We start from the raw sequence: 72089 nt of genomic DNA on the forward strand, positions 1-72089 counted from the left end.
CAGTCAGGGAGGAAACAGGACATCTGGAACAGACAGGTGATGCCTCTGGGCTTGAGTTTGACACTGCACCTGGTGCTTGAAGGACTGGATTCCTATCTTCTTGAGCCTTGTAAAGTTTGGCAATGTATAACAGCCTACCATGCATCACATTGTCTTTTCAGGACCGGAAGTCAAACTGTTATTGTTATTTACAGAGAACCTTTTCACCATATTGGAAGCTTTCCTTCTAGAAAGGTTTTGAATGCAGCAACCAATCCTGCTCTGCTCTTCCAGTACTCTTGCACAGGTCACAGTGGGACAGGTGGGAGCCTCTTTCTCTCTTCATTAAAACAAGTACCAAAGAGTGTTACAAGATCCATCAGCAAATGCTGCAATCCAGGCACGTGGTAGGGCAACTCACAGTCACTTTGAAAGCAGAACTGCTCTGTGATTTCAGCAGGGACTTCTTCAAAACACATGGTGCAGTGTGGTCTTTGGTATTTATATCCTGCTTCACTTCAGGCAGGGGGAAAAAAAAAACAAAACAGGAAAATTAAAATAAAACAAATTTAGATTAGTGTAATCTCAGAGTTATGAATGTATATGCTCTGACTTCAGGAAATTATTTTTTTCAGCCTTACATCAACTCAGCTGTTTTGCATATGTTGGCCTTGGTTAGCTGTGTTATGTTTGGGGGCATAAACGTCAGTATGTTTTTAATATTTGTTTCATATCTCTGAGATTTACAATTGATACGTATGCTTTAATACTTCTGATAATATACAATGTTTGTCTTCTAAATCTCTGGGACAGTGGCCATCAGCCCATTCTTGTGCTGGTAACAATAAGTTTATGTACACGTGCACATGTATGCATATACATGGTTCCTGATTTGTGACTGTGTCTCCTTGGGGCTATTGGTAGGTGCAGGACACATTTACCAGGATATTATGCACCTCTGGAATCATAGAATCATATCATAGAGTCATAGAATGGCCTGGAATGAAAAGGACCACAGTGATCATCTAGGTTCAACCCCCCTGCTATGTGCAGGGTCACCAACCACCAGACCAGGCTGCCCAGAGCCACATCCAGCCTGGCCTTGAATGCCTCCAGGGATGGGGCATCCACAACCTCCTTGGGCAACCTGTTCCAGTGCATCACCACCCTCTGTGTAAAAAACTTCCTCATAGTATCTAACCTAAATCTCCCCTGTCTCAGTTTCAAACCATTCCCCCTTGTCAAATCACTATCCACTCATGTAAACAGTCCTTCTCCCTCCTGTTTATAACGCTCCCTTCAAGTACTGGAAGGTCACAATGAGGTCTCGTCTGAGCCTTCTCTTCTCCAAGCTAAACAATTCAGTTCCCTCAACCTTTCCTCATAGGAGAGGTGCTCCAGCCCTCTGATCATCTTAGTGGCCCTCCTCTGGACCCGCTCCAAGAGCTCCACGTCCTTCCTGTACTGGGGGCCCCAGGCCTGGATGCAGTACTGCGGATGGGGCCTCACAAGAGCTGAGTAGAGGGGGACAATCACCTCCCTCTCCCTGCTGGCCACCCCTTTTTTAATGCAGCCCAGAACACAGTTGGCCTTCTGGGCTGCAAGCACACACTGCTGGCTCATGTCCAGCTTCTCATCCACCAGGACCCCCAAGTCCTTCCCCACAGGTCTGCTCTGAAGGAGATCTTCCCCCAGTTTGTATAAATACCTGGAGACACACTGCTCCAGCTCAGAGTTGGGCCAGTGACAGCAGTTTGATCGGGCCATGTCCAGTCTGGGCTTTAACACGTGTTAGTTGAAAGCTGGCAGACCACGAGCCAGCAGCGTGCCCAGGTGACCAAGAAGACCAGCGGCATTCTACCTTGTATCAGATAGTGCAACCAGCAGGAGCAGGGAGGAGATCATCCCCCTGTACTCAGCTCTGGTGAGGCCACACCTTGAGCACTGCATTCAGTTTTGGGTCACTCTTTACAGGAAAGACATTGAGGCCCTGGAGCGCGTCCAGAGAAGGGCAACGAAGCTGTGAGGGTCTGGAGTGCAAGCCGTGTGGGGAGCAGCTGCGGGAACTGGGATTGCTCAGGCTCGAGGAGCCTCAGTGAAGACATTATTTCAGCAGACAGGCGGCAGCCGCCCGACCGTCCTCCATAAGTAAAACGTGCGATGGGGCAGCGGTAAGAGGAGGACGCCTCTGCCCGACAGAGCGTAGCGGCTACGAGCGCGCACCAACACCAAACACCGCACGGTGGGACGAGGCTGAGCCAGCCGCTCTGCCGCCGTCCGCCCCGCCCGCAGCGGCTTGTACCACTCTCCTCAAGCAGGAGGGGGGACAGAGCGGGTGATGCCGCACCGCCGCAGCTGCCGCGGCTCCCCGCCCCCCTTTGCATCCCGCGGGGTGGTCCCTTCCTGCCGCCGGGCGCGGTGCTCCGCGGCGCTTGTGTGGAGGGGCGCGCGGTGCCTTTTCCCGCTTCACGTCCGGGCCCCGCCCCGCCGCCATGTTGTGGAGGCGGCGGAAGCGGCGGCGGGAGCGGCCGGCGGGGGTGGAGGAGCATGCACGGCGCGGAGCGGCGGCCCGCGGGCGCGCACCCTGAGCAGTGGGTGCTCATTGCACCAGGTAACCCCGCGGGGCCCCGAGGCGGGACGGGCTCATCCGCAGCGCCGCTCGCTCGCCCGCCCCATCCCGCTGACGGAGCTCGGCTGGAGGCGAGTGCCTTGCGGCGTGCAGCCGGCCCTGGTTCTGTGACACAAAGTCCCGAGAGGAGCCCCTGAGTCCCGCACTGCACCGAGGTGCTTTGTTCCCTGTAGTAGTAGAGCCGTCCCAGTTGGCAGGCAGCGCTGTGCCTCAGTTTTGTTAACAAGCTCGTTGGGAAACATTCATCCTCATTGGCAGGGAGGTCTGTGTACTTGTGAAGCGGGACAACAAGGCCTGCCCGTGTCCTAGGAGTACAGGCTGAGAGCTGAGCGGCCTCTCAGTGCCTGACGGGGCTGTAAGGAGGAAGGGGACAGGCAGCAGGGTCTGCTGTGACATGGCACGGGGAAATGGTTTCAAACTAGAAGGGGGGGGATTTAGAATAAGGAAAAGCTTTCTTACAGTAGGAGTGGTGAGGCACTGGCACAGGTTGCCCACAGGTGGTGGATGCCCCATCCCTGGAGACGTTCAGGGTCAGGCTGGGTGGGGCTCCAGGAGAACCCTGGAGGTGTCCCTCTTCTTTGCAGGGGAGCTGGAACAGATGGCCTTTAGGGCTTCCTCCCCACTCAAAACAATTCTGCACTGTACATAGGCTGTAAACATGGCTGTCTTAGCTTCTCTCACTTTGCATTTAGTAAGCGTGGATGTTTTTTCCCCCTTTTACATTCACTTCTGACTGGTATCAGATTTTAAGGCTTTAACTTCACAAGCCACAAAAGGTTTTAGTGTTAAGGATGATGTTTGAACACGTTCTATTTTGTTCTCCAAGACACAGGGCAAGGAAGCGTTTCACTAAGTGCCCTTTTACTAGCTTGATTTCCTAAGGCAGTGAAACTTCCCCAATTGTGAGCCAGCTTTGTACTGTGCGTATTTCTTCTCTGACCCAAAATTTTTGAGCTCTTTCTTTAATTTCAACCAAACCTGATAACAAGAAGGAGCTCTTGGGAGTATTTTTATGAGCTTTATGAAAGTGTCTGTGATGATGTGAGAAATGCTTTAAATGGCACCCCTGGAGGGAAGGTGTAGCATGAGTTTGGTTCTGCAAGGATTGGAAACCAGGCAGGCGCTCCGCCTTGGGGGCACTGAGAAAGTGGGTTGCTCTAGTTATAAGAGCAACAGAACCAATTGTTACAGTTTCACTGATTCCTCTCTTCCTCTGGCTGTAGCTTTTCACTTCCAGCCTTTAGAACTGACATACTTGATGCCTAAGAAAGGAATTTATAAGTGAGGAATTCCTTTCTCTGCAGACTAGGATTTAAGTTGAATCCTCTATCTGATGACTGGCTGTGCCAACAGATGTCCATACTGTGCAAATATTTACAAATATGCTTTATTTATGCACGAGTAGTGGGTTCTGTGCAGTAAGTTAAATTCTTCGGTAAGAGTTGCCAGGATTGGAGCCAGAGCTTGTAACTTCCATGAAGCCAGACAGGTTGTATTACCAATTATGCCAGAGCAGCTCTGACAAAATTTATATAGTGCTCCAGACCTGTAAGAAAGTTTATTAAGCCTTACTAGAACCCCAGAGCACACAGCAATTTTAACAGATCACTGGTTGATAATTTCAGAACTCCACTGCTGATAAGACTTGCCACTCATATGAGTAGGACTGCTGAAATGAAATAAATGTAATATTTTTTTTTTTTTAACAAATTTTGTGAAAGGAGATTCTTAAAGTTAGTGTCTGTTTTTAGAGTTACATATTTCTGAGCTGTAAAAAAAAAAAAAAAAAGCGTAAATGGCAAGTTTACCTTGCAGGAAGAAGAAGGACATGTTCTAATGCTATGCAAGAAGCTTCAAAAGTTTTCTCACGATAAAGGCACTTTCCAAGGCCCTGATTTCAGGTACTTAAGTTAGTTTGGACTACTCACCAGAGCAGTCTGTGTGGAACAGTTTGCAAAGTTAATGCATATCATTCTATACAACTTAATACCATTTCCTCTTGGAAAAGTCATTCATGTTATGTTGATTGTGACATCTTAGAAGTTCCTGTATGGCTGCAGATGATGACTGTCTCCACAAAGAGGCTACGTAGGAGTCTAAAAAAGAATAAAGTCTGTCATGAGTATAGAATTAAAGCACTGAGAACCAAAACTTGAGTTCTTAACTGTCAGTACTTCTCAGCCAGTCTGACCATTCAGTAGCTTTCTAGAGCAAGGTGAGGATGTGGCTGGAGTTCTGAATACTGGCTCACGTCTCTTAATCTTTACACCATTTTCAGAATCTTATCTGTTCTTGCAGAAGTCTCTGAACACTCTTTCGCTGTTTGTATGACATGTAAAAGTGTAGACATAAGGAAGGTGAGATTCTTATTTGGACTTTGGCACTTGCTCTTGAAGCATGCACTGCTGGACAGTGTGCAGCCTTGTCATGAGCATTTAGAGGAAGCTTGTGAAATGGGTTCTGCCCCTCTACTCTGCTCTTGTGAGACCCCATCTGCAGTGCTGCCTCCAGTTTGGAGGTCCCAATGCAAGAGGGACATGGAGCTGTTGGAGCAGGTCCAGAGGAGGGCCATGAAGATTATCAGAGGGCTGGAAGCACCTCCCCTACAAGGATAGGCTGAGAGAGTTGGGGCTGTTCAGCCTGGAGAAGAGAAAGCTCTGGGGGAAGCTTATAGAGGCCTTCAAGTACCTGAAGAGGGCCTACAGGAAAGCTGGGAAGGGACTTTTTAGAAGATCATGGAGCAACAGGACAAGGGGGAATGGTTTTAAAGTGGAAGAGGATAGATTTCGACTAGATATTAAGTTCTTTACTGTGAGAGTGGTGAGACAGTGGAACAGGTTGCCCAGAGAGGTTGTGGATGCCTCTTCCCTGGAAGCATTCAAAGCTAGGCTGGATAGGGCTGTGAGCAACCTGGTCTAGAGGGAGGTGTCCCTACCTGTAGCAGGGGGTTGGAACTAGATGATCCTAAAGGTCCCTTCCAACCTCAACTACTCTATGATTCTATGGATGTGAATCATTGAGAGAAAGCAATAAGCAATCAGGAAAAGGGAGGACTGGGAGGAATGAGATGATTAGGGTGTAAAACTTGGTGAGGATGGAAAAATTGGACATGCATGTAGGGGTAGAGCTGTGCTTAAAGTAAAGTCAGCTCTCTGGGCAGTTTCTCCAGATGCAGATTAACTATGTCATGGCTATACAGGTTCCAGATTTGGCCTAGAGCAGATTCTGCTCAGCACTAACAGAGTTTATTATTTCAAGTGCCATGCTAACACATCTCTGCTGTTTGTAGAACCAGTATTGCAGTACAGCTGCTTTCAGCAGTGTCTGAACTAATAAGTCCTGGTGGACCTGGACTGGCTCTGCGGACCTGCACGAGTCTTTCTTTGCTGTGCTCCTCGTTCCAAGGCATTTTATGAGCTTGGCTGGTAATCTGAACGGGGGTGGTTGACATCTATGGTTAATACAACAAATCTGGAGTACTGGAGGAGTCGTGGTAGAGACACCAAAGTATTTCTGAGTATTGAAGGACCCACATGGACTTCACTTTTGGGTGTCCGAGTTTCCAGGTTGTGCTCTTCTGCATTTTTCATAGTATTTGGATAATCTCGGTTGTTATATTACATGTGTCCGCTTCTCCCCCTTCCCCTTGAGAATGTAGAGCTTTGTATACAGCTTCCTACTTTAGGAGGAAGTTTTTCACCCAGAGATGGTGATGCACTGGAACAGGTTGCCCAAGGAGGTTGTGGATGCCCCATCCCTGGAGGCATTCAAGGCCAGGCTGGATGTGGCTCTGGGCAGCCTGGTCTGGTAGTTGGTGACCCTGCACATAGCAGGAGGTTGAAACTAGATGATCACTGTGGTCCTTTTCAACCCAGGCCATTCTATGATTCCTCTTACATAGGTTTAGCTACTGAATAGGTGCAAGGGAAGCAAAGTGGCTCCTGAGGATTATAATCCATCTGTCTCCCAGCCAGTATGTTGCTAATGATATGCGTTTGTGGAAGAGATTCTGTCTGTTTATTGAGTATTCATGTTTGTTTGTTTGTAATTGTTGTTTTTTTTTTTTTTTTTAAGTCATACCACCTCATTCTGCGAGGCTTTTTAAGTGTGCATATAGAATATTTCTGCTTGCTTTGTAGAGCCTATTGTCAACATTTTCTCTGAAAATTGAAAGAGCTAGAAATTATTTTTGCTGGAAAAAGAAATAATAATGAGACCTCATCTAATTGTAGGTTTGTAAAAGTAGGGATCTTTAAGAGCCAAATACCACTCTGTGACAGATCTGATCTAGGTTCAGTCTAACAAAACAGCTTTCTTATATAATGGCTTCAGATTGGTCTTACCAATAGCAGCCAAACACATGCACCAGTTGCTGAACAGGGAGGGGTGTGAAGGACAGTTTTGCAGGGGGAGGTGTTATCGCAGAACTGATATATTTATATCCTCCATTGGCTTTAGCAAAGAGGTCAGCATTTGAAGGTGGTTTTCTAAGTCTGATGTTCCACTCTACACCCAAAGTTAAGACTGCTGCATTTGGTTTATTCTGTATTAATAAAAGTAGGGGTTAGCAGCAAGCTGATGATTAAGTTCAACCTTTATTTTTCTGAAGTAGACAAGTTTAGATTACTACATTTTTTCATTCCTTTGTTTTCTTAAACAGCAAATTGATTAGCTTTTGTATTGTTTTATAAGAGCTGCTATTTTAGTGGTTCTGGAAGGGCTGCACGAAGGGAGGGATTTTAACAGTCCTATTATTTTTAGGAACTACTTATTTAAAAATAAAAGGAGCAGTTTCACATAATGGTTGGCAAGTTTTTTGAACAAATTTCATATGCCAAAAGTCAAATGGAGGCAGAAATAAATGAACTGTGTTGCCAAACCATAGGGCATCAGCATGCCTTAAATTAATCCTTTCTTTCAAATGAGACTGAGGAACTTTTGTCAACATGCAACAACAGAGGATGCATTTTACTTGAAAATTTGGGGTCATATTGAGAGAAGACGTCATATCAAAAGAAGTTTTTGTGTAATGCATAAATGCAGTTTGCATTAAAATCTGATGTAGGCAGTTTTCCTATTTTTTCTTGACCATTCTCGCACCTTGTGTTTAAAAACACTTTGATACGTGCTTAACATTAAAAAAAATTGTTATAAGTATCTGCTACAAAATAGCCCACAGTGCTGTAATGTTAGAAAACTTGATTCAGAAGTTGTAGCAAATGTCAAAATGGGTTGGGCCAGTTGTAATTTAGAGGGAGAACATGGAAATAGTGCTCACAATTAAAAATGTGTATTTTTAAGTATCTGACTTTTATTTACATAATCTTTCTTACATTTTATGTGCACATATTTATACCTTCTTAATAAGTGAGTGTGAATACGCATATTTTAGGACTCTTTGGGCCTATTTTTCTTAAACTCCCCCTAAACTGGCACTTGCATCTCTTGAACAAAGCCCTTTGCTTGCAGGTAATTTGCACTATTTCTTACATCTCTTAAAATGCATACTGAGCTCAGCTGTGTATAAAGCAGATAAAACTGGCAAGCTGAGGAGCCAGAAGGAAGCATAGCAAATAAAAGAACTGAAAAGAGATGTTTTAATGTGTAACACCATCTCCTACTTCTGCTTTCTGCCATCTGGCTTGGAAGAGACCAACATATGCCAACTTAGGCCTCTCTGCACATGGGAATAGGGCTGATTCAGCCAGTAATACAGCTGCACCGCTGTTGACCCTATAAATATTGAGAAGAAAAGTCTGAAGTTTTTAGCCTTTCAAGTGATAACCTGTTCTTGAACTTCTCAAGATTGACTTCTTCATTCAGCTCCAAACTCTCTGCACGATTTGCCCAGCCTCTCAATTTTAAGAACAGCTGAGTTAGTATTCTCCGTTATTGCCAGTGAGTCTGTGAGCACATGGTTTTGGGTTCAGAAGTGAGCTGTGACAACATAAGGCAAAGCTAAAGGCTGTTCTTAAGCAAAACCCTTATTGTTCAGTGCAGCTGCTTGGTTGTGTACCGGGGCGCAAGACTTCTCAAGCATTTCCGTGGGAAGTTTTATTCGAGATAGAAACTTAGTGTCATTTTTTGTATCTCAGTAAACCTCTTTCTTGTAATGTTTCCAGGTGAAGTGGGAGCCAGAAACAGCTTAAGAGGGTGTCAGTTATACTGCATTAAATGTTGTTTGCTTAAGGCAGCAGATAAAAAACGTGATTACCAAACGGATTGCTGTTCTAGCTTTCATAATAGGTGTTGCAGAAGTCCCCTTGCTGAAGCCAGTACTGTGTATGGTCAGGAGGATAAGAGGGTCAGATAATATCAAACTATCATAACTGAGTAAAGACCAAGGTAAGATATCCAAAAATCAAGTAGGTGCTCATGTAAAGCTCTGCCTTCTGTGCGAGCACTTAGGAGAGCAGCTGTTAGCAGAGGTGATGGAGCTGTTTTCTGTGTAGCACTGTTCTAGAGCATTGTCAGCCAGGGACACAGTGATGTCTTGTGGCTGTTCTGATGCTTTCCCACCTCTGTAATTCACATGTAATCTAGTTTTCTAATACTCTTAAGCTAATCAAGCAGCCCACTGTCACATATAGAACAGAACAGGTTATTTTCTGTATCACCTACTGCTGCCACAGGTTCTCTTCCATGTGTAACCATATGGTGAGTGGCAGTAGTTTACTAATCTGGGTGGAAATGAGTGTTTTCTTTGCAGCTGGATCAGTGAACTGAGCTGACTTTCCATGTGGCCACAAAATTGCTGGTTTGAGTAGAAAGAAAGCAGTAGGGTTGGGGAACTCAGGACTGCATTTTTTAGTGACCTGTGAATTTTGGTGTTTGAAGCCATTTATAGAACTGTGTCCTCAGTCAGTGCATACCTGAATTTGTTCATTACGCTAATAAATAATTACCTTGAAACTTGCAAGGGTATTAAAAGTTAGAATGATATAAAGTTCTGGATTATTTTTTTGCTGGGCTTTTTTTCAGGGTGTGCTGCAGGACAGAGGACTTCACTAGTGTACCGTTAGCACAGGCACTGAATTAAAGCCATTTACTTCAGGGTTGACTGATCCTAGAAGGAATGTAAATAAAACAATTATTAGATCTAACATATTTGCACCTCTAAACTACATAGTTCAGTCTTCCATAAAACGTCCATTAAATGAGCTCCATCATGTCTCCATCTGACACACCTTTTTTGCATGACTCGAAGTTCAGAAGGGAATGGAAAAGACTTGTGTAGGTGACGTATGGTTTAATATCTGTTTTTAAATGAAATCTTAACTTTATAATTCCAGACTATTAAATGATCCTGGTTTTTTGTAGGGTGGTGGTGGAGGGTTTTTTCCTCTTACGCAATTGACAGATATTTACAGCCTTTTGCTTGCTTGGCTGGCAGCTTTTTGCATGGGAATTCCATATAACTTGATATTAGTCTGTTATATATAGTATCTATAACCAGTTTTTGAAAAAAAAAAAAAGGTGAACAGACCTTGCATCATCTGTAACAGTTTCATAGATCTTAGTGGGAGTTTTATGTTCTTTTCCAGTTCATTCATGTTGCAGTACTAGCAACATTTTATTTTTTTAATGGCCAGATTCATTAATGCCTCGTATCGATCAATTGTGGAACAAACTATTGCCAGAAATCCTTAGACAGCTGGTTCATTTTCACTTTGTTCTGTTTATACTTTTTACAGAATTTGCCTGGTTGCATGTCTGACCTCTACAAAATACAGTAGGCTTTTCTCTTTCTCTGTAATGGAAAACTGCTATGAAGCTTTTACAGTCTCCGTAGCTCAGCTTCAGGAGTCTGAGGTTCTCTCTGTGGACTCCAGTGCCACTGGTGGATGTATCACCCACACTTTTAGGTAGGCTTTGTGCAGCTTGGTTACCAGTGAATGCACAGTAGACTGTAGCTTCAGCAAAGCATGCCAACTTAGCAGCCTGGTGTTGGCGTTTGGTTGGCCTGCACCTTGCTCATCTCAGAGCTCCCTGTTGTGGTGTTGCTCCTGGCTTGTTTCTGTAGGGCTGATGGTGACTGTGTTGGGGACTCCCTGGGCATGAGACAGGATTGAGGTGGGCCAGCTACCTCATGGAAGTGTCTGCCTGTCTGTCTTCCCTGGCAGCTTTTTCTGTTTTTTCACTCGGATGGGGTTAATTGGCCCCTCTGTACTCTTGTACCCATTTTTGGACCCTTGCAGTGAAATTTATCCTAGGAAAGAGGTGTGCTGTACTGACACACCTGCTGGGGAATTGTGCTGTACAGCTGTGTGCTGCCTGCGGCTGAACTCTTCCTGATGCTTAGGAGAGAGCATAGCAGTCAGAAAGGTGCAATCCCTCTCACTTGTTATTCCGTTCCATGAACAAGTGTCAGCTGAGCTACAGAAAGAGTTGCTGTTAAGAGTAGTGACATTCATCTGTCATTTTCCATTAGAGTTAGACCTATTTTAACTTAGTTTCGCTAGAAAATCTCTTCAGAATCACTTTTTAAGAAGTCTGTTTATTTAGCTATAAGAGATCCTTGCCCAAACACAAGGACTGATAAATGTAATGACATTAAAGAAATCCAGTTACCTTTCTTGGCTGAAGGCCAGAACATACACCAGAAAGGCTTTGGACACCTAACTTTCAAAATCCCTTCCTCAGCATTTTCCTAGTCAGTAAGTGTTTAAATTCAGATAAATAGGGCCTCTTTTGCCCATAAGGCCACGTTAATATTGCATCCAGTTTTCCAAGCAGGCATTCTCCCAAATGCCTCTTTTTATCTGCCAGCTTGACATCTAGTAGGGCCAATCTGTAACAGAAGGATACTTTATCTAGGCCTGGAAGCAGAGCATTGAACAGAGACAGAAGAAACTCAAGGTACAAGAAGCTGGGAGAAACCATGTTTTCCTTTGCCCCTTTTCCCTTTGTGTCCCCCATCTGAAGGTGCCATGTGAGATGGGGGTGTCAGCACTGCAGCCCATGGCTTAGCTGAGCTCCCTACGTGCGGGCATCCCAGTGAGGATGGAACATGCACTTGGTGTCAGAAAGCTGGGGAATGAACACATCAACTAAATAAAGATGCAGACTTCATTAAAAACAGCTACATTAGGAAGGGTTGTCTGCTTAATTGTTCACGTTCTACAAGATGCAGCTAGGGCTCAGCTGGATGTGTTCCCAGTGTTCATAAATCTACTCATGAAGAAAGTGGAGCAAGTGAGCGCTAAAAATTCCTTTGTTTTGTTTTGTTTTGCTTTGTGTTTTAAATTTTGAAACTCATATTTGGTGTGTATATTTTCACATGTTCATATGAAACACATCAAAGTAAACACATGCAGTGTGTTTCTTTTGCTGTCATTAATCACGACAGCGTTTTAAAAAGTAACAAGAAATACAGCAATGTTAAACTGTGGTCAAAAAATGAAATATACACAGCTATAGAAATTTGAAGTTCTCCTTTGCCAGGACAAATGTAGCTTGACAACCGTGTGTGTTTATGTATCAGCATATGAAGTAAGTCTGGTTAGCAAATATGGACTTTTTTTTCCGTTAAAAACCTCTCAACATATATTGAAACTTTTTCAAGTACTTTTTCAAGCTACCTGAAGACTCAACTAAAAATTCGGGGGAAGAAAATGGCTGTAAATTCTTCAAACACCTTTAAGAACCATTATCTTTCAATACTTTGCTACAGAACGCACTTGAAAAACAAACAAACAAAAGACATTGCTTTTTAAGTCCTGCTTATGGTTTCATCTGGGCAATTTCTGTTTGGGGTACAGCTGAATACCCAGGAGTAGATGTGAAAGATAAGAGTTGTTTGTTTGGGGCTTCGGGTTGTTTTTTTTTTAGCCACTGATGTACCTGAGCACAGCCTGTGAGAAGTCCACCCACCTGTCCTTTCCTGAGGTGTTGGGGAGCAGCTTTCAGGCACGGGGTGACTATTTTTGAATGCATTTGAGCTTCCTACTTCCTTGTTTTTCACAGAAAAGAACTTTGTAGTCTCTGTGTCAGTAAACCTCCTGGATACTACCAAAAACGGAAGGACAGTGTTGCACTTCTGTTCCTTCCAGCAGCCTCCCTTGGGAGTAGTTGCACAGCCCACCTCCGCTGCTTCTCTCCTCTTTCAGCAGCAGCCTGGCAACCCAAGCAGCAGCCTGGTCCCTGTCAGCCCATTCTCCAGAGTCTGGATGCTAGTTATGGATGTGAAATGCTTTAGTTATTTTCCTTGCTCTGATGAATGCGTTTATGAGAGGAACTGGGACAGAACTGGCAGTCTGCAAGTTAAGAGAGATGATGCTGTCATGTTGCTCTTCAGTCAGATGTGGGAAATTGTTTTCGTAAATACAAGTTAGACTTTCCCTACAAAAAGAACTTGGATAGAATATAATTAACTGGGGATCCTTAAAAATGGTTTTCAAGCTTCAGTAAGCATCCTTATGGGACCTGTTTCCTTTCTATTTTTTTTTTTTTAATTTCACATAGAAATTGTACTTTTGCAGCTCTGTTTTTTGTCTAACTTTTTTTGCTTAAATACACAGAAAAGAGAACAATCATGAGGAGGCTAAGCCAGAAGTGCTGTATTTTCTCAGCTTCTTTTTCCTGTGTGGAGAATTAAATGCACTCTTTGTTTTTTAAGATTATATACAACAGATAAACAAGTGTGCATATTTTTCACATAAGTAACAATCACTCAGACAATTCCTGCCTCATATTGCTGAATAATCTGAAACCTCCTGAATGCTTTAGAAGACCACTGTTTCTTCCTACAAATATTTTAGCTTGTGGGTTTGCCTAATTTACCAAAGTGTTCCAATCATCTTTGAGACTAATTAGGGCAACACATCAATTCATTATCAAACTGAGATATCAAACTTAGGAGTACTGTTGCTTGAGGCTCTGTGAGAGGAAGTGGTTTTCAGAATCTAAATCATCCCCAGGTGCATATCTTTTCTGTGGCAAACAGAGAGTGCCAGAAGTCTGGAGTCACAATTTAGGTACCGTGATCAGGTAGGATGGATTTGGGCTGAGGCATATAACTTTCTAGACAGAAAATATGTGAGCTTTCAAATAGTGTCAAATCAATTAATTCTTAACGTCTTGGAGAAGCATGGCAGAACATGAAATGCTTCTCAGTTCACAAGTTCATAACTTTTTCCTTTCCCTCCACAGAGGCTGCTACCGACCCCCCTAAGACACCTGACAACGAACCTATGTTTACAAAACTACGCAGTCCAAGCACAGGCAAGTTTTGGAATTGTGACATGAGCCTGTTAATGCTTTGGTTGATTCCCTCCACCACCAAACTATTCGTATTTTGCAAGCTGAAATAGTGATGATAATGTAAGTCTTATGTGCCAGAGATACTGCTGTTGATGCCAGATAGTTAATGCTGTGCAAACATTTAGAATTTCTTTTATAATTTTAATTGGTTGAACTGTTTATTCATCAGAAATATTGGCAGCACAAAAAAGAATTGTAATTTAAGTTGTGTTTTTAAATGCATTCGATTTGGGGAACTTGCAGTGTTGGGTGTTGAACTTTGGCTTTTTTTTTTAATCCAAATTTAGGCTTCATACCATTCATCTCATGCTGTAAAATAAACAGGCAGAGTCAGAAAAGTGATACAGTTATACTTACCAAGCTTTTTGAGTCTTTTCATTTTTAAATCTGATATTTTTCTTTCCTTGCTCCAAGCAGTGGTATCTCTTTTCTTATTAATAGATGATGAGGCACTTTAAATTCAAAATACATTGGAAAGACCAGCAAATGCAGGTGATATAATCATACCATCATCCCACAAATAGTTACTTTCTTCTGGTCAGATTGCCCTTTTTGTCAAGGATTTATTAACATATGAGTAATCTAATGTTTGCAGTATGAGATACTGGAATAGAAACTTGCAGCAAGCCTTAGTTAAGGTTAATGTGTTTTGTTTAAAGACAGAATTCATGCTTTTTTTCCTTTTTTACATCATTTGATTTCTAAGTTACATATTTTTATATTTAAATTCACTATTCTTATTTATGTGTTTGTAACTGAAGTCTTTAGGTACACTTTAATACGTGATATACTCATTTCTAGGTCTTCCTGAAAGAGTAGTTTAAAAACAATAGATACAGAATGTGAAATCATTTATCCTCATCATGATACCTGTTTTTTGATTGCTCGGATTTACTGTGACAATATACAGCCACAGACATTTTCCACCTGCTTTATTATGTTGTCTTGTAATTTATTATGTTTTAGAAAGCACACACGTTAATTTGCTTTTCTCTGTGGAAGATCTATTCAACTTGATGAATATGAGATCTTGGGAACGGTTTCTGGGAAAAACCAAGAGTACAGTGATTTGACTGAAAGCCTGGTTGTGTTCCTTCAGAATTTACAGAAGCTTACTTCTAGACCTGCATGAACTTTCAGTGTTATAACGTATTAGTATTTGAAAATGGAAGGTCTGAGAACTCCTGATAATGTCTTTTGCTTATGTTTGGATCTAATAGACAAATTGTTGTTGACAAATATTGTATAAATAGCCACTGAAAGATTCAACGTATGACAGATATTCATGCTAACCACTTCATTTAATGAAAGCATGCATGGTCCTTTTTATAGACAGGTAAAAAGGACAACGTTTCTGTCCTGTACAAAGACTACAAACTCAAGTTTAACTTGTAATTCAGAAGTACTGCAAGAAGCATTTTTCAAAGTTCTGACCTAAAACAAGGGAAACTTAATCAGCTAAATGAAACTTAATCAGCTAAATGAAGTGATAAAATTAGGAACAAAGCTGCCTAGATTCTCTCTCTGTCCATTGGAGAATGTCTCTAATGATATTGTTGATAACTTGTAGTGCTTGTCCTTTTAACATAAGCAGATAAAACAAGGAGCTGAAGTTAGGCAATAGAAATGGCCTGTTTCACAACTTTTCCTTGCTCTCCACCATGCTTGGCTGAAACACTCGATGGTAGGAGTCTTTAAGATGTGCAACAAACTCTTCTGTGATTAGTCTTGATGTCTGGTGCTGATCAAACCATGATGTAGACCCTTCTTGAGAATCACGTGGTGATGATGGATATCTGTGCTCTCCTTAGTATGTGCTGTTCATTCCTCCCACATCCAAAAGAAATGTGATTGTCAGAGAACTGAATCTGTAACCTTAGGTGAGGTTAAACATCGTGTCAGCTTTTGGATAAAGGGGGGAAAAGCATCATTGATCATTTTTTGGAAAAAGATGCATCTGCCCATTTTAGCTGATCTTCCTTCAGTAAGACTTGGGGATCTGTCCAGGCTGAAAACAGCAGTGATGATATCAGCTTTTAAGGGCTTGGACTGACGCTTTTTTGAGCCAGCATGTGATCTTTAAGTTTCCAAGCTGTATTTTGAGCAGGATTGCCATAAGCTGATGTTGCCTCTCGAGGATGACAGGATTAATTCAGCCTACAGACTCAAGTAGCTGAACATCTGTGGCCCCTTCTGCAGTTCTGTGACTTCCTAGTTTAGACACAGAAAATGCCAGTCTTTTTTGTAACATATTTGTCATTCTTTCATTAGAACCTGAAACTAACATTAAACAGCAGAGTTGTGCTGTGGAGCAGCCTAAAATAAAGCTTCTCTTTTCAAACTGTCACTATTCTCTTTTCACCTTACTTGTCTACTCATACTGAGTTACTGCTGTCTGTTTAGATGCATGAGAAAAGATATCACTGCCCTTGAGGGTTAGCCTTACTTCTGATATCTTAGAGACAAGCATGAGAGAAGGCAAGGAAATTTTCTGGGTTTCCACCTTCCCCCTTCAGTACAGACAAAAAGTAATTTCTTGTGTGATTTTGATTTGGGTTTGGATCAAAGGCTTTGTGTTGTAAGATGAACTATTCACACATCTTATTTATTGATTCAAATTCAGTTTGGTTTATAGAGCTGGTAAACGAACATCTGTATATAATAGTTTTCTTTGAGCTTTCTTTGTAGTGAGTTTATGTAGAATCTGCGTATGTTTGTGTGTGTATGTATATAAGGCACATTCTTCAGATGTATTGGGTATTATTCTTTTGATTTTTGTAAAAGCTTACAACACAAACCAGATTTCTTCTTCAACAGGGGAAGCAACTCTTTACTTATTCAATAGTGGTGCACGGCAGCTGTTTGAAGTAAAAGCTTTTCATGAGGAATATCGTTCCTGGTTTATAGGTGAGACTGTTCAACAAGGTGAGTAATGTTATGTATCCTTCCCCCAACCATAGCTAATGTTCATACAAAGAGACCTTCTCTCTTTCTTCTATTAAATTTACAGGTGTTTCTCTTAGTTGTTTGAGGCATGCTGCATCACGTCCCCACTTTCTGATGCACTCATTTGCCATCTGGGTTTAAGCAGGGCTACGGGCTTTGTGGTCTCTCTTTAAAAGGCTGCCTTTGGCAACTTCAATTAGACAGATGTTCATTTGTCTTTGAGGAAGGGTATGGTGGGATGGGGGAGTTGTTCAGTTGTGTTTAAACTGAAGTACCATAAAATACATAGCTTTCCTTGTCAGTCAGATCAGAAAGTCCTTGGTGTACGTAATATATTTCTTATCCTATAGAAGGGAAAAAGGGCTGGAAAGTCTGAGCTAGCTAAGCGGAGCAATGCTAAGCAGAACTCCAAGCACTGGAGTGTGGTTTTCTTTTAATTACCTCTGTAGTCTTCTCTGTAAGTGCTGTGGGATAAGCCTGCTGTCTGAAGGTGCCATTTCAGTGCTGTTTCTGTGACCTCATCTGTAGCATCATCGTCTCTGATCATCTTTCTGAAAATGAGAAAGAAGTTTGTGCAACCACTTGTGATGGTTTTAACAATCCTTTCTCAGTAAGGATGTCCCTGGTATAGTGTTTCACTCCCAGGGTTTCCATAGACTATGGAATTCGTATCCGTTCAGGAGATGAAGGTGTGTCCTTTTTGTCTGTTTGTAACTAGAAAAAAGACCATTTATAATATTAAAATAAATAAAGTAACCCCAGCAGACATATACCTTCTTTAATGGCAATATCCCAAATGTGTGTTAACATTTAAATGTACTTTGCAGGTGTATATAGCAATGCAAGCAGTATGTCTATGAGCTTTTCCTTATTCCCTCTAGGGGTGAGCCAAAAGACTGAGTCTGCTTCCTGCTCCCAATTATGCCCACTCTGTATTTTCCCCCTCCCTTTCTAACCTCTGCTTTGGCCCTTGGGAAACAATGGCCTTAAGGACTAATTGCCTTTTTTTTTTCTTTTTTCTTTTTTTTTATATATAAAAAAGGGGATTTTTTTTTCCTGAATGGAATTGGGCTGCTGCATCTCTGAAATAGTTGGACAATGAACAACGCAGAAAAGCTGTGTGTTTGCAATTAAAGCAAATCATCTCATTATCTGCCAAGAAGGAAATGTCTGGAATGTAGGAATAGACAGGTATAAGCTCTTTAGGAAAGACAGGCAGGGGAGAATGGGAGAGAGGTGTTGCCCTCTGCATCAAGAACCAGCTGGAGTTCATGGAGCTCTGCCTGGGGACTGATAAGGTGCTGACAGAGAGTCAACTCTCTGAGTTAAGGTTAAAGGGAAGGCTCCTAAGAGGAAGGAGACATCGTAGTATGGGTCTGAAACAGGTGGCTCAACCAGAAAGACCAAGTGGATGAGATTCTCTATAAACAGATAGGAGCAGTTCCACATTCACAAAACACGGTCCTTGTGGGGGCTTCAACAACCCTGGTATCTGTTGGAGGGGCAACACAGCTGGGCGCCAGAAATCAAAGAGGTTTCTGGAATGTGTTGATGATTACTTCCTATTCTAAGTGGTACAGGAGCCCACAGAAGAGGTACTGTGCTGGAACTTGTCTTCACCAACTAGGAGGAGCTGGTGAGTAATGCAAAGTTCAAGGGCAGTCTTGGCTGCGGTGACCACAGAATTGGTGGAGTTCAAGATCCTTAGGGTGTCAAAGAGGGTTTGCTGCAAACCTTTTACTCTGGACTTCAGGAGGGCAGACTTCAAACTCTTCAGAAAACGGCAGGGTGCCATGGGATAAAGCCCTGGAGGGAAGAGGGGCCCAAGAAAGCTGGTCAGTATTAAAGGGCCATCTCCTCCAAGCCCAGAAGCAGTGCATCCCGAGAAAGAATAAGGTAGGCAAGAATGCCAGAAGGCCTCTGTGGACCAGCAAGGAGCTCCTGGACTGACTTTGACTCAAAAAAGAAATCTGTCGGGAGCGGAAGCAGAAATGGGTTGCCTGGGAGGGCTACAAAGAAGGAATCAGGTTAGGAAAGCTAAAATCCAGATGGAATTAAATCTAACCAGGAACATAAGGGGTAACAAGAAGAACTTCTACAGGTATATCAGTGATAAAAGAAAGGCCGGGGAAGATGTGGGCACTTTCTGGAAGGAAACTGGAGATATGGTCACAGGGGATACAGAGAAAGCTGAGGTGTTCAATGACTTCTTTGCTTCAGTCTTTACCAACAAGGGCTCTCGCTGCACTGCCCAAGCTGCAGAAAGCAAGGGTAAGAACTGGGAGAAGAAAGATCTGCCTGCTGTAATTGAAGATCATGTTCGAGACCATCTGAAGACTAAAGGTGCACAAGTCTATGGGGCTCAATGAGATCCATCCATAAATTCCAAGGGAACCAGCAGATGAAGTTGTCAAGCCGCTATCTGTCATATTTTGAAAGGTTGTGGCAGTCTGGTGAAGTTCCCACTGACTGGAAAAGGGGAAACATTACCCCCATGTTCAAGAAGGGAAAAAAAGAAGGTCCAGGAAACTATAGTCTCACCTCTGTGCTTGTCAACATCATGGAAGAGATCCTCCTGAACACTCTACTGAGGCATATAGAAAATACAGTTGAGGTGATTGATGATAACTAATATGGCTTCACCAAGGGCAACTCATGCCTGACAAACTTGGTGGCCTTTTATGATGGAGTTACAGCATCAGTGGATAAAGGAAGAGCAACTGACATCATCTGCCTGGACTTGTGCAAAGTGTTTGACACTGTTTGCACGACATATTTGTTGTCAAATGGAAGAAAAATGGATTTGATGGATAGACCACTTGCTGGATAAGGAATTGGCTAGATGATTGCACTCGTGAGAATTGCAGTCAATGTCTCAGTGTCCAAGTGATGGTGACTAGTGGTATTCCTCAGGGATCAGTGCTGGGACCGGTGTTATTGAACATCTTTGTAAGCAACATGGACAGTGGGATCAAGTGTAATCTCAGCACATTTGCGGATGATACCAAGCTGAGTGGTGCAGTTGACATGCTAGAGGAAAAGGATGCCATCCAGAGGGTCCAGAAAAAGCTTGAAAGGTGACCCATGGCAACTTCATGTAGTGCAACAAGGCCAAGTGCAAGGTCCTGCATCTGGGTCAGGGCAGTCCCAAGTACAGATACAGGTTGGGTGGAGAATGGCTTGAGAGCAGCCCTGAGGAGAAGGATTTGGGGATGTCGGTTGGTAAAAGGCTCAACATGGACCAGCAATGTGCACTTGCAGCCTAGAAGGCCAAGTGTATTCTGGGTTGCATCAAGAGAAGCATGACCAGCAGGTTGAGGGAGGTGATTCTGCCCCTCTACTCTGCTATCATGAGACCCCATCTGGAGTACTGCCTTCAGTTCTGGGGCCCCCAACACAAGAAGAACATGAAGCTGTTGGAGCAGGTCTGGAGGAGGGCCACAAAGATGATCAGAGGGCTGGAGCACCTCCCCTACAAGGACAGGCTGAGAGAGATGGGGCTCTTCAGCCTGGAGAAGAGAAAGCTCTGGGGGGAGTTTATAGAGGCCTTTGAGTACCTGAAGGGGGCCTACAGGAAAGCTGGGAAGGGACTTTTTAGAAGGGCATGGAGTAACAGAACAAGGAGGAATGGTTTTAAAGTGGAAGAGGGTACATTTGGACAAAATATAAAGAAGAAATTTCTTTATTGTGAGGGTGGTGAGACAGTGGAGGTTGTGGATGCCCCATCCCTGGAAGCATTCAAAGCTAGGCTAGATGGGGCTTTGGGCAGTCTGGTCTGGAAGGAGATGTCCCTGCTTTTAGCAAGAAGGTTGGAATTAGATGACCAGATCTTAAAGGTCCTTTCCAACCCAAACCATTTCATGATTCTCCGAGGTCTTCATACATCTACTGTGAGTCAGAACTCCATAGGACAAATTAAAATACTTTTTCCTGGAAGTACAGATGAATGCTTTTAAATAGAAGCTTTAAGAAAAGAGCTAGCTTTTTTTTTTTTTCTCTCCAGTCTTATTATCAAAACTTGCAGGTTTGTGAATAAGTAGTCTTGGTACTTTCTTTGCTAATAGCTGCAGAGTTGGGATTAAGAGTTATTTTTGTCTGATTGTCAGGGAAATATATTGCCTTGGGACCTGGGCAGTATTCTTCCAAGGACCTGGCAGTGCCATACTTGGAGAAATATTTTGCCCCTGAATGCCTTGGTTTTACTTGGTTGGGCTGTTCTGTATCATTTTGATGCCTTATATTTGTTTTCTTTCATTTGATTCACACTGAGCACTAGAGCCATGTTTCACAGCTGGTACTCCTAGGCTTAGATTTTGAGTACCGAATTTCAGAAGGAAGACAGCAGAGTGCAGTGTAAGAGCTCACTCTGCTCCAGCCTACATGTCAGTTGGTATCCTTGAGGCTTGTCAGAAACTGTAGTCCTATAACAAATAGCCATGTCCTTGATGCTCCCTCTGGACAGAAAAATTGAAATTAGCTTAGAAATAAATGTGATTTTATTACCCAAGCTAATTTGGCTATACAGATGTAGAGACTGCAAGCATTGCATGATCTCAGTTTTACAGACAGATTGTCAACTTTGACCAGACAGCTTTGTTGCCACCCTGTCTTTTGTTAGTTTTAAGGCTGTTCCAGTAGGATTTTCTTTCTCTAATTATCTTAGTCATGTGAATTGAAACAGAAAAAATTAAATTTATTTGCTTTTGGTTTGCTAATTAATGTCAAGTTGTTATCAGTTATTTTATCTAATTAGTGAAAATCCTTAATGTTACATTGTTTCAAATTATCTACGATTGTGCAGAAAGCACGAGTAAGCTGTCATTCTGAAATGTGGTGTAATTTTGAATAGAACACTCAGTGACGTATTCTTTGAACTGGCATTGCCTTGCCCAGTGTTTGGGGCAGAGTATGCTGGATATTTATCTAGTACCTCAAAACAAGGTTCTACTACACTCAAATCTGCCAATAGAGGGCAGCTTTAATTTTGTTGTTTGTCATATATCACTGAAAAAGGGAAAACACAGTACTTCAAGTCAGAAGCAGCAGAGCTTGTGCTTTCATTTGGCAGGGTTGAGAATTGAGCTCTCTGTATTTTTAATATAAAATCATGAATAGTGTTTTCCTGCCCATTTTAGTGAAATACTGGAATGCTTAATGTGGGAAAAAAAAAAAAAAAATTCTCTTCTTGCCTGCACTCCTGAAAAGCATTCTAAAAAAATGATTCAGTAGTAGTTCTGTACCTAGTAGTACAAACGACACTTTTATATATCTGTCCCTTAGATGGGCGCCTGCTCTTTGTTACACCGATGGACCCCTTATTTCTGATACTTTATTATCTCATAAAGGCAGACAAAGAGGTAAGCCTGCTTAATTTTTTTTGTTGATATTCTCAGGAGAAAACATTATTTCTGTTACTGCATTAATTTTATGAAGAGGGACTTCCGTACTGTGGGAAATTTAGTTTGTGTTTAAAGCAGAGATGTTCACCCTATACGTATCTTTGTTTTCATCCTTTTTATTTTTGTGACCAGTAAAGTATATTCCATGAATCAGCTTGGAACCTGAACCAAATGTAATCCCCTCTTTGTAAGAGAAGCAAAGAATCTTTTGTCCTTTTGCGAGAGCCTATCCCAGAACTGTTGAACTTAAAATGGTAGATGTCATCAAAATAAAACAAACTGGTGCCCATCCTGAGGAATGGGTGATTCACTTTGAGAAGGAGGGGAAAAAAGAAAGATGAATTTGGATGCTGTGGAAGAGGAAGAAGAAACTTTTCTGTGGTGGTTTGAACTTGAAAGGAAGCATTGCCTTTTCAGAAATAATATTTGTAGAGATGATGTATTGCTGAATAGCAGAGGGGTAAACAAGTACCAAAAGATGGATAATAGGTTAATAGGTTAATCAATTTATCGAGGGTGTTGCAAAACCATACTTAATTTTCGTAAGTGTATCAAAAGACATAGATAATGTTTTATAGTCTATTATCTGCCTTTGAAAAAATGACAAAATAAAAACGTGAATCCATATTTTTTATTTCATGGAGGCACTGATTTCGTTTCTTGCATCCTAAGAGGTTTTTCTTCCATTAAGGTGGCTTGCTGTTTTCTGCTTTGGGTTACAAGTGGAGAATGCAGAAAAACTCTTCTTCTATACTGAAGAAATAAAATTCCACTAGACATTTGTATTAGTAACCTATTGTTCTGTAATTGTTTCTAAATTATTTATGGTATAGGATATACCAAAATGTTTCAGTTTTTCTGTGATCCATTCCTGCTTCAGATGTGGCCCATCAGAAGTCACTTCTCAGTCATAGTATTTCCATTTCTCTAGTTTTGAATTCAGCATCCCTTTGAAGACTTTATACCATACTTAATTAGAGAATCAGTATATTTCTGTCTGTGGTAAGTGCTAAGTAAACTATATAAAGGATGACCTTTCCTATGCACGGAAACTGCAGCAATAGTCCTGTACTGCCCTTTTCTTCTTAGATACATTGTTTCCTAAGTGTGATATGGTGCCAGATAAGTGCATAGAGCTGTTATGGGTTACTCATTAATGGCAAATGCAGTGTCCTACCTAAATTACTTTACTCTTGAGTAAAGGGAAGTCTTAAGGCTTGAGTGGCAGATACCTCATGCAAAGCCAGCTTGAATGTAGCAGATTTATTTCCTGGCTTGAACTAATAAGTGTTAAGATACTCACTGGGTTCTGCAGAGTTATTCTTTGCACCATCCTTTCATTCTGAAAGTACAGTCCAGGGTTGCTGAAATCTCTCTGAGCAGAGCCATCTCCTGTCCAGTAGACCTCAGGTTAGGCTCTTATATTCACAAGGTGAATGTAGCTGTCTTGCTTCTGGACACAAGCTGGCTTGTGCATGTTATCTACAGGAAGCTGTTTATTTCAGCTTTGTTTTTGCCTCTCATAATGTTTTGCCATTGTAATTGTCCCTTTTTAATTGGGAAAAAATAAAAATACATTCTTTTTTTTTTTAAATCTTATTTTACGATATATGGTTATTTTTATTAAGGCTCTGTCTGCCTAATAAGAGGATTAATTAATAATGAAAGCGTTTTACCCAAGTGCTTTTTTTCGTGCTAACCGATGTAATGATTTCAGCTTTGGCTCCTGACACCATGCACTCCCAAAGGATGGAGAGCTCACTGAGTCTTTGTACTGATGCGCTAAAGGATCTTTCCAAGGGGAAGGCTGCCAGTTGTGCCAAACTGTGCTGAGTGATTATGCATTGTTTGGCAACAGCAAGATTTGTTTGATGATTCTGTCATGTGTAGGGCTATTTAAGTGCTGCCAAAATCGCTTTATATGTATACTGTGGCCAAACTGAAATTGACTTTGCAGAGGTGAAAGGTTAATACTACGTTCCAGAAGCTGCCCTGCTCCTTTGAGATTTATCTTTATGGAGGGAAAAGCAAAATTTGAATGGGAGTTATGACACTGGATTTAATCCAACAGGTCTTGGTCGCAGACACTATTGGCACACGTTGACTACTGTGTCTTATGTCATCTTCCAAAAAAATGTTGCTGTGCTTCACGTTAGTTTATCCCATGTAGTTTTAAATTTGGATTCTTATGTGCAGTCGTTGAATAGTTCAGCATTTAGCAGATATTTACTGGTTTGAAATAAATATTTATAGTTTACTTTGTAATCGGTTTCTAAATGTCATGTGATACCATTCAAAGTAAATCTTCAAGTCCTTTATTTTAAAGCTGTGGCAACTGCATGCATCTGTATTTCTATGTATGCATATGTGTATATGTCTTAACAACATAATAATGCTTTTATCATCCCTTTGATGTATTTTCAGCAACAAGGAAAGTTCCAGCCACTGGATCAGGTTGTGCTAGATTCAGAGTACCCGTATTGCCCGTTGCTGCTGAAGTGTGAAGGAGTCAAACGATCCGTATGTCATATAACAGAAGAAAAAGGTGAAAAAAAGTGCAGGGGAGGGAAAAAAGTGCAAGACTGGGTTTATCTGTGCTTTCATTACAATATAGATTTCAGTACTGTTTTTTGCTTTCCAAACAAATCAAGATATGCAAGATGAGGCTGTACTTTCAAAGCAGATGTTTAGGCTTAGAAGTCATTGTTGCAGTATAGTGAATCAGGTGTAACTGCTGTAACTGAAACAGTTGTTCAGTCTTCCTGCAAAGTGACATAAAAATGAAGAACTCATCAGAGCTGGCTTCTTAGACGTTACTGTCTTCCACTAACAAGTAATATGCCAGACTACTTTATTGTTGCATAGAAAATCATTGCGGCTGTGAGCTTCTCCTGAAGGATTTAGATGCACAAGCTCAAGTATTTCCTGCATGATGTGATATATATACAGTTAACATGGTGCTCTTACTTCTTGAAAAGAATCAGTTTGAACTTTGTGGCAGGACAGGTTTCCATTGAAAATGACAACCAGACAGCAGAAAATCTAGGCAGTGAGACAGTACGTTTTGCTGGGACTGAGGTAGTTGGAATTATGTGCTGTCCTGGATTTTCAAAAGAAACTGAGAAAAGCATTAACTTACAATTGGTATTGGTGGGAGTAGGCAACCCTTTTCCTAGGGTGAGTTGTGATTTTTGAGAAGACTTCCTTAACACAGGTGCATCTGAACTACAGAACTTCTTTTGCCTTCCCACAGAGTGATAAATGCTTCAAATAGGAATTAGCGTTAAACTTTTAGGCAGTTTCTGTCCCCCTACAGCTTATCTAATGCTGACTAAGGAACTGTGAGTGAGAGAGAAGATACTAAAATTCTGCCCACCTGTCTAAGGTGAAAAACACTGTCAGATTCTCTTGAGTGTCAAACTAGAGCTCTGCATAGGAATATAGGGCAAGGTTCCTCCAAGCAGCGGTACTGGCTTTGGGCAGTATTTGTGTTTTCTTTTTAACAGCAAAAGAATATATATATATATTTAAAGTATTTGCCATAGACAAAATATAAGATGTGGGACTTAGAATTTCTTTAATTTCTTAGAATGCTAAAGCTGTGGTTATGCAATAGACACATTAGGGCTTGCCCACTTGTCGTGCGCAAGATCACTTTTCTGTACAATCCCCCTCTATGTGTTTCATTTTCACGTCCCTTTTACTGCTTGTAAAAAAGACCAATATTATGACTAATATACTTTTTTCCAGTGCTAAGACTTGTCCCCTACATAGCCTTTCTTATTTAAGGAGCAGGGCTTTAGGGTAAGAAGTATCTGTCATGTTCTGTCTTATGCAACTCTGTTCTGTTTGGCAGAAGCTAACAACATAATTATTTCACTTTCAATTTAATCTAAAGGCTCTTAACATCTGTATAACAAGTTCTTACCCTAGAGCACTCACAGTTTACACTTACTGAGTTAGTAGAAAGTCCACCTTCCCTGGCCTCACTGTCAAAGGGCACTGAAAATTCATTTTGCTGGATTAAATTCCCATTTACCTGCTTCAGTAGTTGGGGAAAGAGTGTGTTACAGCTCACTAAGTCTGGGTTGGGCAGGTTGTTTGCTAATAAATTCAAAGATTGGATAAAGTGTATGACAGAGAAGGTTTAAGAAAAGGTTATGAACTCCAGTGCCAAAGTGTTACTCTTTGTTTCATTTTGCAAGGCAGAAACTGCACTGTGATCTTGTCTGATGTGATTAACATGAAGAGCCAAGAAAACTTACCTGATTAGAATAACTAAGTAATATTGCCAAGCTTGTATTCCCAGAAGATAGGAAAAAGGGGCCGTATGAGTTTCTGAGTTATGGAAAACACTGAGAAAATGGATGTTAAAATGTGCTTTAGGCAGTTTGCTCAACAATACATCGGGGAAACTTCCAAGTCTACATAGCGATTACCCGATCGCTGAACATATTATTTAATTGTAGAACCACTTATATTCCATCTGTATTTCTCAAACCCAATCTTTCCAGATGTCTCAGACCAGTTTTATAGGCACCAGACGCATTAGGGGGAAAAAAGGCTTTCCAATATATACTCATATTATCAAACATAGTTGCTAACTCTCACCAATATCAAATGTGCATCACATGTTAAAACCACGTTCCAATATTGAATCCTTTTGTCAGCAGTTTGTGACTTTCATAACTCACTTTAATTCTTCAGAGGTCTCAGATATTGTCAGTTCTAGAGTTGAATAGTCAAAACTGTCAAGCACACAAAATATTTTCAAACAAAGTGATCTCTGAAGGATTCAGCATAATTATTTTTCACGTTTTAATGAAAATGGCTTCACAGTTCTACGTTTCCTTTCCCTAACTGAGTCACTCTGAATCATACTGTTGTGGGGGAGTCTGCCTGGGAATCTAGACTGGAATTACTTTTCAGCATGGTCTGGGGGATGGTGGCAGGAGGATGTACCTTCCTCGAACTTTTCTTAGATAAGAGAGGAATCCATGAATTGTTCTCACTGTACTTGGACCCAAACCATGTTAGCTCTTTGAGAAGCAGGTTCAAGAATCCAGTGTCTCCCCCATTTTCTGCGTCTTCTCTTTCAGATCTTGTAAGTCACTGCAACCAGCAATGTCACACCTAATTACCTGCAACTCATCAACTTCATGAAGCAAAGTGTATATTAGCCCTTTTTTCCTTCTTACTCAGAAAAAATTTTGTTTTACTCTTCTACAGCTAGTGAGATGGATTTAAACTTTATCTTGAAGACAGCTTTCCCTGACCTCTCTGTACCCCCTACCATGCATACATAAAGAGTGCATAATAGTTAGATATTTGTATGCAGTTTGAAAGAGCCAAGATAAACCCCAAAGAAGGAAATGCTGAAACAATCATAAATAATATGTTGTTGTTTGCAAGGGGAAAAGGAAACTCCATGAACCGAGTGTTGAAATATGATCGTGAGTCAGTAAATGACATGAAACAGATGTATGTATTTATGGGAATGGTATACAGGAGATTCAAAGCTATTGAAATACCTGCTAAAGAACAAGCTTCAAACATTGCGGACTCTGAAATCTCCTGTGTAATCTGATTAGGTATTCTTTTCCATTTCTAAAACTGTAGCTTTGTGAAGTAATACTCAATAATTTTTATCTTGAAATTTCTATCAGCCCATGTAATTTTCTGTCTCCTTTGCTTCAGCATCCTGAATTCACATATCTGCAGCTAACTGATCACACATGAATAGTGAAATGTTCATGGTACCCTAGTTGTCACAGGGGATACAATTTCTGAAATTCTTATATCATCAAGTTAATTTATGCTGCACAATAAATCAAAAATGAATCTTGTACTTCCTCCCACTAGGAGTATACTCTGCTGTTTTAATTCTATTTTCTTCTGACACTATATTATGTCACATAACAAAGGAATAGAGTTAAAACTTCAGTTAGAGTTGCCTTGTGAAGTGAGAGGATAGGGAATTATAGGAAAAGGGATTATTGAAAGGGCAGATAGTTTATCTTCCTTACCAGCCCTCTCTGCTGGCCCCCTACTAAGTGCTGGAATTCATAAACTATTGGATTAACATACTGTGTAGTGGGGTTTGGTGTGGTTTTGTGGGATTTTTTTTTGTTTTGTTTTGTTTTGTTAAAGTAGTCATAGAAACAACATTTTATGTTGCAAATTGTGCAATTAAAATGACCATTCCAGTGACACAGGGCAGCGAAAATTTGGCAAAGGGCTTGAGAAAAGTCTTACTGAATTCAGGCAGCAAGAGATTACACATATATAAATTAAATATGTACTTTGCTGGATTAGAGCCTAATTAAGGATTGTTAGGTTGTTCAGACTCATATCAGTTCAGTCTGTTTATTTTTTCACATTTCCAGTATTTTTGAAACTTTTTGCCCTGATATCAAACACGTACAAGTTGCAAATTAACATCCGTACTCTGTCTACAGCTCTGAAGATTCTAAGTGCATTGAAAATGCAGTCCAAACCAGTTGTGACTTTCTTCCCCTTATTTGGTTTTATTTCAGAGATTGGCAGTCAGAAATTTCACAAGTACAGCCAAGAGAAGACATTGAAGTGGTTAAAGAAAAAGGTATTGTGTTTCCCTTTTACTTTCAGAATTACGTTATGTTTAAAATCAAAGTGCATATTGGGTTGTTCATATCTATGCCTTGAGCCATGTGGCATCCCTCAGTTGAATCTAGGGGAAATGTACTTTGCAGTGAATGCTTGAGTTTTTATGTTCAGACAGTTTCTGTTAGTGTTTTTGAAAATTTCTTTGTCTGACAGTGTTCTGTGTTAGATATGGTATAACAGCGCTCGGTAATCCATCTTTGCAGTCCATCTGAGCTCAGGGATTCTCTGTTGTCCTAGCAGGTACATTTCTCACCTGTATAATGGTGGCTGTTCTTTCTGAATAGCTCTGCTCATCTCAGGGTGCTGTAAAATTGGTGCTGTGTTACCAAGGCAACATGCTCAAAAACGTGCTAGCTTCTTTGCGTTTTTGAGCTCATATGCTAGTCATTACAAATGTATATTAAATTTCACCACAGTCCATAACTTGAGTGTTTTATATGCTTGAAACAAAATTACAAGAGCTTTGTCACTGCATTAACTTGTGCATAACAACAGTGATATAGACATTTCATTCTGTGGTTCCCTACAGGTCAATCAAACAGTGAAAGCACTTAAAAGCAACAATATATGTGTAGGTGAAAGGATATATTCAGCTACATTTGTCAGCAGTAAACAAATCACCGATGCTGAAGAAGGTAAGGAAACTAACCATTTAAGCACTGTAATAAATTCAATTTTTGTGAAGTAGCATGCCTGTAGTTAAAACAGCATCTGAAACGTACTGAAAGTGGCCTCTGCAGTGAATGTATTCCTTACACAGAAAGTTTCAGGCAGATTGTGACTGAGTCTCTTGACTTTTCTGAGGTGGTATCTTCATCGGGGCCATTGCATTTAACTGTAGGTCTCACCTGGGATTGTTTTAGCTTCTTAACCTGCAGAAAAGTAGTTTTCTCATTGAAATATATGCTGAAGTGTTTTGCAGAACTGAGACCATCTTGTGTAATGGGGCACATGTATTTAATATGTATGAGTATCCACACAATAAAAGTACCTATACTAGAAAAGTCTATTTTTATTAGCATGCAAATGCTGTTGATATGATTGTCCTTAAAGGGAAGGGATCATAGGAAAGACATAGTCAAAGAGGAAACATTAGGTGTAGAATACACACAAGTGCACTTATTCAGGGCAAAAACTTCAATACTATATGTATTAAATATCTCTGAAAGTGGCTGCACCTGTAGCAGAAAGCCTGAAGTGGTCCTGTTTGATTCTAATCAACTTTTTTGCTTGTGAGGTCTGCATCCTGATTGTCACATAGATATGAAGTTGTGTAGACAAACCTAAAAATGGTCTCTGGGAAATAAATTGTTTGAAAGTTAATGAAAATAAAAAAAGGTTCTGAACAAAATGAACAAAATCAAATTGTTTCTTATTACTACTAAGACATTCAGAAGTCTGCATGCCATTGAAAAATAAGGAAAAACAAAGCAATTTGCTGACAAAGTGGAAAAGGAGTTACCAAATAATGATATCAAATGAAACAGCGTAAATGAGATTTAAGAGGCAGCTAGACAGTTTTATAGAACAGAGATTGTAATACATCGTTTTTAAGAAGAGGCAATGCTGTAAAACTTGTAAGTTACTTTAACTTCACAGTAGCTTTTTATTTTTTTTCCTACCTCTACTTTAATGAAATGGAAAGTTGTCCTGTCCTGACAGTGACAATCTTGACTATACCTAAATACTTTATTTCTGAAATTTGTTACCAAACTGCTAATCTGCACTTTTTTTTTCCCACCTTCCTGCTTGCTAATGGAAGCATGCATATACTTGTCTTTTTAGATTTGTAGATTTAAAAGAGCAGCAATTAAGTTGGAAATGCTGCAGGTTAAAAATAGATAAGTTTTGGGGGAAGTTCCACTGTATGTAGCAAGATGAACGACAGGAAGTCAGACAGACCTTATTCAACACTTATTTTTAATAAGCGTCATTTTCTTGCCTGATCTTTCACTGTCATGACAGTGCAGTTTATATCTGTAGAGAATTACTTATGTAGGAGTACTGTGAAATTTCATTACCTTACAAATAGATTAATATTATAGTTAGCTTTTACACATGTCACAGGGTAAAAACCTAGGTGTATATAATAAGTGCAAGGAGGAAAGGAGGGAAAGTTTAAGATGTGAAACTATAGTATTTAATTGGGAAGACAAGGTAGCTGCACAAATATTCCTGGTGTTTGACAGGTGAATAATGAATCAAGACTAAGTTGAGAACAGTGCCTGGAAGGCAAACAGTGATTGGGGTCAAGTGAAACTTCAGCAAGTTTGCTGATGACATCCAGCTGAGTGGTGCAGTTGATATGGCAGAAGGAAGGGATGCCATCCAGAGGCACTTTGATAAATTCTAAAAGTGGGCCTGCGTGTAGGTAATAAGGTTCAAGAAGGCAAAATACAAGGTTTTGCACTTGGTTTGGGGATAATCCCAGGTATGTATACAGACTGGGAGAAGAAACTCCTTAAGAGTAGCCCTGCTGAGAAGGATTTAGAGGTCTTGGTAGATGAAGAACTTAATGTGAGCCAGCAGTGTGCACTTGCAGCCCAGAATGCCAACAATATCCTAGGCTGCATCAGAAGAGGGGTGGCCAGCAGGGTGAGGGAAGGATTTGTCCCTCTCCGCTCTGCCCTCATGAGGTCCCATCTGGAGTACTGCATCCAGGTCTGGGACTGACAGTACAGGAGGGATGTAGAGCTGTTGGAGTGTATCCAGAGAAGAGCCATGAAGATGGTCAGAGGTCTGGAGCACCTCTCCGATGAAGACAGGCTGAAGGAGCTGGGCTTGTTCAGTCTGATGAAGAGAAGGCTGTGGGGAGACCTCATTATGGCATTCCTGTATTTAATGGGAAATTATAAACAGGAGGGAAATTGACTTTTTACATGAATAGATAGTGACAGAACAAAGGGGGGGTGGTCTTAGACTAAGGGAAGATTTAGGTTAGATTTCAGGGAGAAGTTTTTCATTGAGAGGGTGGTGAGGTGCTGGAACAGGTAACCCAGAGAAATTGTGGATTCCCCATACCTGGTGGTATTCAAGGCCTGGTTGAATGGGGCCCTGGGTAACCTGATCTATTGCTTGATCTTCCAGTAGGCAACTCTGCCCGTGGCACAGAGGTTGGAACTTGGTGATCCTTGAGGCCCCTTCCAACCCAAGCCATTCTATTAATTTAAAGGAAGTCAGTGAAGATTGCCTGAAGGCAGAAATACATTTTCTATTTTATATTTGGTTCTGATAGTAAGTAGTTGACTTGTTCTTGCCATTCAATGTTACAGTGCTAAGAGTGAAATGATGGGAATAATTTTCTTAGGAGATAAATTAGGCGTATTAAATGCAGAGGTGACGTTGTCTTGGATTGAAATTGTTTCTTCTTCTCTCCTGACCCTGTAGAAAACTTAGGGAGTGACAAAGACTTGATGAATAAAGACAGTGGAGGAAGGAGAAGTGCAGACAGAAGATTCTGTGAATTTGATGACAGTCTGATTGAAATGCATATGCTGATGTCAGTTTGTTAACGCTCTCAGCTTCAATGCCAGTTTGTACTGGGCTTTTTTGATTTAAAAAAAAAAAAAAAAAAAAAAAGGAAACTCTCTGACACCTTAAAAATAGTTCTTTACCACTGAGGCAAGTTTACCATGCACTTCTGAACTCTCTTAAGTGTGTCATATGAGCAGATAGAACTGGCATGCTGTACATGGAATTCAGAGGTGAGATTTTAGTTTAATGTCTCTCTGGCAAATGCTTCCTGTGTGCGGATAAAGTTACTCCCTAGCAGCCTCAAAAACAGTAAGTTTAGAAGATCCAGCCCATGATCAGTCAGTGCTAGTGTAGAACGTGACTGGAAAAGATCTGGTTTAGAACTTCATGTTTTAAAAGAGTCACCTTTTTTTTTTTCCTTTCTCTCAGAAAGACGTTTATAGCAGGAGTGCCCTGTACTGAGAACAGCTTCTAGTAGTTCTTATTTCCACAGATAATTATCCTGTCTTGCCAGTGATGTTTAGATAGGCCTTGGCATTTTCCATAAAGTACTGAAATTAAGTACAAGACTTTGAAATAGACTCATTGTCTCATCTAATTGTTTTCAGTTGAAGCCAGAAAATGTACTTTAGTACTGAAGCGCTTGCCAAATAATTGTAAGATCCAGATGCTTTAAAATTAATGATTGCATGTTCTGTTGAGTCAGCTTTTTACTTTTGCAGGTTTTTAAAATTTAATTTCTTCGGAAAAATACATGATATCTGGTGTTCTCAGAAAGTGAACAGTTTTTGTTAAGTACATACAGCAGATATTAATAACATGTGCTGACAAAGTGAGTGTAGTAAGTCTTTACTTTTTAAATAAAGCTACAAGTGTCATATAACATAAACTACTCAACAGAGAGAACCATCACAGTGTATCCATTAGAAGTCTCTTACTATTAGTTCAACCTTATGATTTATGGTAGTGCATACATCATGTCTAAGGCAGCATGACTATATATAATGTGAATGCTCTTTTTTTTTCCTTCTCCTTTCTTTTCTCTGCCCTGTTGCTGAAGACTACGTGCGGTATGCCCATGGGTTAATATCAGAATATATTACTGAAGAGCTGAGCAAAGAGCTGTCAAAATACCTAGGGTAAGCATTGTTTCAGCTAGCTACTAGCCACATGTGGCATGTATTAATGTCCTTTTGGTCATTTCTATTGAATATTCATATCTGGTTATCAAAATTACAGTGAATAACACAATTCAATCCCTTCAATTCTGTGATTCTGTTTAAATATGATATTTTCAAATGTACATTGTGCCCTTCTGTGCTACTAAGGATGTGGCTGGAGGAGAGACGTAATGATATCTAAATCTCCTCCGTCTGTTATCACAGTTGCATCTGAAAAGCTCATGCAATTTATGCAATTCTAGAGGGGAATAAAAGGAAATCCAAAGAGTTAAAGCACTTTGTCCATAATTGTGGAGCATGAATAATGCTGCCTGGAAATACAGTCCTCATCCCCAGTGCTCTTTCCTTTTTCCTAATCACTCAGTACTGCTGGGATTTGAGTCCACATATCTAACCTGTACTAACTTATACTTCTTATCTATTCTTATCTATCAGGTGAGTCAGTGTCCTCATAGTGGTGTTTGTTCTTAACCAGCAACAGTTTGCTTGGAGTATGTCTGGGAGTCTGTTTTTTCCCCTCCATTCAGATTTGTTTAGTGCATTCTCTTATAGTGGCCTATAGATTAAATGTGCAGTTCACACCTCAGAGGCCCCATATCTTAAATTTGTTATAGTTATGTGTTAGTGTTAGTGCTGTTATTGTGTTGTGTGCTTTATGATATCATCTTACTAAAAAAAACAAAGTTTTCAATGGTAAGGTGGGGTTCTCCTGTTTTGGCTGCCCAGAGTAAGAAATATTAAAAGAGCCCATGTTTCTGACTGTTTTAGTTACTTAAGTGAAAAATACAGACAGGGTCCATGAGCCACTTTTTTGTAAACATGTGCCATGTGTGAGCAACTGACACACAAAGCAAACTCTGTTGGGGAGGAGTTAAAATTTAGGTTGTGCCATCCAGCTGTCTAAATTTATAATGTGAAGTCTTTTTGTTCTGCAGTCTTCCAGAACATACAGTCCCAGCACCAGAGCCACCATTGAAGGTAAGAGAAAGATACTGACAGAAATAATATGTTGTAAGCTAATCTCTCTGAATTGTTATTAAAACTGAACTAAGCCAAGAACTGGGTACAATACAATATAATATGTAAAGTAAATTGGCCTTGTAAAAACCCAGCCTGAAATAACACAAGAACATTACCATGAACTTTTATCTTTTATGTTAAGCAATATTTTGGTTGGTTTTCCAATTTAAAAAAAAAAGGGGGGGGGGGGGGGAAGGAGAAGAGAGAGACTTATTTTATGGTTTTGGTCAGCAGTCTTTTCTTATGTGTTTTGCTCATTTAGTTTTATTGAGGTTGATGGGACAATATGACCTCATAGGTTTCCTTTTGTATGTAATTTATGAGGACCCTGAAAGGGACCTCCTGGGTCACAGATTCCCAGACAACCATGTTGGATAATCTCTTGTACACTGACCGTTCTCCACTGTAAGACTCATTAGGATTTTTATTTCCATTACTTCTCTTGGAATTCTGTTCTATAACCTCATTCCTCTGATGCTCAGAAACCTTCCTGTAAATTCCACCTTGAATTTATTCATAGCCAATTTATTCCCCCGTGGTTTTGTGCTAACATTATTGTGTTCTTTTTTTCATTGAAATGGCTCTTTTCCCTCCATAACCATTAGTTCTCTCTGTGTGTAAAGGGAAAATGCATGTCCTTTCTCTTTTCGCTTTGTGAATCTAAGCTTGATTGTGGAAGATGGGTTCTCCATTTTCTCATAATTGTAGTAACATTTCTTTGCACCTGTTCCAAGATTGCTTGAAGACAGGTGACCGAAGTCAAAATTTTTCATGATAACATCTTTATCAGTGCAATATGGTGGCACTAATCCTTTCTGGTCTTAACTGGAAGTACTGTATCTAATTATACTTTAGAATTCCATTTGCCACTCTTACTGTGTGATCTGGCAGATAGTTATGCTGTAAACAGTTAAGACACACAGGTCTTTTTTTCTCCACTGCAACCCTTAGAGGATCAGCATTCAGTTTATACCTGAAATTGATGCAGCCAGCTGATAGGTAGGTACGTGACCTTGTACTTCTGGACATTTCATCTATTTATAACGTTTCAAGTCTTGAAGGTTCTTTGGCTTTTCCTTCACATTGTTGCAAGCTCTTTAAATAGCCATAATGGTACCCAGTGGTGTACATTCAGTAAATGTTACCATGCTTTTATCTTTAATAATGATCGTTTTGAGTTTATTTTGTACATGGCACTCCATTGGCAATATTCATCAATCCCTGTGGCATGCCTTTCTGCATTATTTGCCTTTGTTTCCCTTTCACACAGATTCTTACCTACCTTAAAATCCTCATGTAATCTTCATTTTATATCATTTCAGTTACGTCAGGGGTCAAATCCTCTGGCAATCTCTTATGTTTACTGTCACCTGAAAATGTATTATCTTTGTGGAGGGAAAAAAAAAAGGCCATGTCAGTAGGCATTACCCACATTTAGTTTTCACTTAGTCTGTGTCTTTAATTATTCCTCCTTCTTTCGCTTTTTCCCCTTTTCTACTCTTCTGAGTCCTACTATTACTACTTTTCTTCTCTTAACGTATAATGGATATTTTGCTGTTCTGTAGAATATAGTCCCTATCTAGTAGAATAGTTACCAGATTTTACTTCTGGACTTGTGATTTTTGAAGCATTCTCCCAACAGTGTCAGTGTATTGAGTTTTACTTCTGTCCTGAACAGAGAGATTTCTTTTTTTCTGCTCGTGTTTAATTTCTTCATCTTTTTTGAAAACAAAGAGGCAAAGGATTTAATCCATTTTAGGGTTAGACATAGATTAGTTTTAATATCTATTCATGGGTAGCAGCCGTGCTTTTTTGATTCCATTTTTGCTTCTGTGGCTAAAACACCTTTTTCTGTTTGTTTTAATTTCCTTCCCAAGATTTAACTCAGCTTGACTTTTTGGCAGTTCTCACTTTATCCCTGTATTAACTGACCCTAAAACAAATGTGTTTTTTCTTGTTTGTTTGTTTGTTTGTTTTTCCCATTCATTGTAGAATTTTGCTTACTCCTAACATCTTTTAATTTGAGGAGGGCTGGGAAATGTGTGCATCTGTACAAGTGTTTGTAGGGGCAGTATTCATTTGGTCTAGTCTGACAAACTCTTTTCTTCAAGATTTATCACTTTGAGTTGGAACATCCAAAATCACTTTATCTTTTTCTTTTGCAATTCAAAATATCTTCCTCGCATATCGAGCCTTTTGCTTTGGCTTTGAGAAATAGCACAAATGATTTGCACAGCTTGCCCTTCTGGAATCCTGAGCCCCATTTTTGAGTTTCTTTGTCATTTAATTTAAACTGAGGCACTCTATATACTGAATATTCTGTATACTAAAACTAGATTTCTTACTGCAGTGACCTTTCCTGCAAAGTCCCTGCTACTTACCGAAACAAAGTCTAAAATAACTTCATTTCTGGCTGGTTCAATGACTGTTTTTTTAAGCAGTATGTCAGCTAGCACATGTAGGAATAATTGGGCCCTACTGTTATTAATAGCATTTGTTCTCCAATGTATATCTGTGGATAGAAGTTATTTCCATGTGGTTGGACAGTTGTTCTGGCTGCACAGTTACTTGGCCCTTTGATTCTGTTAAGAATTATCTTTACACATTGTAAGAAATATTAAGCACACATCATGAGCCAACTGATATTCATTAGCTGTATAAGGATGTTACAACAACTATATTAAACTACACGTGATGTACATTACATATTGTGTATGAATAGCTTTTATTCCATTGGGATAGTTCTTAGAATCTATTTTTAAAAACTGTTGTATTTCAGCAGTTGGGTTACAGAGGAAACGAGGCTTAGAACTATTCAGTTGTTGGGCAGTGAAATCTTGCTGAGGATCCCATGAATTTCCAGAGCAGGATTTGCATGATGTATCTATCTTTGCAACTTAAGGTGCTTAAAATTCTCCTTTATTTCACAACCTCAGAGGAGTGTGACTTGTACACTGAAATCTTTAGTGCATTTTCAACCATTTTTACTTGCATTGAAATTTCTCCTCATGAGGGCAAGGTGTCTTTGCAGTCTAGTATACAATTACTGCAAATAAAGTAGAGTATAGCATGTATTTTCTAGTACAGTAAAGTAATTGCACATTTTCAAATGATGTTAAGATGAATTAGTAAGGAAAGAAAAATTTAGAAGCTTCAATGCTTGACAGAAAAAGCTATGACAGATTCTGTCTCTTTTAGTACCAAAGTAAGCTGGATGCAGTCTGGACATTGTGATTTAATGATTAAATCAAAATTATTTGTAATCTGTATTGTAATTAAGAGTATGCCATTGATCTTGTGTTGTAATCTTCATACTGTCTGGTTTGTCAGCACAGGGAGTCTGGCCATTGGCTGCAGATAAGACAGCTTACAAAGAATACGTATGCTCTACTACAGCTGAAGACCAAATCCTTTGCTGAAATGCAAACGTTTTATTATAAGTTTTAAAAACTTGTTTATCAGATTCCAAAAAGAAGAGAATAGTTGTTATTCATTAGATTGTCAATTGAAAATGTAATCGCAGCTCAGTAAACAGCCTCCCAGAGGCTATCCTATCAGAGTCTGATCCAGATACCGTTGAAATCAAAAGAAAAGGCTGCTGTTGGATCTGGTTCTAGCAGCTGAGAAATCTAAGCTGCAGACCTGGTTTCAGTGCCAGAGAAAGAGAGAAGGCAGGGTGGGGAGTGGGGATCACAAGCTCCGTAAACAAAATGAATAAAACAGGATCTTAAAATGGTACAGTACCATCCAAGTTGCTTGCAAAATCACTCTCCTTGGCACAGAAACTAGGAAGGCCACAGCTTAGATTTCACAGGATATTAAGGACAGGGTAGTAATATCAGATATATAATAATAATAAAAATACGACATTGTAAAATACTATACACTTTTTTTCCCCTTTTGGAAGCATACCAGAAAGTTTTCACCTTTAAACTAAACACATGCTTACAGTTTATGGAAAAAAATATTCATTCTTACAGCCTGATCATGTGAAGTTCTGAGAACCCTTAAGTCCTATTATTTCTGAAACTAGAAGGCACCCAACACATGCAGAGTCAAACTTCTCAATATAGTGCTGGATTCAAATGATGAAACAGACAGCAGAACTATATGTCAGTGTTTCATTTTTTGCCAAACTGTAAGAACTAATTAATTTTAGAGGTTGTGCACAAACGGATAACAGACTAGATGGTGATCCACCTGTGCTGGCAGATAGCAATAATGCTGGCTGGAGTAGCTGGTCCTTTACATTTTTGTGAGATTGACAAGACCATAGTCTGGATTCACTGGCTGTTAGACACTGGCTTCCAACAGCTGCTCCATAAAGGTTCTCTGACACCACAGATAAAAATCATGGAAATTAGAAACTGGATTAAAGTCATTTCTGTAAGTCATTCTTCAGATGCTGGGAAGAAATAATAGATCTTATGACAGTAAATGATATCTTCTGATTACTGCAGAGGCTACATATATGTAAAGAAGACAATTACAAAAAGAAATCTTCAACTTTTACTGCAGATTCCTCAGTTCGTTGCCAATCCTGTTTTGGTGCTATGGTTACGTTACAAAGCCAAAGCTTTGTAACTTCCATGTGTGTACATCATAAAAGTGGTTGACAGGGCAACTTCATCACTCTAACATTTCAGAAAAGGAAGTTATCAGATGTCCCTGTGGAAGCAGAAGAAGACTATACTAAGTTTAACAGCAGTAATCTGAAAAACAAAAAGGTAAGTAAGCCTTGCAGTCGTGCATGTTCTATTAAAGCATAGCTTAAAGCTCAGTATTAGCACAGAGTCCCTTTTTTTCTACTCCAAAACACATTAAAAGAAAAAAAGGAAAAAAAAAAAAAGCCTAATGGCAGATGTCTGCAGCTGTATCATCATCAGCTTTCAGGCATAACTTGACTCAGGTCTTTGTGTTCCATTCTAAACTCTACTAAACTGTTATTTATTTATTATTTATAACTGTATTTTATCAGTGAACATTCCAGTGAAACTGTCAGACTTTGATGTGTGTTAAGATGTTCAGCTGATGTTTGCAAAGCTCTTTGAAATCAGTACATGATAAATCTTATGGCATAGTGATTCCAACTGTTATATTTCGGTTATTTGAAAAAGAGGCAAAGATGGCAGAATGCACTTAAATTCCAAGGGTTGTGAAGACAGGCTGTATTTTAACGTAGAAACATTGCTTGTGCACTTACTTATGTCAATTTAGCACAGTTAAATCAACACTGAGCTTGCTGTCTTCCAGGTCCAACACAAGTTTGGAGGCCAGTTCAAATCTGAGTCCAGTGTTGCTTGCCACTGTACTATTCGTAGGAGAGCAACATAGATGTGAAAAATAGATTGTCTGTGTTCGCCAAGCTTATGAGGCTTGCATTGAGTTGTTTCTTGTAATACTGAAAGAAAATGAATCCTTCTGAGGTCCACTGGGAGCTAAGAAGTCCCTCTGTCCCGCTGGTCTTGTGACCTTGAGGCCTTAAGGCTTGATTATTCTTCATCCTTCTGCAAAGAGAAACAGCTATTGACAGATAAAACCCTTTCTCCCTTCAAATTTTTTCATATTTGGGGCACACACAGTAGTTTTGAAGTGAACAGGTTGACCCCAAGTGGAGATGTCAACTGGTATAAAATCTACGTGTTTTCCCCTTTCTCTATTATCTACCCCTTGGTTTTGAAGTGAGCATAAAGGTAGACTGAGGGGAGATAATTCCTTTTAATGTTAGATAGGATAATGAAGCACACTGATGAGAGATTCTGGGAAGGAAAGAAAGCTCTTGGATTCCATATAGTACAGTATTCTTTTCCTTTTTTAAAGCGTTGTTTATGTTTGTACAGTAACACAATCATACTGTAGTTGCCCATCTCCATCTTGTCCATAACCTTCTAGCTGATCCCAAGTAGTGTAATTATGAAGGCCTGCAGTCTGAGAAATATCATAAAGAAAGGACAAAGCAAAGCTTTCTTAATAGGGAAAACACCTAGAGGTTTAAAACTTAACATTTTAAAATGTGAGAAAGAAATGAGGTCAGCACTGTTTAAGAAAAAAATAAATAAATACCTCATAAAATTTTTTTTAGGTGTAGAAGTCTGGGAAGTTGTCCCAGTGGCCTCAAAGTGCTTTGCAAATGTTGGTTACCATCTTCATTCTCAGTTCTTCCATTTCTTTTCTCTTTATTTCACTGCACGTGAAGAATTTGATAATAAATCAGTGTGAATTATTCATCATCAGTAATGCAAGGCTGTAATTGAGCCTGCTGACAGCATAATCATGAGATTGAGTCGGAGGGTACAGTATGCATCTGTTATATTGCATGCATTATTCCTCTTAATGTACACTCAGGGATTATCCAAAAGTAAACGTTTGAGTTGGGATATCTCATTCTGCAGAAAGGAAAGATGTTTCTCCTCCTTTTCCTTGTAATTGATTCTCTGTCTTTGTCTGAGGCTAAGCAATTTATGACAAGTATTTTTCTGATTGAATAATCTCAAATTTGTTTTGTAAGGTTTTTTTTCTCCCTACAACTTAAAGCCTGCATAACATTATCTTAGCAAAAATGTAATTCAACTTCTTACTTGACTTGTATATTTAGGAGTTTGTACCTTATACTCCCATCCTATGGGCATGCTTTTTAACTTCTTCTGTTCCTCATTTTACTCACAGACAAACAGCAAGATGTCTGCAGCTCAGAAGGCTCTGGCCAAAGTTGATAAGAGTGGAATGAAATCCATTTCTTCTTTTTTTAGCTCCAAACCTAAAGCATCAAAATGAACACTTGTTCTTGAAAAAAGTTTTATATAGTGGTTACTTTTACATTAAGCTATCTCTTGGTGTGTTTTTTTTTTTTTGTTTGTTTGTTTGTTTTGTTACTAGTGTATTTGAGACATGTCTGTGTCTGAGGTGGAGTGTGATGAAGATATCTGTGGGATTGCTGTTGTCTCAATACCATGGAGAAATTCCAGAGTGGAATTAGCACTTACCATACAGTGCAGCCGTATTAATTCATCTTCTAGGGCAACCTCAGTCAAGAGCACCACAGAGTTTTTTCATTGCACTCCATTCTGGCCTGGAGACATGCCCTTTCCCGTGACAAGTGTTAAAAGAGAGGATTTTTGTTCATCAGGAATATTATTTCTTGAAGCGCTCTGGAGGTTTTTACTCAGTTTAATACCCAAATGGGGTGGCATAATCAGATTTCTATGTTGATGAGAATCTAAGTGCTGAAGTAAGCATCACCATTAGTTCCAGTTTATCAAGGCAACGATATATTGGGATTTTGGTTTTGAGTATGCTGGAAACAACTGTGATAAATTTCAACATGCATGTAATGCAATAAAGTGCTTTATGTAACAGTTTGTGTTTATTGTGTTTGCTGTATGTTTCAGGGGTTGGGTTAGCCTTCAATTCTTGTGGGCTTTTGGTATTTTTCTTTGTGTGAATTGTAATCCTTAATGAATTACAACATTGCTGTGGGCTTCAATGATAAATCTCTTAACACATAGTAATATAGAAATATTTTATGTTTAGTTCCAAGGTGTATAGGTCCTTACGAAAATAATTAGGGAAAGATTTACTTGAAGACAAAAGTGTGCATTTGAAAAAGTCTATGTAGTGTTGGATGCAAAATTATAAATGTTGAGTATCTTAGATAAGATTTAGGTTTATGAAGACCTGCACATAGTTGGACTACTATTTGAACATACAGCTCACCCTTGTATGTATTCTTTCCTCATTACAAAGTATTCCTGTATTATACAAAGGGATATAGCTATCTAGTGTGATGCAACCTTTACATTTCACAGAATGAAAAAATGATGAAGTCACTGGGATTGTTTGTATAGATGTAGCCAGTCCTGCAGAGCACTAAGGCATGGTTTCTTCCAGCATTTCTTGGGTTGCACCATTACTGTGGTTGAGCTACAATGCTTTGAAGAGACAGACGATCATTCTTTGCTACTTCAGCTCAATAGAGAATCTACTTGAACCCCTTGATAATAGGGATTTTTAGAGAAAATGTGACTGCCATTTTCCCACTTCAGACCTACTTGCCTTTTACAGCCCTTATGGTACAGTGATGTCTGTTAGGTTAAAGAGCTCTGTGGTGTTCTTTTCCAAACAGAAGTGAATGTAAAACTTTCCTGTGCATTGTATGCTGTTTTGTAGTTGCTGTTTGTTGGCATCTGTGTGCCTTTCAAAACTGTTTTTTCAAAGCTGTGCTTGTAAATAGGCAAATACGTAGAATTATCTCTGATTGCAAAGATACTTATTTCACCAATGAGCTTTCTCAATGAGAACAAATGTACAGGAACAAATGTAGAGTTAATTTTCTCAGTTTGTTCAAACTGAATCATCTAGGCCAAGAGTATCATTCTTTAGAATAAATAAACTCTTTTCAGACATTCTGAAGAATCGTTGCTGTATCTTCCTTATTTCTGGAAGACAGTTTGTAGTGTTTCTCAGTATACATCCAAACAGTAATGTGTGATTCAGATGCAGACACTTCATTGATTTTTAAGCTTAGAGAAATTCCTATCGTACCACACTGCCTTGCTCTTCAGGTGTCTTTAGCAGAGTATCAGCAGCTTTGTCAGTAAAGCTGCCTATTTTGATATTAACTATTAGATAAGTTTAAAAAATAATAGTAAGTGTCATTGTGATAATTTTTGATGTGCACTACTTTGTGAATTTCCATCTTGCCTTTTTTTTTTCTACCTTACTTGTCTGGACTAGAAGTGAAAACAAACCCTGTAGCAGACGTGTTTGTTTATCCAGAGGGTTTTCTTACTATGAATTGGAAAGAACAAGCACTCAGTGAGCCCAGAATGAGCAACTGCAGTTGTGAACTTGGAAGGGTTAGGTTTTGAAAAGCATTCAACTTAGCCCAGCGGTTCATTTTGAGAATAAAAGATGCCTTCCAAATTGGTATCAGTAGAAAAAGGGATGCACCGATGATGAAGCCTTTTGAAGAGCACTACTCGAAGTGCAAGACAGTGTAATGAAAAAAGAACAAATAGGCACTTATTGTCATGTTAATTGTGAAGCTTTCTGCAGTAACTAACATCTTAAGGAATGTTTTGGAAAATGAGAGGAAAGAAACTGCATCTCTCAAGAGAAAACCAATTCTGAGCATTGGAAAATTTTGAGAAAGGAAGCAAGCATGGGATGGGAATTTCAGCAGAAAAACATGAATGGGAGAGGTTTACAGAAGAAACAAGCTGTGAAGTGGGACAGATAGATAATAATATTTCTTATTCTGAATATATAAATCTGCTACTTTTAGTATTTTTTAAAATAGATTTGGAAATGCATTGAACTGTTCGTTGACTGAAAAATTTGAGAACATTTCTTCTAGGAAAAAAACCCTATTTCTCTGTCAGACTTTAGGACAGAAGGGCAGTCCTGATACAGGTGGACTTCTGATCTGAGCTTTTCTTTTTTTCTTTCTCTAAACATAGCTTTCACATCAATCTCTGCGTGTAAGAAGTAGTCTAGAGTTCTTCTGTATGTGCATGTACTGTGCTTTATTTTTTCACATCTCAACTTCAGCTGACGGCTATACTGTAACTTACAGCAACTGTAGTTTGATTAGTTACCGTGTCTTTGAGCAGAAATTTGTGCATGACAGAGGAACATGAGCCATTTCCAAGAGCCATTACAGCTTTCATGTGAAAACAAAACTCTTTTCCTGTTAGGAAAGAATGAAATACGTTTAGTAACTTTGAAACTTTCTTAACGTGTAGCTATAAGAAGTTATGAAGAACACGTGGTGCCAAATACATAAAACAATATTTCCTACCACAATGAGGATTTAAATATAGTTACTGTGACTGGCCAGCAGTAGCACTAGGTCATTATGAAGTACTGCTTTGCTGTTTCTTGCTTCTTAGCTTAGTTTGAGACAATATGCCAGCACCATTCAGAAATATGGTCTTACTTTATTTCTCTTTCAGAATTAGCATGCTGTTTCTACACACTCATGTAAATATCTGATGAGTTGTGATGCTTTTATTGTAGTTGGTTTGGGATTAAGCTGCTCTTGTAGACCCACTCTTTTAAGACATCGCATTGCAAACAGACTGACATCAGTGAGCATGGAAAACTTCATATGGAAATAAAGTACTAACTTGGGGATGTATCAGGGTTAGACGTGCACATCATTTTCAGGCTGAAGTAATAAAATAAGTTCTATTTGTGGAAGTGACAATTGATGATTTGATATTTTTCGGTGAAAATGATGGTACAAAATGATGGTAGAATTTGCATTCACATCTGGAATTTAAAAGAGTCAGTGATTCTTTCAGGTGTTAATTGCATCTGACTTCATGGCTTTTAGAGAAAAAGTAAATGCACGGATGCTTATTTGAATAGATTAATTCTTATGCCTAGGATTTTTTCTTTTCTTTTTAGATGCCTGCACAAAAACATCCAAAGAAGAAATGAAAGAAGCGTAAGGAGACTTGCTAATATTATTTTAACTTGCCATAATCTCAAAGCAGCTTTTAAAGGCTTTTTTAACGCACTTTCTGAAAATAAATGCTTAAAGTTAGACGTGCCCCGTTCCAAGAAAAAGCAAATCTCAGCAGATTAACATTGTTAAATATGCGGTGTGTTAAACATACAGTGCTTCAGATTTTATAGCTTATCCACTATTGGTCTATCGGGCCCTTCCAGGAAAGCACTTACAAGCATGCCTAATGTTAAGCACATGAGCAGTGATCTTAAAGTCAGCAGTGTTGTTCGTGTGGATAAGTGCTTTGCTGGACCAGGGCCTAAAGTCCTGTTAGGTGCTGAGCATCCTGATCCATATCCAGCAAAGCACTTATGTCTATGCTTATCTTGAAGTGGAAGAGCTGGTCTAACTAATATTTGTGCATTAGTGTTTGCCATAAAACCTCTCTTGGCACGGTGACTCACGTGCTTAAAATTAAGCACCTGCCTATGTATTTTGCAAGATCAGACCAATAGCATCCTTGAGCAAGTCCTATATAATTACTTGATTTTGTATGAATTTTCTATTTTCTGGTTATTTTTAACAGAGCAAATGATTTTAGTGGCCATAATTTCAAGATTTAGAAGCTGCGTAGCAAAATGCTTTATGCAATTTTCACATTTATATTTCAAATTCTAGCCACATTCAGCAAAATACTCTTTTAGACTAAAAGTCCAATTGTTCAGACTTAAAATCATCAAAATAATGAGAAATGTTAACTTTTTATGTTTTAAAGACATTTCAACTTTTTTTTCTTAAGAGTTATTTCACTGAACTTGATTTGAATGATTTTGTCCAACCCTGTTCTGGTATCCAGAAGAGGTTACCTAGCTCTGTCTGTGTGAGCAGGCTGATTCTTGAGGTGCTCAGGCTTGGGCTAAGGGTCTGTTCAGAGGGGTTGATGGAGAAACTGTAGTTCTGGTTTTTTCTTCCTGGGGGAATGAAACCTAAATTAAATCAACATGTACATTTTTTAATGTTGAGAACAAAGCTGAAACCTATGTAGTCCTTTAGGTGAAAACAAAAAATAAGAGACACCTTTTTATTGTTATGGATGTATATAAGATATTTTCCATGGAGTGAACTTCAACCAAAATGTCAACCGGAGTTCACATAGAACATGGAGAAAATGGATGCTAATGAGATCCTTAATGATATGCCAGGTGCAGGCTGACATTTCTAATTTAAATAACTTTATCAAACTGTCTTTGGTATCTAATTTTTTTGTTATAGAACTGTTAAAATAATGAGGGACATGATTTTAAGCATCATGTCTGTTTATTTCTATACATTTTAACTGTGAACCCAGTTCACTGTGATACCAGTGACCAAAATCTGGAATGTGTTTGAGGCATTCTAGATCAGAAATCAAGAGATGCTTTGCTTCCACAAAATTTGCCCGACTTCAGGTCAAACAAGAACATCCAGAAGAGTTTATTAGGACATTCCTGAAATCTACAAGATGGAGAGGCATTGGTGTATTCAATTTTCCCTTGCATTTATGATTGATTGTTTCAAAATGGGAGAGAACTGAACTATGAACCATTTAGAAATCAGGTATGAAAAGAAATGTAATCTGAATGCTCATTTGAGAAATTTGCACTGAATTCTTTGTTACTTTCACATTTGTTCCTTTTCAAGGGACAAGTTCACTGTTCAATGTTCACTGTCCCTTTTCAAGGAAAGAAAAATATATATTTTAGTTTTCTAGGCAGTAATGCATGAATATTAAATGGGTCCAAGATGAAATTTGTATTTTTCTAACTTGTATTCAAAAAGCACTTGATGTAAAAATAAGGCTATATATATTTCAGAAAACTGTTGTTCCATTTTTTATTTCAGATTTTACTTTTAATTTATGTGCAAAAAAAAAAAAAAAAGGAAATAAATAATTTTGAAATCATTTGTTGATCATTTATTAATTTCACAGAGAAATACGAAGAGAAGTGCAGTTCCATCAGTGTACAAATTCCCCTGGCCTTTTAAGCTAGTCCGTATTTCTCAGACTGAGCTGAAGGAAAAAAATGAATCCTGAAATAGATACAAATCTAAAAACTTGATAAGACAGAATCAGTGATGCATTTACATTAATCCTTGAGGACTTTACTGTACAGATAGTCTGGTGAAAACCCATCTGTCTGTACGTGTAGTTGTTGGCCAAAGCCATTTTGATTTTCATGAGTGCTTTTTTGGGGGGTTGTGTGTTTTTTTTCTTATTGGTTTGGTTGTTTTTATTTCTAATTTTTAGTTGATTGCTTGTTTGTTTTTTTCCGTGATTAGTTTTGGGTTGGGTTTTTTGTGTCTTCTTTTTTTTTGTTGTTGTTGTGGTGTTTTGGTTTTGTGGAGGATATTCAATCAGACTCAAAGGAAAAGCAGTTCCTCAGTCAAAATGTTATTCTGGTTTCAGTAAGTATTGACATCAGGCTGCAGGGCTGTTAGACTTAGTGCCTTTTCTTTTACAAATCCAGAGAACAAGGGGCAAAGCAAATGTAAATGGGGTTTTTTGTGCATTGTTTGGTTGGGTTGTGTTGTTGTTTTTTTTTTCAATCAGATTGGCTTACTAGTATTAATGAGAACCAAGCATGAAAAGCCATAACGTTTTACCATTTCAAACCCATCACTTGCCAGCAGTTTTCTGTTGAAACAGAATGACCAGTGCTAAGGACAAAGCATATAAGGCAGCTTCTATTTAAATTTTGAGCACTGGAACAGGCTGCCCAGGGAGGTTGTGGAGTCTCCTCTGGAGGTATTCAAGACCTGCCTGGATGCCTACTTGTGTGACCTGGTGTAGGGAACCTGCTTTGGCAGGGGGGTTGGACTCGATGATCTCTGGAGGTCCCTTCCAACCCCTACGATTCTGTGATTCTGTGAAATGGCATTTACACTGCCGAGTTTAATACAGACAGTTTGCAAAGTAATGCAAAGACTGAAAATTGTCATAGCTCAAGTGTCAAAGCTTAGCTCTGTAGTACCTTCTGTGCCCAACTCTTAAATCTTTTGGGGTCTGTCATGTCACAAATGGCCATACTTTTTCCAAAGCTCCCTTTTCAAAATGCATTTGGTTGCAAAGCAAGCAGTGTTATCACAGCTAAAACCATGCCTCTGTCGGGTTCAGCAATTTTTTCAAAAAGGAGAGATGATTGAAAATTGAAAAGGTATACATTAAAATCCAGCCTCTTTGGGTGTATGTTCACTGAATGAGCATTCATTGTGTTCATCCTTTGCTTTTTCACTCTGAGGGCTTGTTTTTTTTCCCAAAGATGCTGACTTGGTACAGCCTCATGCTTCCTTAACTTCAAGCCAACCAAGCAAACAGATTCAGAACAGGCTCCTACATTTATGAAGACAGCCAACAGGCTCCTACATTTATGAAGACAGCCAAAATCTAAGGTTTCCCCAACCCTGCAGATAATGTGGAGCTGGGCCTGGTGTGAATGGAACCACCGACCACTTCCATGAGTCTCACTCTTGAAGTCCCTGTGCAGTTGACCTTACTAGACATTCTTCATAAACTGTCACATTTGATTTAGTGGTAGCTGATAATCTTTCTAATCTTAGCCACTGCAACATCGGAGAGGCTAAGCAGAAAGTACTGAGATTGGTAGCCTAGTGATAAAACAGTGATCTCTGAAAGGGCCTGCTGAGGGAGGCCTACAGGAAAGCTGGGGAGAGACTTGTTAGAAGGGCATGTCGTGACAAGATGAGGGGAAATGCTTTTAAAGTGGAAGACGGTAGATATAGACTAGATATTACAAAGTTCTTTCCTTTGAAGGCACTGGAAGAGGTTGTCCAGAGTGGCTGTGGGTGCTCCCTCCCTGGAAGTATTAAAGGCCAGGCTGGATGGGGCTTTGAGCAACCTGGTCTGGACGGAGGTGTCCCTGCCTATAGTAGGGGGTTGGAACTAGATAATCTTAAACGTCCCTTCCAACCCAAACCATTCTATGATACTATTCTATGAAGTAAGCCACTAAGGAGTCATTTCACTTCATTTTAAACACCTGCAAGTTAAATCTCTACACAGCTTCTCCATTATTAATAGAGAGCATCCTGAAAAGGTGACTGTATTCCAGGAAGAGTCATCCACTGGAATATGGTTCCTTCTCATGTATAGTAAGATGACCCTGGACAACTATGTGTGCTTGCACACAACATTTGCAGGTGGCTGTCCTCAGTGTCTCTGTAGTATCTTCAAGAGTGGGAGTCAATCCTGTATTTGAGGAATTGAATGTAACCTCCAGGCTAGATGGATCAGGCTCTGAAGATCTCTTTGGCTTTCCATTAAATATTGTGCTCAGGCATCCAGGAAGGCCAGCCATATCCTGAGGTGCATTGAGCACAGCACTGCCAACCAGTCGAGGGATTGTCCGCTCTACACTGCACTGGAGCAGCCTTACCTCCAGTACTGTGTGCAGTTTTGAGCACCACAGAACAAAAAGGACATAAAGCCATTAGAGAGTGTCCAAAGAAGGGACTACAGAGATGGTAAGAGTTCTGGAGAGGAAGACATATGAGGAGTGCCTGAGATGCCCTGGTTTGTTACCTCCTCCCTGCCTCACAATTTACTGTTCCGTGATTGTAAGGGCAACATTTGTAAGTGCTTATTTTGAAGTTCACTCTCCAATGCCTGAAACATTCCCACTAGCCCACAAGGAAGCACTGAGAAACTGAACTAAGCTGTCTGCTTAGCATGCAAGCAATGAAGGTAGGCAAGTTTATCCAGACGCCCTTTTCCAGACGTGCTTGTGACTGATTTTAAGGAGTTTTAGCCCCTTAATTTTCAGTTATTGTTTCTCGGCTGTTAACTGCCCCCCACCCCTCTGGCTGCGATGCTGTGAGGTATTGGTGAGGTACATCCAGGCTTTCAGTGTGAATTAAAGCAGCAACCAGCAGCCAAGGGGTCATAACTGCTTAAGCTGTTAAGGCTCAGCTGAAAGAGTATATCTGAGCATACCCTTCAGTTCTCTGTCCCTCAGCCTTCAATCTATAAACTGTGAATTATGTCTCCCAGCCTCATCACAGCGATTTGTGACAGTTACTAGCTCGCAGGATTACATTTAAATAAAAATATATTTAAAATTGAACCCCCTGAACTCAACCTGAACTTTCCAAATTCCCATATGCCTACCACAAGGAAGAATACCTCCTTGGAGAATGGAGTTACACGGAGACACCAATTTACTCTGATTTCAGGAAAAGCAGTGTGGGATTACCGCTTGGTTCATGACGCTGTGGGAGGCTGACAATGGAGTGTCCGGGCCCTGACCTGGGCTCCCAAACCTCAACAGAGGGAAGTTTTCCTCTAGATCCAGCTTAAGAGTTGTTAGGCTGGGCCCTAAGGAATAGAAGATTTGTGGAAGATTTAGTACAGCCAATTGCTCCCACAAGCAAAAGCCCCTAGAGCTTTTGTGCTGCTTTAGTACAGTTTTGCCTTCAGTAAGCACAGATTGAAACTTCTGGCCTTCCCGGAGTACTGAACTGTAAGCCCAGCAAAAAACATCTTTGTAGGGTTGTAGTGGGATGATTGTTCCCAAGGTAACATGCTGGATGGCAGATTAACTCAGTAGCTTGCAAAGTCTGTGAGCCTGTGCTTAAGGGCAGAAGAAAGGGCAGAGAGGAGAGAGCTTGGACATAACAGGAGAACAAAGACAACCAGGGTTCAGCTCTTTTCCATCCCCTCTTTTTGTCTGGAAGTTAAACAGTAAATGCTCTTCTTTAGTTGTACAAATGGGATGTGAAAAGCACTAGGTAGCATGCAACCACAATGAGAAAATGTTACTGGACCTTTTTAAAAGAAAACCACTACAGAAATGAGTTGGCTTAGTAGCACTTGTAAGGATCAGAGAGATGCTGGGACCAGAGTTTTCCAGGCCCTACTCAGCAGTTCTTTATAGAGGGCAATTTATTTTTACAGAGCATGAAAAGTTCTGCTTGGCTTTGAAGACCACTGAGAAATATCTGTCCCAAGGGACTTGCAGAATAACTACAAGCAATGGCATTCTCAGATGTCTTCATCCTTGTGTCCATGTGTTCTGCTCTGGATACGTGGAAGCATTTTTCAACTGCCAAAATTCAGCCACACAAATCCTATTGAACATAATGTGAGTTGTGTATCTAAATTCTGTCCTGGAGTTTGGAACTATTGAGTATAAATAGGCAGCAGGTATTAACACATTTATGGGTTGACAGAGAGCAAGCCATTATCCTAACAGTACCAGGTACTCTTGAGTGAAGAGGAAAGGCTTGGGATTGTGGCATTGCTTGTACTGATTTCAGCGACATTTTTGACACAGTTTCCAATAGTTCTTTGTACCCAGACTGTGACATTATGGTCTGGATGAGGACAATCAGATGAGTAAAAGCCTGGTTGCATGCTCAGGCTTGGAAGGTCAAGGCTACTGGTCAGGCCCTACCTGGATGCCTATGATGTGGGGTATTGCAAGTCTGCCTTGGGACCTGTCCTGTTTAACAGCTATGTTAGTGACCTGAAGGAGATGGAGGAGTGTGCTCTTGTCAGGTTTGCAGGTGACACCAAGGTAGCTAGACCAGTCAATACACTCAGGGCTGTCATTCAGAGGAAGTGAGGCAAGCTGGGGTAGCAGAGTGACAGGAGCCTTATGAAATTCAGCAGTGACAAATGCCAAGACCTGAACCTAGGAAGGAAGAATCCCCTGCAGTGATGTAGGTTGAGGGCTGCCTGGACAGAGAGCAGTTTTGCAGAAAGGACTTGGGGCTGCTACTCAGCATTCTTCAGTTCTATACATATATAGATCACATCCTGCCTTTTGACCACACGGTGCAGGCAGTCCATTGATAGTACCCTGGGACTGCACCATGCATTTTTCTCAGATTCATAGCTTCCAGGGCTGCCTGCACTGCCACGGGCATAGATTGCTTGTGACCCACTGTTACATCACTAACTTTTTTTTTTTCCTTTGGCACTCAATGAGACACTGCATGAGCTATGAATTTGCCTAGGAAGAATTCTATCTGTTTTACACATAGAATTTACCATAAATTGTGGTAAAATAAGTATTTGTAGAGGGCTAGAAAGGGTTGTCTTCCTCCAGCCCAGCCTTACTTGACAGAAGCCCACCTGGTCCTAGTGCTAATGCCCCTACCTAATCCGTGGGTCAGTAATACTTGTTTCTTGTTGAAGAAGCCATGGCTGGTGTTAAAGCAGCACTAGTCCTTTCAGCAAACTTTAACATCCTCAAGCACTGCTTTCAGGTTTTGTCTCCTGTCTTGGGTCTGGGAATGAAATAAGTAAGGTTTTAATGAACAGGGGACACTTTCTTGAGGGGGATCAGGGAAAGAATTAAAACAGAAGCTGGGGCCAAGGCAGGTAGGTCAGCAGGAGAAGGGAGCAGGGAGTTGGAGAAGACAGTGCCAGACAGGTTCCTGTCCTGCAGCCAGATGTGCTGGTTCCCTGCTCAAGACCTATGGCTTGTAGCTTCCAGCCAAGTTCCTCGGGCTGCAGAGATGGAGTAGGGTCATGTCTCTGGACACAGCAGATGTATCCAGGAGCCAATGCCTCTGAGAGCTTCAGGCCTCAGGTATCTCCATCCTGCTGAATCTGAACCCACTCTGTGATTTTTTTCCCCCTCTCCCAGTGGTAAATCTGACTTTCCTAAAAGGAAGAGTTGAGAGGTGTAGCTGGCATCTAAGTCATCTTGATTTGGTTCTTGACTTCCTCCAAAACCCCTCTGAGATCTGAGACAAGGCATGCCTTTATTTCCTCATGGAGGAGAGAGAAGATAGATAGAAATTTGCGTTTTTCCCCTGCCTGTGGTTTAGTGATGCCTTGTATTTTTAAGGTGAACTCCTTGAGGCGAGACCCATTTCTTTAGCTATGTTCAGTGCAGCCCTTGGCTTACAGGAGGCTTGATCTCCAACTGACTCTTGTAAACTCAACCATAGGAACTGTACCTTACTGAGTACTGATTTGCCCATCTAAAATATCCATTAAACAAAAACAAGAAAATCCTCCCCGAGCGGTGTTAAGTGCTTTTTGATATTGCCTTTAAATTGATTTATTTAGATGCTTTGTTTTTGATGTACAGCCCTTACTGAATGCCATGTATTTACTGAATATTTGATTGAAACATTTTTAGAAGACTTTATTCCTTGTGCCCCAGATTCATGTTGACTTCCACTGGCACAAGCACAGCTCCTTGGTCCATGCTGATTGCCTGCCAGCTGTGGGCTGCTGTTGGTCAACAGCCCCTGGGAAGCAGGATGAAGCTAATGGACAAGGGCAGGGAATAATTACATAGAAGGCTGCTGAATGCAAACCAAAAATAACCAGTGGAAGGCAAGGAGGAGGAGAGAGGGCTGTGCCGCATGGGCTGCATTACAACAATGTGGGCTGAGCAGAAACTCAAGCCATATCCTATGGGACTCAGTCATCACTGGGTGCAGGACCTCAGCTCCCTCCCCTGAGGATGCTGCCTGGCCAGCACAGAGCTGTTGTTGGGCGAACTGGGATGTGGCATGGCTCTTCAAGACTTATGGCACTTAAGTGGCTCTACAGCACTAAAATTGCTAGCCAAGCAGTGCGAATAGCAAGCGTAGGACAAGAGGGAGCAGCCTCAAGTTGCACCAGGGGAGGTTCAGGTTGGGTATTAGAAAAATTTCTTCTCACAAAGAGCAGTGAGGCATTGGAACAGGCTGCCCAGGGAGGTAGTGGAGTCACCGTTCCTGGAGGCATCCAAGAACTTTGTGGATGAAGTGCTGAAGGACATTCGTGGACATGGTGAGGCACGGTGGTGATGGGCTGATCGTTGGACTAGGTGATCTTGCTGATCTTTTCCAACCCTAGTGATTCATACAGCAGCATCCTGGTTTAACACTAGGTGGAAGTTAAGATAGGGTTGAAAATGTGTATTTGTGTTTTAAAGGCTACGGCCAGGCTCCTTTTGAAGGATGAGTTAAGTAGACCCATTGTCCTGTCTTTACTGCATCTTGAAGTTAAGCAGCCCCGTGATCTATGAACTTGAATCACACAGTTAATTACCCCACGCCCCCTCCTCAATCCCCTCCCCATCCCCCTTTGCTCTTGAAATACATTATATTTCTTTGACAGTCCGCCGAGAACAATGTCTGCTTTTGTGACAGCGACATTGCCAGTGGTGTAAAAATCTATGCATCTGTCAGGTTTCCCCATGTGAAACATAATTGCTTAATTTCCATTTGAAAGTACATCCCTGACATTAGAACAACGTAGACACACCAAGGATAACAATGATTTCCTGACACCTAGAATGGGGCATAATACGGTAATAAATAAGTGCGCAGAATGAATGCTCTGCACACAGAGGGAGCAGGTCTGAATTTACAGCTGCAGATGAAGTGTTCCTCAGGAAAAAAAAATAAAAATAAAAAAAAAAAGAAAAGAAAAGAAAAAACCAACAGATTAGCATCAGTGTGAGTCTATGTCAACCAGATGGCTTGCTGTGGAAAAAGAGCTTCTCTGCTTTATTCCAGTAACCCTGGCTGAATGTCTGAGATGAGAGGAGAAAAATGATCTCATTCAGGACTTTTTTTTTCCCTTTGCATACATGCAGCTTGAGCTGAAGAAGAGAAAAGCTCTGAAAAGAGCACAGAAGTTGTCCCTTAGCAGTGACATGTGAGACATGGTGGACCACGGAGAGCTCATGGACACAGTTCAAAAATGCAGGAAGCACAGCATGAAAGCATTGCATCGCAGGTGGGTAGGAAAGAGCCTTGGGGACATCACCTTGAGATGGTGATGTGCTGTTCTTCTGGTTTTTCCCTCCCTCATGTAGCCCCTGACAGATCTGGAACGGAGTTAATCTCCCCAGGTCTTAGTTCATGGAATTGTAGCACCATAGAATGGCTTGGATGGGAAGAAACCTCAAAGGTTGCTGAGTTTCAACCCCCTGCTGTGAGAGAGTTGGCAGCCTCTAAATCAGGCACTAGATCAGGCTGTCCAGGGCTCCATCCCAGCTGTCCTTGAATACTCTTTGGTGCAGATGGGATATTTGCTGTGGTCAGGCACGTCAGCCCTAACCTGCCAATGGACATGGCAATGGAGCACACAGGCAGTTCATGTGGAGGCAGCTACATGAGCTGCTGCCTTGCCCTGGTCACCCTGCCTCATTTTACACATGTAATTGAATGCTTTGCTAGCTCAGTTCTCTCCAAAGTCACTGTAGACAGCAGAAGTGTATCTTCATTTGAGTGCTGACAGGGGCCCTGGTGGTGCCTCATTCCTCTGGTCATGTTGGGAAAAATCCCACTGTAATAAGACTCTGAACTTGACCTGGAGTCAGGCAGGATGAGCCCAAGCTCAGCTACCTGCCTTCAGGGCAGTGAATGCCCTCCCACCCTGGGGCAGGTCAGGATACCCTCACCAGCCACCTCCCTGGGTCACACATCACCTTCCCTGGAGGCACTGCAGGTTGACAGCTGGGGAAGGGTCCTGGAAGCAGCAACTCGAAGAAGGCCAAGTGTACTTATTTGTACAGACTTTTGAGACCCAATACTGGATTTATTGCTGTGGCTCACTACTAAACTAACATTTCAAGAAAACTCTAGTGCGGTGGTTTCTAGGTCGGGCCATGTCATTGGACGCTGTGCTTTGCACAGCAGGAAATTTGGCTTGGATTGCCTGGATTCCAGTGAGAAAAAAAAAAGTGCATGACGTGATGAGAGCAATCCTGCAGGGAAATCGTAAAAGTAATCGGGGTGACTTGACCTGTCTTATCTGTAACAGCTGAGAGATGTGAGTGTGTACCAAGGAATGGGAGATGGGAGTCCTCCTTCTCAATGGAGAAGGTGTGACGTTGTTTGACAAGGCCTGCTTTAAGGTGTGATTCACAGGGCAAGAGCTGAATCGTTATTTTTTGGTTTTCTTTGTTTTAATTCTGTGCCCAGTGAAAATTTCTCACAGTAAGAAGGGAGGAGGATGTTTAACTTTGATTGGACCCATGGTAGAATTAATGTGCATGCAATATCCAGTCCTTCATTCTTTGCTTGTCTTTGGCAGTGAATGAATGTCTGTCAGTGCAAATGTCTACAAAATTACTATTTTAATGACCTGTTTGCTTCAATTAAGGCCTGGCTATTATCTTTCCAAGAAGCGAAGGGCTGGGGAGGGGGAGATGAAGCGAGAGAAAAGAGTTGATCACTGGGACGCGTGAGCAGAACATTTAAGGGGCCAGCTGAAACCAAGAGTAGATTTGGAAAGGCTGTGTGATGAATCTGTGACATTGCAATATTTCAATCATCACATTTCAGATTCTGGTTCATGCATCATTTGCTATGAAAGTTTTGAGATTTTAATCAGTGTTTCAAGAGTAAATTGATACAGCCTAATCATTTAAAATCTCTGGCACGAGACCAAAGTGTATTATGTTAAGTGTATGTTATGTATTATAAAAGCTGCTTGCTGAAAATTAATTGAGTATTCCCGTGCTAGATAATGTTTCTCCATTCCCCAGAGCCCATCCCTTTGCGTGCGAGTGTTTTCCCAAGTGCAATGCAGATGCCAGACAAAAGGTGAATATATAACATATGTAAAAGACTGGCTCAGCACACTGTCAGGCCTGCTAACCTCCTTGGCTAGATTGTATGGCTGTTTATTTGTCTGCACGATGTGTAGGAGGAAAACTGCCGGGTACGAAATAAAAGAAGTATTTTCCATAGAAGTGAAGCATGAGAGAGCCTGTGCCGTGACTCTAATTCATATAAAAAGTTGGAAACGTGTTTGCTTTTCTCCTAATGCCTTATGTGGACTTGGCAGAACAAGCCACCCAAGTAAATGACACAGATAGCAGCCAATGAGTCTAGGTAATAAATGTGCCGTCATACTGTGTGCTCAAAGGCTTGGGAACTTCCCACATTCTTGTCCTTCTTTTTGTACCTTTGGCAATGCTGACAAAATGAATGTGTATGGAGATGAGAGATTGGGTACACCTTTAATTTGTCAGTGGGTAGTCCCCAGCATTATTTGTGCTCTATGCTGACATTTCTGATGCAAACCATTTCTATCTGGAGGGGTTGGCTTCCCAGGGAAAATTGGGCCTCTTTTGCAAAGAGGGACTGGTTTTGGAGCCTACTCTACCTCCCTAGTGCACAGGCAATAGGTTAAAATACTTTTGGCTTAAGTTCAAATACCCCTGCTCCCTGACTCAGGGTTATGAACAGGGGCTCTCCAACTGAATATCCCCAGTGTTGAGGCATTTTCCTCAGAATTCTGGCTGAAGCTGCTCCAATTCATTTGTGTTTTTTAGCCATTCTCAATGCCCAGCACATGAAGATGGGTACCCACTGCCCGTCTCAAGTCATCCTGACATTTGCTTCCTCTTGACCACAGTGAAGTGATTTTGATGAAGTGGAACATAGACATTCAGAGCATGTGTCTATTCTCTTGAAATGGGAGGATCAAAGCTCTGAAGTCCATTTGTACTAATGGATCCTGATCCAGCTTGCAGATACGTGCCCTCTTCCTGCAAGGTTTTTTTATTAAATAGTCTCTTGGTGAATATCATACCAGCAAACCAATGTTTGAGGGCTCTTTCCTCATTGAAAAGGCTGCTGTGGTGTCACATTGTGATATCCCATCATCTTTATATTAGCAGCCAAAGTGAAAGGCTCTAGACGTATTTAAATTTAAAAAGTAATAAAGCTTCATCTTTTTTCATTTTGGGACTCAAAGCAAAAGCTCTGAACACTTCTGTTTACCATTTTTATTACACAATATTGGCATTCTTAAAGTTTGGAATGAAACCTTTTTTTTTTTTCTTTTTTCCATTAAAGTGCTCAGTATCAATGGATTGTTTCTTACTTTCCACGTATTATGACAAAACATTAAGCCCAGAATATCTGTTGCCATTGCTAAAGCACTGTGTTCTTGTGTGACTGGAAATCCACTCTCTTCATTGCTCCCTTTTGTACGCCCTCCATGAAGCCAACTGGCTTCAGCTGTTGACAGATAACAAGTGAGAACAAGAAGAGGTGTTAAAAAAAACTGCCAGGAAAGTCTCCAAGCAGAGCTCATTGTGAGCAGACCTCTCTCATTAGCCACCCCAGGAGAAAGCTCTGGCCAAAACAACGTGCCTCCGTCTCAGATGCCTGTGCTGTCCTGTGAGACTCCTCGTTCTTCTGGGCTCTGCTGGTTCATTGAGTCCAGCTCTGTCTGATTGGTAGAGCTGCTGCTTTGATTCTGATTCCTGTTGTTGCTTGCCACACTGTGAGTTCTACACACCGCACAGCAAAAGAAGCAATGACAAATCTGAGAGCTGCAGAGTGAAACTGTGTTAGGATTGCTTATGGGAGATGGAAGAAGATGAGCATAGTGTAACATGGCCAGGCCCAGAGAATGCATGTGAGGTGGCTTGAATAAATGTATCAGACCAAGGGAAGGAGAAGGCAAAATCCTGAGAATCCTATTCTAACTGTGACTTGGCAGACTAGAGGTGATGCTACAGAAGCACAGGGTGTATGCATTCTTATATTCCTTCGCCCTCTTTGTATCTGTATTGACTCATCTGCTTCCACTCCCCCAGGAAGCTGACAGCAGTTTCATGACATCCCTAGGAGATTCCAGCACTGTAGAACAAAGAACACACTCAAAAACTCAGTGAAGGTCACTTGTGATTTTGAAGCAAGACTGTTGCAGGTAAACGGCTCTTGGAGAGGCAGGGAATTTGGCATCTGCAGGACTGGTTGTCCGTGCAGCTTGGGAGCTGATGGCTTGTTCTTTGCAAAGTAAATGAGCCTCATACTAATTTGTCATCAGCCCATGAAAATGTGAACTCTACTGTGACCAAACCAGATTAGTGCTGTACTCATGGCAGCAGTACTCAGAGCAAATAAGGCCAAATCAGGTCATAAAACCCTTTAACTTGTTTTAAAGTGTCCCTCATGGTGCATTGGCTGAAATCTGGCTTTCAAGGTGGTTTTGCTACTGTCGCAACCCAGCAGAGATGCCCTGTAGCTACAGTTGGATTTAACACTAACGTCAATCTCTGTTGACAGATCTCACTGCTGCTGTGTGGGTCCATCAGCCTAAGCATAGCTTTTCACTGGCATCAGTGATCATGAGATTTGCCCCAGGAACAGCCAGGAACCAGTTGCACACCCAGATCAGCAAAGCCACTGCTTCTGCCAGCACTAAACAAAGGTAAATCATTAGTGGTGTAGTAGCAGCAGCAAAGGGGCAGATTTTAAAGGGAACTAGTTGCCTTGCTCCTGGGTAGAGGAGTGGAGTACATAAGTGCTGTGAAACACATCTGGCCCTTGGGGCATGCTTTTCACTGCATATGTATGACCTGATTCATCTGGACCATCCTCAGCCCACCTGCCCTTGTGTGAAATACAGCATCAGGGCCATTTTAAAGCTTGCAATGAGCAGTTGGTTGTCATCAGCATGCTTCAGCCAGCTGCCATCCTCCTGGCTGGGTTTCTGCCTGCAGAAGAAGCTAGAGGAGGCAGAAAGCAGCCCCTGGTAGGGAGAACAGCTGAGAAACCAAGGCCTCAAAAGAGGGCTGGGGGGGGAGGAAGGCTCAGGAAGTCCACCCTTTCTTACATTTTTATTTTCTTTAACAAGCTTAGGCATGCTTGGTTTCTCCCATATGTGTATCACTGCCAAGTGGTGTCTGTGAGTGCAGCTATTACAGAGCTGTGAAGTAATGGGTCCAAGAGGGGATTAGACAGATTCAGGGAAGGTAAGGCGATGGCTGTTTAACTTGGTGGTCTGGACACAACCCTGGGGACAGGGAGGCTATAAATTGCTGGTTGCTGGAAACCAGGCTGTTCCAAGTGGAGCCTCAGTTGCTACACTTCCCATTCTCAAGGATCTTCCCTAAGGAATTTCTCCTGACCCCTACCAAGGTGCTGAGCTAGATCACCCTTTGATCTGCCTTCATATTGTTATTTCCTCATGTAACTTGGGCACAAAAGTAAGAGATGAACTTAGCCATCCTCCTCCATCCCTAGATCCCAGCATGCCCAGCACATGCAGGTTCAGCAATCTGGGCTTCTGCAGGCTGAAGGCTAAAAGCTACATGCATCAAGGAGGAATACATACATGTCTTCCTGTTTTCACAGTTCAATATGCAGTCTTTTCCATATTGATCACTGCTTTTGACTGAATCCTACCAGGAGAAAGGAGGGCAGTGATAGTGGAGGTGGTGTGCAGCCCAGGGAGATGCACTTCTGTGCAGACATAGGCTGCAGCAGGTGAAGGTCCTGAGGCAATTTGTTCAGAAACGGAGCTCCAAACCAGCAGTCTGAGTCATGTATCTAGACATAATCCATCCTTCAAACTTCTCTCCCTTTTACACCAGAGAAAGCTTCTACTCGTGCTGATGACCCTTTGCAATGCCTTTCCCCGCTCCCTTGTCCTTTCATATGTTTGTCTCCTGCTCTGCACAGACCATTTCAAGACCACTGTGTTCACTCCCTGCTGCCTCTAGGTACTTGTTAGCTCTTGCACTGACACTCTGAAATATTAAAGTTACTGAAACTAAGCAAAAACCTTTAGCTCTTAAGTCACTTGATATTTTATTCATATAAACTTTGTTGTGTCCTTCAGTTTCAAGCTCTTTGCTGGAGACCTGCCTCTTCTGGGCCAGGACAGTGTTTCCCTTTTTCACATGTATGATTTCCCAAGCATGAGGAGATCTAATTTTATGTTTACTGCTTAAATTTTACTCTCCATCTGCTTTCCAGTAACATCCAGTCATGTCATCCAGTGTGCTCACTGGAAGCCAAGGTATAGCTTGGTCTCTCTAATATTATAGAATCATAGAATGGTTTGGATTGGAAGGGACCTTTAAGATCATCTACTTCCAACCCCCCTGCTATAGGCAGGGACACTTCTCTCTAGTCCAGATTGCTCAAAGCCCCATCCAGCCTGGCCTTGAATGCTTCCAGGGAGGGGGCATCCACAACCTCACCAGGCAAATCTGTTCCACTGTCTCACCACCCCCACAGTAAAGAATTTCTTCCTAATATCTAGTCGAAATCTACCCTGTTCCACTTTAAAGCCATTTCCCCTCATCCTATTGCTACGTGCCCTTCTAAAATGTCCCTCCCCAGCTTTCCTGTTGGCCCCCCCTTCAGGTTCTGGGAGGCCACTATGACATCCTCCTGGAGCCTTCTCTTCTCCAAGCTGAAGAGCCCCAGCTCTCTCAGGCTGTCCATATAGGGGAGGTGCTCCAGCCCTCTGACCATCTTTGTGGCCCTCCTCTGGCCCTGCTCCAACTGCTCCATGTCCTTCTTGTGTTGGGGGCCCCAGAACATTTTTTTCATAGCTTTGGTTTCACTGTGCTCTACACAAGAGGAAACATCGAATTTAGGACAGGGAGGCCCTATGGCAATACTGAGTCCAAGAACTATCAAAAAGAAATGAAATGTCTGTGCAGCATCATTAATGCTGGGTCCATGTTGGTGAACAGAACATTGATACTCAAGGCAAGATCTCACTAAGGGTTCTTGCCTGTGTTGTAATGAGTTCTGGGCGTAAGCTGTTCTCAGCGTACTATGTCCTTTTGTAGAGCATTGCATAAAACCACCTGGCATTGTAAGCTCCCATCCTCCAAGTAATCAGTATACCACAGAGTACTACTTCTGGTAAGAGTCATGGAATAATTAAGTTAGAAAGACCTCTAAGATCATCTAGTCAAACCATCAGCCAATCACCACCATGCCTACTAACCATGTCCCTCAGTGTTACGTCTACATGGTTCTTGAGCACCTCCAGGGATGGTGACTCCACCACCTCCCTGGGCAGCCTGTGCCACTGCCTCACTGCTCTTTCTGAGAAGGAATGTTTCCTAATATCCAACTTGAACCTTCCCTGGTGCAACTTAAAGTCCATTACCCTCTCGTCCTACTGATCTGGGAGAAGAGGCTGAACCCCACCTTACTACAACCTCCTTTCAGGGGGTAATGGAGAGCACTGAGATCGCTCCTGAGCCTCCTCTTCTCCAAGCTGAACAATCCCAGTTCCCTCAGCCTCTCCCCATAAGACTTATGCTCCAGGCTTATGTAGCTTTGTTGCCCTTCTCCAGACACACTCCAGAGCCTCTATGACTTTCTTGTAGTGAGGAACCCAAAAAGCGAACACAGTGCTTGAGTTGCAGCCTCACCAGTGCTGAGTACAGGAAGGATCTGCCTGGACTGGAAGAGATACCAAGGGGTATCTCATTTGCTTTGAGAATGGAAACTATTCTTATAAAACTGTATGGAGAGTGAGGTCTCTGGATATTATATAGCTGTTCAAATGAATTCAAACAGAAAGCCCCAAATCCCCATTCATAATGGACAGAACATGAATAACAGCTGAACCCCTGCTCAGGCATGTCAGGCTGCAGGACTGGGCTTCAGTGATAACCTCCGTAATGGTAAATTTCATTTATATACCCAAATTCCATGCACAAAACAAAACAATGCCAAACAAGAAAACAGGAAAATGAGTGGTTTGAAATAAGATTGTGAAGGTTCACATTTATGATTTCTGATCCGATTTGCTCAGCTTTTACTAGGAAATATTTTTCGTGATTGCCAACTTTACTGCCATTCGGCCTCTGCTCTTTTCTGGCTCATGCATCATCACCAGAAATAAAAAATCCTGCAACTGGAACTTAACGATTCCGCTGCGAGGCATGAATCAGAAATGAATCCAGAGTTCTCTCCTACAGCACCATTAGCTCTGCAGTGCTCATAAAAATCATTGGTTGCTAGCAAGTTTTTTGATCAGAAAAGAACTTCACAGGACTTCTCAGAAAGAGATCCACACTAGACATTCAAGACTTAATTTGCAAACTTGTTTTGCTGTTTGTTATGGCACGTTAGAGTACTTATTACTGGTGTGAAAACGTGAAGGTGTTATATGTAGAGCACAGCATGTGGCATTTCGTGACTCTTTAATGAGTATTTCTGTCTGTTTTCATGGGATTGTGCATCAGTAATGCACAGTGCAAATCAAACAGACTCTATGGTGCTCAGCTCTCAAATTGCACTACAATAGCATTTTTTCCTTCTTTACATAAAAACACATACATATATTGATCTCACAAACTGGACATTGTTTTTCCTGCCAATAAAACCAAAATTATTCTGGATTGTGTATTGCAAAGAGATGCCCAAAGTGATGAAGTTGTAAGAGTCTGCTGAGAACCTCAGCTTCACACAGGGAGCAGAGCAGGCCAGCTTCAGTCATCTGTGGCACTGTTACATGGCTGAGCAGATATTGGACTACAGAGGCAAAGTCCCATTAGCACCACCAGAAATTATTTCTGAACATGGAATGCAAAGGAGAACTCTGTATTTGTTCACTAGGGGAGGAAGTAATGCCACAGTAAGAAAGCTGTTCTTGCAAATTATTTATTGCTGAGTTTGGGGATGATTAGGACTTGTGCCAGGTATTAAATCACTGCAGGCCACGGAAATTTTATTTTTAAGCATTGCTCTTTTGGATGCCCCAAAAATTGCTTTAGCTGTGAATTATTCTGAAAGAGCATGGACAATAAAAATGTGTGAACTGTAAATCAGAGCCAATGCTTCCCTGCTGGAGAATCTGAGTATAGAGTGGGAAACCAGAATCGGGACTACTAAGAAATAGGTTTCTTTTTCTTCTGCAGGTACGGCTAAGTTTAAATCCTAAGCCTAAGTGTTCAAAGAGGTTGCCTCAACTACTCCACAAACCTATAGGCATCCACAGAAAAATCACCTTTGTGTGCCCAAGCAACTTGTCTGCATCGTCTATGTGTGTTGCTTTCCTCTCCTGTCAGTTCTGCCAGTCTATTGAGTGTAAAAGCCTGGTTCCAGCTATCTGTCCCACATTTAGCATGGCAACCAAGCTCTCATTGCCCTTGAGCTGCAGCAGAGAGGACAGGACCAAGTTGCTCAAAGAATCTCTAGCTCCTCTGTAGCTCAGGACTCTCCAGGTAAAAGAGTGAATGGAAAGAGAAGGGGAGCCTGCCAGCGATGAAGTCCAAACAGAGAAGGCAGTGGCTATTCCGCTCTTTCCAAGTCATTACTTCAAACAGCACAGTCTGTTATTTGGAGAGCCCATGGAAAGCTGTCCAGGCAGAGAAGCACAGTGCTGCTGAGAGGTCCGCCTCTGTTCATCAGCAGTGGGCGCTTGTGTGAGCAGACTGTTTGCAAGGAGTTTTACAAGGTGAGTGGTAGGAGAAGCTGAATTTTAGGTGGTGAATGGAAATACTAAGTAATGTGAGAATAATTCTGTTCATGTGACCTATGTCTGTGGGTGGCACAATTTGCACTTCCATTATGACTTCCCTTGATGTGTTAGATGTTCTGGGTTGTCCCCCTGGAGCACCAACACACCGATTTGTGTGTTGAACTGACAGATCATATGAACACCCCTCAGTGAAACCTTCAAAATAGGCACTTATAAGTAATATAAAAATGTCCTTTGCCAAATGACTGCTCTAGCCAGAAGTGATGGGAAAGAAGACATTCAAGTGGGTTTGTTCTATTTGATACTTCTTTTTCTCTACCTAAAAGCTGTTGGGAGGAGTGTGACTCTCCATCAGTGGAGTTCTGTTGGCAGTGTCAATAGATGTAAATTGTAAAACAAGCTGCACTTTGGCATTTTCTCACCAACAGCCCAAACCAACACTAGTCCATGATGGATCCCAGCTCTGAATCATAAGCATGAATCAAAAAGAAAATGTGATACATCACTTAGCTTCTCACTGTTGCTACCTGCAATATTAGCAGTACTTCCTGAACCACTGTGCCTTGCCAAACCTTGGACAGGCTCTTCCCCACACCCCATTCCAGAGGCAAAATAAAGACTTACTTCTCCACAGGCACTCATACACTTTCTTGCAGAAACAAGAACTTAGCTGACAAAGAGTGAACTGTTCATAAGGAGAAGAGGATGAAGGTGTGTAGCAGTATGGCTACTTTCCCTCTTGTGACCTCCCCTATCTTATTATCCTCACTCTGGTGACCGTAATTTGCAAAAGAGAAGAGTAAACCCCCTTGTATCATAGCAAGCATTGCTTTGGACATCTCGGCACTAGATTTTCTTTGCCCAGAATTTTGAAGTCAATTCTCCGCATGTACTGTTAGTGCTAGGTTTTATACTTGGTCAGCAAAGAGTTACAAAATTAAATATTTTCAACAAACCAGCTAATGCATGCCCTTATGTAAGCAGCTCTTGCAAGGGAAGAACAAGTTCAAAATAAATCATTACATCCATTACTTTGTGTCTGCGCACAAGTTACTAATTATCTCTGAATATAAACACCAATAAAGATTGAGACTATTTCTGAGTATTTACTTCTGTAAATTGTCAGTGACCTGACTACTTGGCTACTACATTAAATGATTGTTTCTCTGTGTTAATGTATTCCAGACTGCAAAGTCCTGCCTGCTCTAAAATTAAAGCTCTGAATTCAGCAGAGCACGTGGATATTACCTCGAAGTGAAAGTGTTGGAATTTCTGGAACTTGAGGTCTTGCTTGAAGTATCTACTGATAGATAACATCTATTTCAAAGCAAAAATTCACTCAGCCCTACCTGAATGGGCTCTTCGGTCATGGAGATCATGGCCTCTTAGGAGGTGAGTCCCACACCAAGTCCAACTGGCTCATCTTTGTGCATGGTTAGCAATGGGGACAGGGAGTCAATATTTATATCCTGTTTCTCCAACTTTATGGAAAGAAATTCTAATAAAATAAAATAAAACAAAATAAAACAAAATAAAATAAAATAAAACTACTTGTTCTCTTTGACCCACATAGATGTGATATGGACTTAGTCTCCATTTCCATTGATGGTACGGAAAGAGAGACACACATGCTGAATTAGAAAAATTCTCATTTCACAAATTTCTCAGGTACAAATCTTTAGTTATTTTCTGCATGGACAAATGAAAGAGAAAAGGAAATGATCTCTGAATTCTTGTTTTAATACATTGAAGAGATAGCAATAATGTCAGGTTGCAAGAACTGATGGCTGAAGGAACTCTGTTCATCCCAAATTTTCAGCCAATTATTTCATTTTGTTTTATCACCACCCATTCTGTTTTGCTAAATGGAAGAAAACTCACTGTTCAATAATAATAATAATAATAAATATTATGGACATTGACTAATGAATCAAACTTGGATGGGCTCAGAGCAAATATTTGTGATCTGTGAGCAAAGATTTCTGTGTCAGGCTGTGGAGGTGCACTTTAGTGGACTGGAAATTTAGGTTTCTGCTAACAAGATACCTCCCATCCTTTCCCACTCAGCAATTCTTTTGCTAATGGAAAGTAGTGTGCTGTAGTGGGATGGGGAGAGAGGGGAGATGGTGCCCTGCAGAACTGGGCAGGGTGAGGATGTAGATCGGGATTTAGGAATTTAGGAGTACTCTTATACAGCCACTTCAGCTGTAACCAAAGAATCTCTTTGAAATCCTATTTTCAGTGAAAAATTAAAGGTGTTCATTTGCAGAAATAACTCCAAATTCAAGGTTCTAAAGTAAAGAAATGCAAAGTGGGCAGCAAAACACTTGTGCTAGACACCTCAAACTGGAGTGACTAAAAACACTTTTTAGCAAGTGCTGGATGGGACTTTGCTGATTTAGTAGGTTCCAGATTGGAAACAAAGAAATACCCACACCTTCCTTGTTGTGAAGGCTTCTACTTCTTCATATCTACTTCCCCTGTCCATGCCCTATAATAGAACAGTTGCAGGACTTATTCAATGGAACAGAAACAGAAACACTTGGAAGGTTTTCCAGACATTTAATCAACCATCATCTTCATGGAAAGGTAGACAAGGTGTAATTCTGAGTAAATGCTTAGGAACATGGACAGAGCTAAGACCATTGTAAGGTTGCATTAATGAAAGGATATTTGAATATGGGCATTGGCAATGCACCTTTACTGTCACTTCATTCAGCACTAAAACTCCCACTGGGAGCAGCTGTGACAACGCATATAGACATACATGCATACCACAGATTATACTGGGAATCTTGGGTGCTCCTTTGAATGGAGAGTGCCAAAAGGAAAAAGATCTCCAGAAGAGCTGACATTCTGTATCACGCATTTTTTCTATAAATCATATATTCACAAAAGCTCTTTTTCAGATTGTTTTTGTTTGTTTGTTTGTTCGTTTTTGTTTTTGTTTTATCTTCTCCATACTTTCAGTCCACAAAGATAGAAGTGAAAAGACCCCCTGAGCTCTGGTACGGATTCGTTTGTTCATGGTTTAGATGAATTCTCCTTTAGAGAGAATTTAGAGCTTTAGGAACAAAAAGTCATGATGAGTTTCCATATACTGAAAATGGCAACAGTAACTGTTAGATCAGTACTGGCAAAATATTTATCTAAAAAAGTCCCATATTTCTGATATAAAATGCCACAATGTGTGTCTGCAAATGTGTAGAAGATGGACATAGGGAAAGATTGAGTCCATGGTGAGAGAGGAAAAGAAAATAAGGACCCTCTGCATGATGTTTGGAGTAAATTTCTCAGGCAGCTAATGTTTATACCAGCACTGTTCCCATCAGATTAAGGCATGTAATGTAGAGACATAATCACTGTTAACTTCCCTTCGTAATCAAAGGGAAAAAGCAGTCACGCTGAGATCCTGTGATGTGTGTCTGAATTCTGAAACTCTAAACAGAGTATTCTGTAGATTTTCCTTACACCTCTAACTGTAGAGGGGTTTTGGTTGACCAAATTCTTGATTCCCATGCTTCAACTTCTGACAGAATTGTGACTCCACAGATGCCAGAATACCACTTCAATCTCAGTTCCTTCATTTGGAAAATGTTATAGCACTACCCAACATCCCTAAAGTCCTGAAGAACATGTTATTTTTTGAGACTAAGCTGGTTTTCATTTCCCAGGTAACACAATCATCAAGCCAAGAACATGGTGCTCCAACACAGGTTAACAGAGGTTCCTCAAAAAAAAAAAAAAAAAAAAAAAGAAGAAGAAGATTTTCTCTACATCAATTTAATCAATTTCACTATAGACTGAGGCAATTATTTGTGCCAGATGGGGAGCCAGCCTACAGATGTATTGCTCTGCAGCAGAGGTTTGTCTCCATGTTCAAACTAAAATGTTGCCACACTACCTGTGTGACCTATTGTAGGGAACCTGCTTTAGCAGGGGTTGGACTCAGTGATCTCTTGAGGTCTCTTTCAATTCCTGCAATTCTATGATTCTGTGAATAGAGATTAGAAATAAGGTATAACATTCTGCAAGGGAACACAGGATAAAACAAACTATAATATCAAGGAGAGGTTTTTGAAAGGCATAAGTGATGCTGAAACAAAAGTGCTGCTGAAGGTGTTGTGTGCCCCTTCTTTATAAGTCCAGAAATGTTCTTTCTCTATAGCAAGTCCCAACTAATTGGTCAATTGATCAAAATATATTTCTTTTTCCACAAAAGTGTCTTAACAAAACCAATATGTAGAAACTCGTCAAACATTTATATGGGGTGATGCTTATGAGAAAGTGAAAAATATTTATGTTTTCAGGTTTTCAAGGAAATATGAACTATTTCCACAAACTTTCATTTCACTTTGCCTGCAGAAGTGTATTTTATTACACTTTTCATCAAATGAATGAACTGAAAATGTGCTTAGCTAATTTATTCTGGTGAAGAAAAAATCACACAGCAATGCAGCATTTTGAAATATTTCAATGAAGCAGGTGGACTGTGTTTGTTTTTTTTTTCCAGCTCTAATGATTTTGTGCAAATACATTGTCCCTTTCTTGTTGACTGTAACCTTATCAAAGTAAAAGCAACAAGTTATGTGCCAAGGATGAGCCATAAAAACATGCAAACAGGGTGAAATCTGCATGCCTGAACCCAGGTACAGTCATGTGCAAATTAGCAATGTCCACATTAATCTTAATTTCCCAGAATAAAACAGAAGACGACCTTAGTTACAATGTTGTTACTGCTCTCCAGTGCCATATTTCTGCCCACAGTGTAGTTTTATGGAGAATTCTGTGAGTTCAGAAAGTAAGTTTTGTGGAAAAGCTGCCAAAAAAAGATTCTGCCCATACTAATATAAACATTGTTCTTATTGCTATACAAAACTGCCTTGTATAGTGCTGGTGATTTCTGAGATGGCACTATCTTTATTACAAATGCTCTGAAGGCAATAGTTGTAGTTGTAGTGTGGCTCAGTAGAAATGGCAGTAACTTACTGCCTCAGCCTACTGAAATTCCGTGGCTGACCAAGAGTGCAGTTATTCTTTAATTGACAGTGGAAGAGTTCAAAAGGAAACCAGAAGCAGTCTCAAAAAAGCAATGAAACGCAGAACATCTGGGGAGTGTGTATAAATTCACACTGTGTATGAAGCCATGATCCTCAAAACTAAGGTCTTGTCTTTCCCCAATGTACACACAAACAGAGTGTATGTATAAGCACTTGTGTGGCAGCAGACAACCATCAGCAGCTCAGACCTGCTGTCTGAACTGTTATTCTGTTATTAAGTTATTCTTATAAAGAAAGAGCTGTTTCTTCCTCCTCCTCCTCACCCTTCACGATATCAGCGTCCCATCTGACACCACCAAAGGTGTCATTTCCTTCACTTCAGGCACTTAGAAAATTTAACTGAGAATAAATATTATCTCTTTCGCTGGTTGTATAAGCAACCACAGCAATTATATAACTGCCTAACTTCCTTTCAGGATAAAATGCACATAGAATGATAGAAAGAAACGTAAGGAGATTCAGAATGTGTATTTTTCCTGAGAAGCTAACCCAACAATTTCAACTATAAAAATGAAAGTTAAGCAAAATTAAAAAATACTGCAATATGAAGAAAATAAAATGTGAAGCAAATAGACCCACTGCATATCACAGTCTGGCTGCATTTGGAAAAGAAATCCTCTCCCATCAAATCCAAACTCTGCAGTCCTTGCATAAATCAATGACTTCATCTTTGGTGACTCACTGCCTACAATATTTATATTCAGCAGACTATGTTCCTCGTGGGAAAGTGTCTGTGCTGCTGGGACCTATATCTCTTTCTGATCCTTGTAGACAAGGTAAAGAGGATGTTCTCTCACCTTGCCTTAATTCCACACACTTTGCACAATATCCCAGTAGGATTTCTATCCTCGATTTCATAACAATGTTGAACAGTTCTTCATCTCCTGAGAAACTTCATCTTGTACTGTTGAGGGAATAGCAGACAGAAGAACGTATGTGGGTGCCTTCATGTCCATGATGGGAATCCTCTTGGTAGACTGTTATAGCACGGTACGCTAAGATAACAGGAAGGCTTAAAGATAAGTACTTACTAAGCATGAGATGGCAGTGGTGCATGCAATATTCATTTAGCTTCAGTCTCCGAAAGAGTGATGATGCATTCTTTCATTACGTGCTCATACACTCTTTCATGGATATCTCTCCCATTTTTGGTTATGTTTTCCTATTATCTGAGCTGGTCACCCAAGGCTCCCTTTATAGTCAATAAGAATAAACTGGCATTTCTGCAGTACAATTCACCTCATCAGAAAACAGACAACTAAAATATGACAGCTGAATCACACTTTGGAAGTACGCTTCAGTCATTTACACCTGCATAAAATATAGCCACTTGGCCTGATTTAGCTCACAGACAATTGCCCCATATGAAAGGCGGGTTAAAGGACAATCCAACTCATCCATTTCTATTCCTCTTTAAACTTCAAGGCAGTAATGTGAGTTATCTCTAAAATATTTCTGAGAGATGAAAGGAAAGCCAAACTGGCAGAGAAAATTGCTTACAATTTCCCTCATTTCTGTAGATCACTGAATGCGCCGCATTATCCTTATGAAAGGCTTCATTTTCTGAATTCGTATCCATTCTTGTGTTTCTCTTTGGGCTGCTGAACTTCTGCAGCAGAAGGAATACTACATGCTTCTCTCTCCCTTTATGCTCCCATTCTGTTCCTTAAGAATTTCCATTGCTCCTTCAGTGTGGGAGAATTTTCTGGCAACATACTCTACCTAATCTAAAAGCAATCACAGATTTGTATTGTGGACTGATTGTTTAAGTACATAAAATTATTCTACATAATATACTTCTTCCTTTTTTTTTTAGTTTATTGACAAAACATCTTTTTTCTTCTCCTCCTAGCTCGACTTGCCTTCCTACTGTTACCTATTTCATCAGCAGCACTATTTGGTATAAAATATGCCATACAAGGGACAATTATAACCAGATTTAATAGTGATTTATGCTCCCACGAGTTTGTAAATCTCTGTGAATTTTACTCAAGGCATAATGATCCCAGATTTACACCAGAAGAACTGAAGTAAACATCTGGCTCAATTTCATTGAGAGCAAGAATGGTTCAAACTGTGACACTTCTTTGTGCATGTGTTGGTGGAGAGTAAAAAAAACCAAGAAAGCGGGTGTCTTTTTGAGTTGGAAACATCAGGCAGTCTCATAATTATATTATTAAAAGCTGGGAAGACAATTTTTGTCTCCCGTTCCAAACATGAAATTATAAACCCAAACCCAAAAGTATTCATTTGACCTTATAAATGCTGAGTTACTTTCAGTCTGTGGTATTTATAGAGTACCTATCACTGTATACAGGCACCAGCTGTATGACCACAGCTATTTGGATATGTTCAAATTAAACCATAGGAATAAGAGTAGCAATTACTAACTTATATTGTGATTCCCACTGCCCACAACAATGTGGTGCTCACAATAACACATACATATGTACAGAAAATAAACCGTGATCTTCAAATGAACAACCAGAGCTGTCTTTTTGCAAGAGAATATATCTTAAAGCCCAACCAAGATTTCATGTACTTGTAAGTGTAGATAATGCAAATCATGTGTTGACTCCAATGCACAGTATTTCTAGACACACTGGTATGGTTCACAAGTAGTTTAGGCTTTGTTCATGAAGCCTCATCTAGGTACAGTTTTGTTGGTGAAGAGATTGTCATTTCCAGCCTGCCCAAGAAGTTTCTTACCACCATGCATGCTGGCTAGGTTTGCCAGCTGTGCTACTTATCATAGAATCATGGAACCATGGAATCATAGAATCATTAAGGCTGGAAAAGACCTCTAGGATCATTTAGTTCAACCATCA

General features: G+C 40.6%; 1 protein-coding gene across 3 annotated transcripts; it reads left to right on the plus strand.

The window, feature by feature from the left end:
• The first annotated feature begins 2432 nt into the window (after nt 1–2432).
• On the plus strand, nt 2433–45086 carry RNASEH2B (ribonuclease H2 subunit B). 3 transcript variants are annotated; one of them, XM_031615867.2, is made up of 11 exons: nt 2433–2590; nt 13760–13831; nt 16688–16795; nt 22097–22173; nt 24640–24760; nt 28752–28816; nt 29390–29495; nt 33395–33473; nt 34451–34493; nt 39182–39262; nt 41202–41890. In XM_031615867.2, exons 1-11 carry the CDS (start codon nt 2527–2529, stop codon nt 41307–41309), a joined length of 924 nt encoding a protein of 307 aa, XP_031471727.1. In that variant the 5' UTR covers nt 2433–2526; the 3' UTR covers nt 41310–41890. The 3 variants fall into 3 exon arrangements, with proteins under 3 accessions (XP_031471727.1, XP_031471729.1, XP_031471728.2); XM_031615869.2 differs by lacking the exons at nt 39182–39262; nt 41202–41890 and adding an exon at nt 44946–45086; XM_031615868.2 differs by lacking the exon at nt 41202–41890 and having other exon boundaries at nt 39054–39262.
• The last annotated feature ends 27003 nt before the right edge of the window (nt 45087–72089 follow it).

This window comes from Phasianus colchicus, chromosome 1 (genome assembly GCF_987193195.1).
Source record: "Phasianus colchicus chromosome 1, bPhaCol1.hap1.1, whole genome shotgun sequence".
Taxonomy (NCBI): Eukaryota; Metazoa; Chordata; class Aves; order Galliformes; family Phasianidae; genus Phasianus; species Phasianus colchicus.

Coding starts and splice junctions, on each gene's coding strand:
- RNASEH2B (XM_031615867.2), top strand. CDS start 2,527: ATGCACGGCGCGGAGCGGCGGCCCGCGGGCGCGCACCCTGAGCAGTGG. Junction 2,591..13,759: donor GTGGGTGCTCATTGCACCAG/GTAACCCCGCGG, acceptor TTCCCTCCACAG/AGGCTGCTACCGACCCCCCT. Junction 16,796..22,096: donor AGGTGAGACTGTTCAACAAG/GTGAGTAATGTT, acceptor TCTGTCCCTTAG/ATGGGCGCCTGCTCTTTGTT.